This window comes from Gymnoscopelus microlampas (assembly GCF_963454915.1).
Source record: "Gymnoscopelus microlampas genome assembly, chromosome: 12".
Classification (NCBI taxonomy): Eukaryota; Metazoa; Chordata; class Actinopteri; order Myctophiformes; family Myctophidae; genus Gymnoscopelus; species Gymnoscopelus microlampas.
The window spans coordinates 48,560,838-48,632,926 of record NC_139949.1 but is presented as its reverse complement, the minus strand read 5'-3'; the positions used below and the strand labels follow the sequence as shown (position 1 = coordinate 48,632,926).

The following is a 72,089-nucleotide window of genomic DNA, read 5'->3' as shown; positions in this document are numbered from 1 at the left end:
GGAGACATGTAGAATCGGCTTCAGGTCTCAATGGGCACCTATCCAGCCATGTGAAACGCTCAAATGCTTCAAGCTGGAAATATTAGAATTTCCCCTTTACGCACAAGATCGGTATCGGTATCGGCCGATCGTGAGAGAGAAAAAAGACAGGGATCGGTCCCAAAAATCCTGATCGGAGCAACCCTATCCAATACACAAGACACTAAGGAGACAATACTAAAGGAGCTGCCATTTACTCACTGACGCATGCATTTATACTGACGTCACGAGTGATGCAACCAGGGGGAAGAAAACAGGCTTTTTCGTTTTGCATGTGATGACACCGTCATCCTGACAACACAGCTGGGGGTCCACGACCTCACAGTCTCCAATGTTCTGTGTCCAAGTGTGACCGCTGTGCACCGGCCCTACTAATTGCTCCATTTCCATAAACAGACATCTTATAGCGCCTGGAGGTCATTTTATGATGATGGTCACTGTATTGTGTGCGTCACTCCTTCATGGTCATGTACTCTTTGTTGGCCTCCTTGGAGTGCAGGAACACATTCAACTCAGACATGTCCTACTGTGATGTTTTAGAGACAATGCACAAGTCACGACCATTCATCAACCCTCAGCTGCTAGTCTCTGAGGCAGAGGTTAGTGTTGCCAGATGGGGAATGTAAATATGTAATTTCACAAACAACAATACCACTGTGAGTCTACCTTATGTGGATTATGCGGTCGACACGCACTGACATTTTGCACCTTATTCCCATAAGACCTGAAGAAGCATCTGTGTCATTTTTAGATTTGAGCTAAAATGCATTATTTTACACTTTGGCTATTCAAAAATAACAGATATACAAGCTCATAGCGCGGCACCGAGTGCCACGCTATGAGCTTGTAGATCTGCTATTTTTGAGAAATCCTTAAAATGTGTGCAAATCTTTGAATATATATGTATTTTTTACGAACATTTGTAACTCAAATTTTTGCTTCTGGGAGTCCCTGGAACAAAATATTTTGAGATGGGGGTCCGTGGCCAAATACATATCATTTTGGGGTCCTTGACATGAAAAAGTTTGAGAACCACTGACATAGTAACATAACTTTTTTCAAAAAAACGTTAGGATTTAGAAGACATTTTGTAGAATCGGAACCTCAGGCCTCAATGGGTTAATCCCACGCACTGACTTCTGTCTTTTTATTGTGTTTTTTTTTATCACCTTAACTAACGTCCATAAGTATATCATGCACAGTATACGTCTGCTACTATGCTCACGCACCATTATATCTTATCTCGGGTATACCCCTCTTCTTCTTCCCTTTCTTTTCTTCTATGGAAATAACGATATGATGGGAACTATGCACGAAAAGGAACTTCACACACTTGTTTTTTACTTCTATAAACCTGTGATGTGACAATAAAAGCTGTTTATGATTCTCATTCTGAACAATAGCGTATTTATTGTAAAAAACAACCTCGTTTGAGACTCCTACGTGACAAAAACACACATATGCTGCATGGAAGCAGGCACCTTCCTGGACCTTACACGCATGAAAGCCTGGAACTGCACTGGAAAGACACGACCGGTGTTTTTAATGCCTCCAAGCATAGATCTAGAATCAGATTTACTAATTTACTGGCTTAATTTGAATAGCCAAACCATATTCCCGAATCAGCAGCGAATGGCAAAATGATCGTGCATTAAGGGCATTTTTATAATTATTTGATCGTACATTGCACAGAGGGTAAAATGATCGTTCTACGATAATTATCGTATATCTGGCAACGCTGGGCATATGGCATCTTTCCTTGTTCCTGTTACCCAGTGAAAGTGTAACAGGAACATTCGGCACCTGGTATTTCTGACTGGGCACCGTTGTTCTTTTATATTGATTTATTTTGGTATTTTATTTGATTAGATTTGTATTTAATCTAATAAAGCCCAAAGCCAAAATTATTTAACTGGTCTGGTGGCGTGCCTCGCTGAGCATTAGACTGCCGACCCCAACCCCCCGTGATCGGATTAGTTGCCGGCACTCTTTTTTCAACAACCGCGACACCTTTTTTTGACCGATAAAGTATAGCTTTGGACCGTCTCAAGCGAACTTGAGCCAGGAGAGGCACCACCGAGCGAGCTAAAGCGAGCGAGTTGCCACGCCGAACGTTGCGAAGTTCGCTTGAGCTGACTCAGCACCGTCCGAGTTATGTACCGATAGAGTTATGTACCGATAGGCACAGAATCGTAAATCACGTTTTGGAGCGAGCGTTTGCCCCAACTGCCACTCAAAGTGACTACTGGCCAATCACGACGCGTCTCATCCGGGACTTGCCAGAATCTAGTTGTATAAAACTATCACGCCTCAAGTAGGTGAAGCTCTCGCCTTTGGACCACAAGGTCATGGGTTCGATCCCGGGGCACCGCCAACACGGCGTATGAGTAGCGCGCGGTTTGGGTGCAGCAGGTCGAGCGGTAAGTACTGGGGACTGATGGTAGGTGTGGTGCTCCACCTCAGCATTCCATCTCCCAGGAGTCTAGCCTATAGCACATTGAAACGGGGATAAACTCCTGTGTTCTCGGCTGATACCGACATAAAGCCTCTCCGATCTACTTATTTAACCCTTTGAGACCTGAAGCCGATTCTACATGTCTCCTAAATCTCAGCAGTATTCTTAAAAACCTATGTTTCTATATCAGTGGTGTTCAATCTTTTTCATGTCAAGGACCCCCACAATTATATGTATTTGGCCGCGGACCCCCATCATAATATATTGTTCCAGGGACCTCCAGAAGCAACGATTTGAGTTAAAAATGTTCGCTTTAAATATATATATATATTCAAAGATTTGCACACATTTTCACGATTTTTCAAAAATAGCAGATCTACAAGCTCGTAGTGCGGCACTCGGTGCCGCGCTACGAGCTTGTAGATCTGCTATTTTTGAATAGCCCAAAGTGTAAAATAATGCTTTTTAGCTCAAATCTAAAAATGAAACAGTTCCAGGTCTCAATGGGTAAACAAATCAAGGGGGGAGAGGCAATGAAAAAGATATTTATAAGAGGAGACACTCAAATGGAGTGTAACATATGCAAGGCCAAGTGTGTCCATTCTACATTCACTAGTACCTGGAAGTGTTGATATATATATATATAATGGCTGATTTATACTGGTGGGAAAACTGTACGTGTTGATCCTCTCTGCTTGAATATGTTGACTGTCTCGTCTTCAGACTACTAGAAAGTGTAACCCACCATGACCAAATATTTAAGTTAAAACCCGTCTGTACGCAGTGGTGTAAAGTAACTAAGTACATTTACCCAAGTACTGTACTTCCGTATTTCCAATTTTCAATACTTTTACTTCTACTCCTCTACATCTCAGACGCAAATATTGTACTTTTACTCCACTGCAATTATTTGAAAACTTTAGTTACTGTACTAGTTACTTTGCAGATATAAATTATGATAGTATGAAACATACATACATTAACCACTTTAGACCTATTTTATACCTAAGCTATTTGACGATCTACAAGCTCACAACGTGTCGCATCGAGACACGTTGTGAGCTTGTAGATTTGAAATTTTTATGCCAATACTTTTGTAGTTTTACTCAAGTATGCATTTTGAACACACCTTTTATTTGTAACAGAGTATTTTTATATTGTGGTATTGCTACTTTTACTGAATATCTGAGTACTTCTTCCTGGCCATACTGTAGGAAGGGGCCTTGTACTAGTGTATTTTAGTGCTAACCTATATACATGTGGTTATAGATGGAGATGGCTCTCTCTTGGGATGAGGCCCAGGCCAAAGCACCAGACGGGGTTCAGTGAGAGTGTATGATTGCAGGCTTTATACTGTACGCCCCAGCAGGTATGAAGAGGATAAGTATAAGTAGATCAGATATGTAGCTCTAATATCTCTGTTTAACCACTTAAACCCATACTTGGTTGACCGAAGCAAAGTCCCCCAGGGGTCTACTACTACTACACTATACTGTAGGCCCCCTCCTTTTCCCTAGCCTGGGACCAGACGAATCTGCCAGTGCAAAAAAAATTGCAAGAGCAAAAACAGAAATGGTAAATGGTGCATTTATATAGCGCTTTTATCCAAAGCGCTTTACATAGATTGTGCATTACATTCACCCATTCACTCACGCATTCATACACCGATGGCAGAGGAAACCATGCAAGACACCAACCTGCTCATCGGGAGCAATTAGGGGTTCAGTGTCTTGCTCAAGGACACTTCAACACTAACTCTGGAGGAGCCCCCAGCCCGGGATCGAACTACCCCGGCCACTCTACCCCTGAGCCACTGCCTCCCCATGACTCCCCAGAAGGCATGTCATCTGTTCAGAAGGAGCTATTTGCTACCACGGCAAAGGAGGGTAGAACTGGACAAGTAAAGCTGGTTGTCGTTAGTTGAGAGACGGTGTTTCAAAGTGTCCACTAATGACAATAACAACTATAATAACACTCAATCAGACTGGTTCCTTCTCCAACCTAAAAGCTAGCTCACCTCTGTTCAAAGTCAGGTGCCTTCGCATTCAACTAGTGTGACACTGCATTCAATTAAAATCCTGGCATGCCCTTTCATTAATCACTCATCACGTAGGCCTACATATCTTTTTTTGTCAGTGTTCCATTGGCATTTTATCCTAGACGTTTCCGTGAGAAGCATTTAACATGTAATTATTACGTCTAATAAATCAAATCAAGTGTTTGTAGTGTGTGTCTTTTAGAATACCTGATCACCTTATAATGGAAACCACAACTAGCTACTGTACCTTGCCAAAACAAACCAAACCAGCCGTTTTGCTGGTAGAACTTGATTTGATCTCCTTCTGTCCTCAAGTAAACACTGTCCTTTGAAAAGCCAGCAATCTCTATAAAAGTCATGTGATGTATAATACACACCCACTCACCTTTGCAGCTAAGTGGCCCTTTTGTGATGGATGTACTGATGAGACTCAATTATTATTATCCAAAATAATTAGGATTTAGTTTTTGGTGGTTAACAACACATTGAGTGCCAAAAACGGTCCGGACCGCTTTTGAGAAGCTATGCGTTATGTGCCATAAATGGTCCGGACCGTTTATGGCACATAACGCATAGCTTCTTTTTTTTAAATATATATTTTTCCCACGTGGGGCGCTCTAATGAAACTTTGGGATCATCCAAGTAGTCTCTAAGAAGGAGAGGCCGGATGTGGATCCATGTCAAAAATGCTTCCGGTCGTCCGATCCAATGTTAACTCCTTGACTAAAAGCTTAATATCTCCTATTTCTTTTTAACGTGGTGGAAATGAGCCGTTTTCATTTGGCGATCACTCTGCAATGGAGGATCGCGTTAGAAATATTATTGTTCTAGGACCCTCCGCCGTCTCGCACGCAGGCTTTGTTTACAATGGCGTCCTCGTCGGTGCTTCTACAGCATGAAACATATCAGCGTAAGTGGATGGAAGATATTCTGGCACTAGATGTACCCTATTTTAATAAACCTCTGGCACACGATGTGTTAAGTGGCTCAGTAGTTAATGCAGACATACTATTGTCTTAAAAATGTGCAGCACTTTGGCATAGACCCTATGACACATTAGGAGGCCATTAGTATACATTTATAGGGCTAGGCCAATGTGTTTTTGGTGAGACGATTGTTTTGCATATCTATGACTGAAATGAAATATTAATGAAAATGTCTGTCACAAGCTGCCATGGCGATGACCCCAGTGTGAGATATTTTCAGGTGCTCGGATGGTGCAAGGGGTAAAGTACCTATACCAGGTGCCCACCACCGCGGGCGGAGTCAAGGGATTCAAATCCACCCACGATGCATCAAAAAGAAAAATGGCAATACTCCACTAAAGTAAAAAATACCTCAAAATTTTACTTAAAGGAGAATTCCAGTCATTTTAGATGTGTGCTTTGATGTGTCACTAATCACTCACCAACATACAAAGGGCCGTTGAATTTTTTCCAGAGAAGCCCCTGTTGTCCATTGTGGAGACCCCTTCCACTGGCATAATGGAGTAATGCGGATAAACAAAAATCACCTATTTTAGCAGCTCCAAAGTTTTTTTTCCACTAATCCTCATTATGCAGTGTACTGACACTCAAACATGCACTGAATGTCCCTGGTTGCTTGTTTCTCTCACAGAATCTGGCAACACCGAGGACCCTTTGTATGTTGGTGAGTGATTAGCGACACATCAAAGCAAACATCTAAAATGACTGGAATTCTCCTTTAAGTACGGTACTTGAGTTAATGTACTTAGTTACTTTACACCACTACTTAGTAAACTTGATAGTTGGCTCTGTACTTGGTCTCCTCTTTTTTTCCCCATCTACAGTCTACACACCAAACCTTTTCGAAATAAAACGCGTCGAGGTGTTTGCGAGTTTGTAGATCGGCTATTTCCAGCTAATGTTCCCCTCAGAATAAAAAAAAAGTTCCCATCACACAAAGATTAGGCGGCCCCCCCTGGAGTAACTCTGTGGACCCCCCCTAAGGGTCCCGGTACTCCCCTGTTGAAGACCCCCATGCCTGTCAGCGCCTGTCAGCAGGGAATGTTGAGTAGCACGGAGGCGCTACATCGTGGCAACACCCAAATATGTGGCAGAGGAATTAATTGGCATAACAACCTAAATTGGGAGAAAAAAAGGGGTGAAAAAAAATAATTGGCTGAAAATGAATGTTCGTCCCAGAATAGGGAGGCATATAGGGTTCAAGTGGTTAACCCGTTCAGACCGGGAAAGCAGCTGTCATTTTAGATTTTGAACCATTTTGAACCATTATTTGGCTATTTAAAAATAGCAGATATACAAGCTCATAGCGCAGCACCGAGTGCTGCGCTATGAGCTTGTAGATCTGCTATTTTTGAAAAATCATGAAAATTTGAATATGTATTGAATATATATATATATATATTTTTTACTCATTTGTAACAAACATTTTTGCTTCTAGGGGGTCCATGGAACTAAACATTTTGAGATGGGGGTCCGCGGCCAAATACGTATAATTTTGGGTGGTCCTTGACATGAAAGGGTTTGAGAACCACTGATATTATAGCAACGTAAAGTGTTTCAGAAAACTGTTAGAATTTAGAAGATCATTTGTAGGATCGACGTCAGGGTCTTATAAAACAATTATACATTCAAAGATTTGCACAACGAAAATAGCAGATCTGCAAGCTACGAGCGCTACGAGCTTGTATATCTACTATTTTTTGAAAAGCCAAATAAATCTAAAAATGACTCAGATGTGTTCCCGGTCTTAATAGATTAAGTAACTCTGGCAGCGCTGCCTGAACAAAGTGGCCGAGTGGACTGATGATAATAATGCTCTGGAGACTGACACACTAAAGAGATTGTATTTGGTTCAACCATCACACTCTTATGAAGCTCCAATTGTTCCCCGGTAATGGGGAAAAATGGAAAATATCATGCATGCATTTTTCAAACAAATACTGTGTAATGATAGACCACCATCTGTTATTCTGGAAATGCCACACTGTGTTTGTCTGCAAAGGGAAAAAACAAAGAACTTATTTTTTCCCCGTCTTAGACAGATTCTTATTTATTTCTGTTTTACTTCTGTAGAAATTGATAATTCAAAAATATGCTCCTCATTGACTTACATTGTAAGGTAAAACAGCTCTCAAAGTCACTCTTTTAGCACATAAACGAACGCAAACAAAGTTGATTCAGACAATATAGAACATCACCAAACCCTGTAACTTTGTTTGCGTTCGTTTATGTGCTAATAGAGTGACTTTGAGAGCTGTTTTTACCGTACAATGTAAGTCAATGAGGAGCATAGTTTTAATTATCAATTTCTAATCAATGGAGCAATTCATTTTGATGTCTTGCCCACCTTTGGAGTTACATCATGGCAAGGTAACTACACAACACAAACCTCTACCAAAGTGGTACAAGTGTCCATATGAGTGTTGTAAAGTATTGTAATACTACAAGGTACAAGTGCTCATATGAGTGTTTTAAAGTATTGTAATACTACAAGGTACAAGTATCCACAACTGTATCTACATGAACCCTTCATCCAGTTAGTTGGCCTGGAGTTGTCCAGGGCTCCATACTAGGCCCCCCTCCTATTAAACAGAACATGCATGTTCAGCTCAGGGACTCAGTCAGGATGCAGATTAAAGAAGTGAAAGTGGAAGTGATGACACAAATAAATGAGCAGACACAATTGGAACTGGAACAAAGCTGATAAATGGGTAGCCTACTCTCTCCTGATTGGCTAACATTTTGTCACCTACCTGAAAATGTATTTTCTGTTTATTAAAGAGCTGGAGAGACAGAGAGACTCCTGTTACTGAACAAACACTCTGTAGTCTATGGCCATGATTACTATTAGAATACTAAAACTTTTTTTTTTTAAGTTTTTGTTTTAACCAAAAAATATCACTTACTCTACCATTACCCATTAAGACCGGGAACGCGTCTGTGTCATTTTTAGATTTCTTTGGCTATTCAAAAATACCAGATTGCCAGGAGTGCCGCGCTATGAGCTTGTAGAGCAAATATTTGCTTCTGGGGATTCAACAAATGTCTTCTAAATCCTAACAGTTTAAAAAAAAAAACTTATGTTGCTATATACTGTATCAGTGGTTCTCAAACTGTTTCATGTCAAGGACCCCCAAAATGACCCCCCGCCCCCGCACCCCGAAGCAAAGATTTGACTTTATAATGTTCGCTTTAAAAATATATATATATATTCAAAGATTTGCACAAATGTTCATGATTTTTTATTAAATAGCAGAACTATTGCTATTTTTGAATACCCCAAAGAAATCTAAAATGACACAGATACGTTCCCGGGTTGAATGGGTTAAAGGACAACTTTGTTTTTTTACAACCAAGGTTTATATTTTAGCTTGTAATTAAAGTAAATAAAAGATGAGTGTTATTATTTTTTCATTTACTGCTTTCTATAGTTTTAGCAATTTTCGCGATATTTTTTACAGTGGGCGGGGGCATTCTGTCCAGTGGCTAAATATGTCTTTTTTTACACAATAACCCGGCGTTTTCTTTATTATTATTTACAGCAGCTCTTCTAGCCCCGAAAGACTCACATCTGGCCATCAAAGACCACAGGACCTTTTTTATTGTGTAAAAAAGGCATATTTAGCCACTGGACAGAATGCCCCCGCCCACTGTAAAAAATATCGCGAAAATTGCTAAAACTATAGAAAGCAGTAAATGAAAAAAAAATAACACTCATCTTTAATTTACTTTAATTACAAGCTAAAATATAAACCTTGGTTGTAAAAAAACAAAGTTGTCCTTTAAGTGTCTTGCTCAGAGCTCAGAGACACTTTGGACACACATAAACCAGGGCCGGGGTGTTGAACCGGAGACCTTCTGAGTGATTCCCAGACGGCCTCTACACACTCGTGAAACTGCAGCTTGTCAAGACTGTTGGCCGACCCCTTGAGAAACTCCTAGGAACCGTATTAACATAATAACATATAATAACTATAATAACATATCTCGGACTGACCAAACAGCATTATCTCTGACCCCACCCACTGTACTGTACGCCATGTACAGAGAACATGAATTATTACCGTCAGACAGGAGAGACTAGGGTTCCACCATTTAACCCATTAAAACCGGGATCGCAACTGTGTAACCACTTATAACCATATTTCATACTTTGGCTATTAAAAAATAGCAGATATACAAGCTCATAGCGCGGCACTGAGTGCCGCGCTATGAGCTTGTATATCTGCTATTTTTTAATCTTTTTGAATATATGTATTTTTTAAAGCGAACATTTTTAACTCAAATCTTTGCTTCTGGGGGTCCCCGGAAAAAATATATTTTCAGATGGGGGTCCGCAGCCAAATACATCTAATTTTGGGGGTCCTTGACATGATACATTTTGAGAACCACTAATATAGATTATATATATCTTTAGATATATATATTTAGATTTAGATTATTAGAGTATGAAGGGTTCACTGGGTTCACAAGGGAAAGATAAGGGAGCACGTGTTTGTTGTTGATGTATGTACTGTGTATGTTACATGTGTTTTTGTATTGAAATGTATTTTTAACTTATTGACTGTTAAATGTGAGAGGACCTCAACGGAAATAAGCCTCAGGACTTTCTTGGGTAATGCCCGAACTGCGGTAACCATGTGGTTTTTGCTTTTCAAATAAATCAAATAGAAAAATATATATAGCAACATTTTTGTAGAATCGGAACCTCAGGCCTTAATAGGTTAAATAGGGATAGACTGATGAAGCACTCTTTTGTGTGTAGTGACGCCTAGGATTTGAACCCGGGGTCTCCCATCATGTGGGAAGGGACACACTAATAAGCCAAACATCTAAACCACAACTAGCAGAGCCAAAAAGGGAATCCCCCCTTCTTTGGCCAGGGGGGAGATGTCAGGCTTTTTTTTGGGTCTTCTGACTCAGGCTCTGAGCTTAACCACTTAAAGGGGAAATCCACCCATTTTCAATATTTAACTATGTCATTAATATAGCATAAAGGAGTTGTGTGGAAATAAGAAAAAAGTTCCCCCCTTTCTGTGTTGCCTTGAACTGGAGGATTGATTGTGGGTTTAACATTGCAAATTACAACATGATGAGTCATCACGTTGTAATTTGCAATGTTAAACCCACAATCAATCCTCCAGTTCAAGGCAACACAGAAAGGGGGGAACTTTTTTCTTATTTCCACACAACTCCTTTATGCTATATTAATGACATAGTTAAATATTGAAAATGGGTGGATTTCCCCTTTAAAAACCCTAGCATTGGTTCTCAAAGTGGGGTCCGGGGACCCCTAGGGGTCCTTGGAGGGGGGGGTACCAGGGGGTCCCCAGCTAAATGAGTTAATATAGTGTCACAATCATTTTAACCACTTAAACCATAGGGTTTAAGTGGTTATTCAAAAATACCGTTAATTTTTGGCTATTCAAAAATACCAGATATACAAGCTCATAGCGCGGCACCGAGTGCCGCGCTATGAGCTTGTAGATCTGCTATTTTTGAAAAATCTTGAAAATTTGTATCTTTGAATATATACAGGCTATATTTTTTAAAGCGAACATTTTAACCCAAATCTTTGCTCCTGGAGGTCCCTGGCACAAAACCTTTTCAGATGGGGGTCCGTGGCCAAATACATATTGATTTGGGGGTCCTTGACGTGAAAAAGACTGAGAACCATGGCCCTATAGTATATGGTTGACCGGAAGTCCCTCAGGGCTCTATACCACTGTAGTGTCTTTTCTGTTTTCTGTTATTGTGGGGAAAGCTTAATTCGCTAGAAAATAGCTACTTGATCATACTAACTACAGTGTCACATCAAAAGCATCAAAAGTAGCAGATCCACAAGCTTGAAAATTTGTCGCTTCGCACCGCGCTTTGAGCTTGTAGATCTGCTACTTTTGAATTTGAATCCTGAAAAGTAACAGTCTTGGACATATGAGGTTTCCACCCGACAGAGACGATATACAAAGGTATACTCAACCTAAACAGCACATTGGATAGTTACTTCAGTTCCCGTCAACAAGTCCATCCATGTAAACAAGCTTTTACATTCTCCAAAATCTGCATTTCTAGTCTTCCAAAATCTTAAATTTGCAAGCTCAAGTAAAGTAAGAGTACCTCAAAATTGTACTTAAGTATACTGGAGTGAGTAGTACTTGAGTAGATGTACTTAGTTACTATCCACCTCTGTGTATTGTTTATAGCAGTTATGTACTGTATATATAGACTTTCTCTCTCACCCAGAATGAGGGAAAGCATAGCAAAAGTTGCAATGCTGCCATCTAGCGGCTACATGTATACGGCGATGAGGGGGGAAACAGACCCCTTCATAAGGATTTTGATATAAAATTATGGCAACGAGTATCGAGCTGAACATTATCACCATTCCACTGTCATACATATTTATATATAAAAAAACAATTGTTTTTCATTGATTGCAATTACCCGATAGCTGCACAACAATAACAACGACAGAACCGAGTTTGTTACAATGCTTTATTATCCCAAAGACTTTAATTGTAAATTCATAGTTTACTGCTTTATCTCTCCAGCCATTATTATTGTGCCTGTCCATGTCTGTACAGTTAATTATTCATTAATTATGGCTTTGTCTTTGCCAGTGGGGAAAAAGGAATATTGATTTTCTCTGTTGAAAGAAAAAAAAAAAAAAAAGATGGCCAACAGGGTCTCTGTCTGGCAGCCATTGCCCCTCCCTACTACGTAGTTGCATCATCTGCAACACATTTTCCATTCCGCCCTGTTTTTTTTTTTCTCAATGAATTCACTTGGTGCTGTTTCACAGTGTGAGGAGGTTAGTGCCGGCTCATTTATAGTGGAAAGTGACAGCTGACATGTTCCTTTCTGACCGAGCGGCAGCACAGTGCAGTCACAAGCAGTGCACAGTGACAGGCTCCTTTCAAGAAAAAAAATAGCAGATCTACAAGCTCAGAAGAACGCTGTAAAATGGGCCCACACACAGTCTCACACACACACACACACACACACACACACACACACACACACACACACACACACACACACACCGGCTTGGCAACACGACTATAAATCAGGGATAATAATTTGCTACAGTTAAACTGAAAGCAATGACTGTGTCACTAATAGAATCCAGTGCTTTGGCTGCCGATTATACAGTGGTAACATTTTTTTTTTGCCTGGCAATAATGGCCTTGTCCCATGGGAACTATGCTGAACACTGTGTGGATTTATTTTAGGGAGCATGTTATGTAGACAGATGCCAGGTTCATGTGTTGATCTGGCATCCATGGCATCCTACAGTTTGTATAGTTTTAATAATATTGATATAATATAGTACGTGTATGTATATTATACATATTATTTATTTAGATATTTGATATTATAGTTTAGACTGATGATTGATGGTTCTTGGTTTAGCTATGATCCTAGATGATGATTTCAATGCATTTGATGTATTACCTTGTGTTTGCCTTGCTTACTGTAAATTGCTCTGGATTAATGACTAAATTGTAATTGTTGAATTATTATTGGTGCTAAATAACAACAGGCTGTTACTATGTTACTGCTGTGTCGGTACATCTGATACTGTATCTATGATTTTATCCCAGTGTTTTTTTTTAAGTATTTACACAGTGTTGTTATATTACATGGTTGTGTACCTGCCTTGCTTTGTTCCAATAGCTGAATATAAAACAGTGCAATGAAATAATAATATTGTAGAGCCGTAATCCTTCAATCAATACAGCATACAGGCACAAAATAAAGGCTATTCTTAAGGATAAGCAATTTTGAGTTCTGTTGTTGTATGAAACATGCTGCATTATTGTTTAATCATTTTTGGTTTCGCTTATCGCAGTGTGAGTTATTACAGACACTCTTAATTAAGCTTTGGTGGTCGAAGTTCAAGTCCCGTTAATTTCAGTCAAAATGTAACCATGTGTTTTGGCTAAAATTGTAATTTGAGGGACATTTTTTTCCAGTTAATTATTATTACACCTACTGATTTCTATAATAGATTAAATAATGTATGTCATGCAAAAAAAAAAGGAAACAAAATTAATGTTTACATCAAGCCATGTTTATGCTAAACAAGAGACGTACTAAACAGGTGGGTCAGTCACATGCTGACCAACTGCATAAGTAGCAGCTGTTGGTTGTTTTATGTTATGTTTTATTATAAGCACATTTATCCTAATTGGTCACTGTCGGTTGGAAACCTTGTATGTAAAAAAAAAACATTAATTTTTTATCATTATTAATGTTAAAAAATAACATTTTCAATTGTAGAAAATAGTCTACAAGCTCACAACACCTCACATCCTGAGTCGTTGTGAGCTTGTAGATCTGCTATTGTCACTGCTTTTGTGCTGTGACACTCTTCCAGGAAGAAGTAGGACATTCATTTACAAAAAGAAAACACATAAAAAGTTGAAATATGGATATACAAGGCTTCTCTGCCTGACAACAACGATATGGTGTTGGTTACTATGCTTCTCTAATTGACTACACTATTGGTATAGTGTAGTGTGTGTGTGAGTCCATTGATAAACCCCAGTCAGCCCGGTGTTGTAGCCCAGTCTGTCACTATGCTGCAGAGCTGTGCTGGCATGTTATTGACAATGACTAAAATGGTTGTCATGGGACCACGATGCACACACACACACCTAAGCTTCTCTTCCTGGTTGCCTGTTAATCTAGTTTAGCCATGAGCCAGAGAGCAGTGTGAGAGCCGTGAGCAGGCCCACGTTGGCACTATATAATATATATATATATACACACATACATATACATATACATATACATATACATACACATACACATACACATACATATACATATATATATATATATATATATATATATATATATATATATATATATATATATAGTATGTATACAGTATGGGTACAGTATGTGTGTAGCCTACATTGATTTACTATATATGTAATACATATGTTATTTTTTGTTTACATATATTATGTAATTACATATATATACACACATATGTGTGTCAGAATGTTTACATTACATAATTGTTACACCCATCATCTGCTAGCATTCGTAATATTATTATTACTGCATTATTCTTCTGGAGACAAGAAAAAGGCGAGGTCACCTTTTTACGCATGTACGGTGTGTGTGTGTGTGTGTGTGTGTGTGTGTGTGTGTGTGTGTGTGTGTGTGTGTGTGTGTGTGTGTGTGTGTGTGTGTGTGTGTATGCGTCACTGTATGACATTGAAACGTACACTCCCAAATTTCTCAAAATTTGGAAAGCCATTAAACACACACACACACACACACACACACACACACACACACACACACACACACACACACACACACACACACACACACACACACACACACACACACACACACACACACACACACACACACACACACACACACACACACACACACACACACACACACACACACACACAGACACACACACTCCACAAATCCCATGTAGGCCGTATGTACCTGCGACTATTTATTTTTTAATAATATCAAATAGGCAAATAGAAATGAATTTAAAAAATAATTAAAAAAGAAAATTCCTACCTGGATTATGAAGATCATATGATGTGGACTCCATGCTGTAGAGAGAGAGAGAGAGAGAGAGAGAGAGAGAGAGAGAGAGAGAGAGAGAGAGAGAGAGAGAGAGAAATAACACAAAAAAAAGATAGATAAGACATAGCTCAATTTCAAGTTCAAATTAACAGCATTCTCCATTGTTCAGAACACAACAGACCCTGTCATTGTAATAATAGCGTTGCTAAGGAACAGCTCTTTTGGGTCCCAAAGTTTATATTTTCCCCTGTCACATATTATTCTTCACAAACAATAAACACAGTGTGTGTGTGTGTCCAACAGGAAGGAAATAAAGTGGGAGTGGCAGGCAGGCACCCAATTTAGAATGTTTACATTGTCATCATGTGTTAAATGGTCTATTATTACACACTGGTGGGGCTTGTGTGTCCAGATATCACTCATTCACATGCTCCATATATACACTAGCCTACTATACAGTAGTGGTTCTCGGGGTTCCTTAAAGTCTGTAACTCTGACAGTGTACAAATGGAACCAAATGGACCCGTTAGGGTCCATTTGGTTCCATTTGTACACTGTCAGAGCTAAGGGGGGCTCCTTGAAATGTAAAAGTTTGAGAACCACTGCCGTACTATCTATTCTCGGGGAGTGATTTGGGACACAGACAGCCTCTGTCTATCAAGCGAGGCATTCGCAACAACAGGATGGGGGGTGACAGGGTTTACCAAAAAAAAGGGGGGGGGGCTTGAAATATAGGCCAAGCAGCAGGTATATGGGTTTTTTTTCCCTCTATTTTTTTCATAATCACAAAATAGCAATAGGTTAAGCCTGTCATTTTTGTCCTTTCGAAAGCTTTTTAAAGCTTATTCTAATGCCTGATTTGAATGAGACGCGGCCGGGCGCCGGTAGGGCCTCCCAGCGGGTCACATGCATAATGTAGGTCAAAGTAGGTGACAGCATGCCTGTCCTCCCTTGAACCCGTGCTGCGGCGATAGCCCGGACCGCCCAGCAGGGGGCGAGCGAGTTCAACTTTTTATGTTATATACAACACACACACACACACACACACACACACACACACACACACACACACGACGATCCCACCAATGGTGGTTTCTTTCCCTTTTTTTTACTACTATTACTCACACAGTCACAATATCCTGTATGTCACCATCCACCACCACCACTACTACACTACTCTTTTTTTTTGTTACCAGTGTGTGTGTGTGTGTGTGTGTGTGTGTGTGTGTGTGTGTGTGTGTGTGTGTGTGTGTGTGTGTGTGAGAGAGAGAGAGAGAGAGAGAGAGAGAGAGAGAGACCCCCTACTACCACACGCTCAAATCATCAGTGTTTATTTAAATCTGAGAGTGTACGGAAATAAGGGTCCATTTGGTTCCATTTCGTGCACTCTCAGATTTATGTAGGCTACTAACTAAACACAATGACTTTTTAGTTCGTATGAATTCCCTTTGTGCTTATTATATAGAATGAAATATCATTTAAAACAAAGGCTGCTGTAATTTAAAGAAGTAACTTTAAAATAGATCTATAGCCTATATGTTATTTTCCTTTCATGCGTACACAACGCAGCCTGCACGCTCCCTTTTAAAAGACCGCGATATAAATTATAAATTAAACAAATTAAAATACAAACACGCGTCAACAACGCAACGCGTATGTAAACCCCTACTTATTTGACCTATTTGTCTGTATATTAGCACCCAATAAATAAAGCTCGCTTGTTTAAAAAAAGAAAAAAGAAAATCCATATTAAAGTCCTAATCTGCAATTCAGCGAGACAAGAAACAAGAACATCCTGTACCTTCTTATAGGCTACTAAACCATACCAAACCTAAACCATACCAAACCTAAACCATACCAAATCAAACCAAACCAACCCGGGACAAACATGAAAAACAAAGCCACCATGACGCTACGGTATTAAACCAAACGGGCATATTAAAACAATCTATTTTTTCCCCCAAAAAATTACATTATAGCCCCCCTCCTTCCCTCCCTCCATATAACACTAAAACATTAATCTCAGCCCGTCCGCGTTTCATTATTATAATCTAGACTAGCAGACTAGAGCGCGCATACATGCACACCTGTCAGTGTCTAGACAGGGAGGGGGGGCATGGGTGGGGGGGGGGAGAGATGGGTGGAGGGGGGGGGGGGGGCTGGTGTGTGTGTGTGTGTGTGTGTGTGTGTGGGGGGGGGGGGGTATCCCACCACCACATGACCCATTATAATGCTTTATTCTATGGCAGACAGAACTGAACATATCATCCCGATACCGCCCCCCCCTCCCCACCACCCCCCCTCCCACAAAAAAAAATCAACAACAACAAGAAAGAGAGTGAAGAGAGAGCGAGAGAGAGGGGGAGAGAGATAGAGAGGGAGAGAGAGAGAGAGAATATATGAAAGAAAAAAAAAAAAACAATCGCTTTACTCAATCTGATTGGCCGTCCTAAACCGACACCATTTTTCCCTCCTAACTTGAGGTCAGCTCGGGACGTTAAAAAATAAATAAATGAGGAAAATAGAAATGCGTAGAAAGTAAAAGACACGGCGAGACAATCTAGCTTGTTGGTCGCTGCACGGGGGATGACGGGCGGGCCAAGCCGGCCAATGGGAAGGCGCGCGGCTCACCGTGTCGCCGTGAGTGGCAGCCGCGGCGGCCAATCAGAAGTTCGCCTGCGCCGGTGATGGACACATTGCTGGCAAATTCACCCCCCTCCACGCCCCCCCTCGGCCCCCACCCTTGCCCGTTTCTTTTTTTTTTACATCCACATTGCATTGGGTTTGGGATAGATTTGAGAGTTCATTCAGTTCACTTGCATTGGGTTAGTTGTTAATTTTAATAGTATAATCTGTGGGAATTGGGACGTGCGACAGCAGAAACTGACTAAATTATTCATTATATTCGTGACTCAAAGCCGTTATTTAGCACAGACAGTCGGAAGAGAAGGAGAGAGAAGAGGGAATCGTTTAATAATACAAATTCTGTAGCCTGTAGGAGAAAATAATAATATAAATGTTGAAGCCTTGTAGCAGAAAAATAATAATAATATAAATTCTATAGCCTACTAGTAAAAACAAAAGAAAAATCATTAAGAAATTGGCAGCTTGTGGGTTTTGATAGTAAAAAAAAAAAAAAAAAAGGATGAAAGTTTTCCCAGAAAGTGAGTACTAGTAAGTAGGAGGTAACATGTGTACCAGGCTACTATACTACTAGACTAAAAAGAGAGAGAGAGAGAGAGAGAGAGAGAGAGATCCACAATGGAGCGCTCCGCCTGGTCGGGTCGGACAGGACGGGCAGAGAGAGAGAGAGAGAGAGAGAGAGAGAGAGAGAGAGAGAGAGGAGGGTGTGCGAGGTGCGCTGCTACGATTGGGGCATAATAACCATGACCGATTTATTGTGATCCAACCTACAGCCGTCCACAGCCTCCTAAGACACCAGCCACTGTTCCAATCGGAGTTTAAGTGAAAAGGCGTGCCTGGCCCAAAGTATTCGATGTATAGTTAAAAAAAATGGGAGGGCGCACTTGAAATCGAGCGAGTGGTGGCTCCTCTCTCTCTCTCTATCTCTCTCTCTCCCTCGCTCTCTCTCTCCCTCGCTCTCTCTCTCGCTCGCTCTCTCTCTCTCTATGAAGGTAGGCTGCAGCGTGTGTTTATTGATGAGATGAAAGAAAGATGGAAGTGAGAAATGAAACAAAGTAAAAAGGGAACATATTAGAGAACTAAGAGCAGCTTTTTTTTTGTTTTTTTTGGGGGGGATAAACCCGGAGGGTTTGGTTGGAACGACCCGTTACGAAGCCACTATTTCTAAAGAGCTTCTGGAATAGCAGGTAAGAGACATTATTATAAGGGGAAAGTCTCGGGGACGGGGGGGGGTGCTTTATAATATCTTTAAGACTATTAATAAGGCAAGGGGGGGGGGGGCATATTGTATTTCACTGTATAATAATTTTTCATTTTATTTTTTTTAAATCGCAAATTTACTCTTGTTGCTTGTGCGTATGAAATGCAATTGTATTTTAATTTTACAACCGGTTTTCCGACCAAATATTTTAGCCATAGGGCTATACACGGGCATAATCAAAAACTTTATTCTAGGGCAAGGAGGCTTTTAGAAATGCATGACATTTTAATAACGGGAGGACAAAATGGAACAGGTTTTGGGGGACATGGTGTTGCATATATAGAGATTGTCGCTCATTTGGATTTTTTTGACTATATATTACGAGGAAAACGGCGCTATGTCCTGTGGCATGACGCAAGTTGCCCATCTGTCATTCTTCTCAACATGCTGCTTCTATAGTAGCCTGTATAGAGAGGTTCTACCTTCACTTTGAGAGAGAGAGCTAAGCTATAAACTCTTACGAATGTTCTCCCTCCCAAAACTAGCTCCACAAGGCCTATTTCAAGCACCCTAACCGAGCTAAATGATGCTCACTGTGGGGCTGCGTTTGACACGTTAGAGCCCCCTCTGTCTGGAGGAACATCCACTGGACCCCGATGTGCGCTATTTGGCTTTTAGGTCAATTATTATTTGGGGGAAATCAAGGGAGGAAACAGGCTGTTGCAGCTTAATAAAAATCCCCAAAAACATAAAATCTTCGTTATTAAGGGGGCGTATTTACTTTGAACACATTTCAATGGGTTTTAACTTATAAAGGCTACTATAAGTGTATAGTTTGTGAAGAAGAACAGTGTCTCTGAAATGCATCATTCTAACGTCGGGGGCTGTTAACAGCAGACTAGTCTAGCCCCATTGGACTCGGATTAATGAAAATGTGGTGTGGCATTTTGTCAAATGAAGTTACTGTCTGCTTACTAGACATGAGACTAGTAGTGGAAAGACCCAACAATATCTATAAGGCTTTGTACCTTCAGCCCCCTAAAAAAGAGAGACAGGACAACCGCGGCTTATATTCAGTTTCAATGATAAATCAAAACCAGCCAGTAGTGCCATTGTGGTCTATATTTTTTGGTGCCATGTTTTTTTTTTTTACCAAAATGAATGCTTCAGTTTCATTGTCGCAACGTTGCTCGGAGCTGTTATAACGTTAAAACGTTGCAGATGGAGTGGATGTTTTTTTGGCAATAAGGTGGCCTAGATATGGAAGTCGATGATGCTGTGTGGTGTGGGCTATGTACAGTAATTAAAGTTGCACGAAGACTGTCTCCTTTCCCCCGTGTTGTCTGTTGCCTTTTGAGACATTTTGTTCCAAAATATTCCATCTTCCAACTTTAATATGATTATAACCGCTGCTCTCTCCGCATGCACGCTTCCAACCGTTTATACGTGTTACCCATTGGATTTACGCATAACCAGTTGTGGAAAGTTTATGGAAAATGTATTTTGCAATGTTACGTTACTCTTATTACCCGGCAAAAATAAAATATGGCTAAATAGTAGCCAGTTCTCTAACTCCATGACACTCAGACATGTATATCTGATTATAGGGGCCAAACGAGGACACATGCAGAAATGGGACTAAAACATGGCAATCACCTTTTTTAATCTTTTATTTATCCGTCTTTGCCATTTTGAATGGGGGGGGGGGGGGGTATTGTGCGTGCGCGCGTGCCGTGCGTGTGTGTTTGTATGCATGTGTATGAGCTGTGCGCGCGCGTGTGCGTGCGTGCATGAGGGCGCTTCTTTCTTTCACGGCTGGCTAACAGATGTTGCATGTTACCCATGCAGCGCGTCGCTTTGTCCATATAGTCCAGTGGTGATGGAGAAGAAAAAACAAAAATTAACAATTCTTCATTATTATGGGGTCGTTATTGTTACGATCGGCATTAATCACGCAAAAGCTCGTTGTGGAAATATAGTTTACACCATGCATCTTCCACCGGCCTGACAAGTGTAGATATTAAGTGTGTGATGCATGGAGGGGCCACATGGATGGATGGGATGGACCCACCGACCCGGCCCCTCTCCACAGAAGTTTAGGCCGCCTGGCATGGCCCGTCACGGGCTTGCCTGTGTCTGCATGCATGGTCCTATCCTATATATGGAACCATGCACGGTACACTTTCACAGAAAAGCCTGAAGTCTGATGAGATCTGTCTGTGTGTTAAGAAGAAGGTCCGTGCATGCATGCTTGTGTGCGTGCGTGCGTGCGTGCGTGTGTGTGTGTGTGTGTGTGTGTGTGTGTGTGCGTGTGCGTGTGTGTGTGCGTATGCGCGCGGCTGTGCGCTTGAGCGCACCGACGAGCCATGGTTTCGGCAGGCAGGCGCGTCAGGGGTCCACTATATTATAGACAATACTACTTTTTCTTTTTTGTAATATATATATATTTACACATGTATGCGAATATAGTTATGCATATAGTTTACATAACTGCCAAAACAATTTCCCTCTTTGTGCTGCTCAGTAAAATCCTATATAGACACTATAACTCTGAGAGTGAACGAGATTGAACCAAATGGACCCTGTTAAGGGTCCATTTGGTTCAATCTCGTACACTCTCAGAGTTATACAGACCCAAAGGGGGGTCCATGCTGTTTCCATTTGTACACTCTCTGGAGTTACAGACCCCATGCACATAAGGGTCCATTTTGTTTCATGTATATACACTCTCAGAGTTCCAAAACCCTCTGAGGGTCCATTTTCTCTCCATGCATGCAGGGCTCCTCCTTGGCCCAAAATGTGCTCCGTTCCAACATTAGATGTATAGACCATTGGTTCTCAAAGTGGGGTACGGGGACCCCCAGGGTCCTTGGAGGGGATTCCAGGGGGTCCCCAGCAAAATGTGTTAATATGCGTCACAATCATTTTAACCACTTTAACTGCATATTCTATACTTTGGCTATTCAAAAATAGCAGATATATAAGCTTGTAGATCTGCTTTTTTGAAAAACACAACATTTGTGCAAATCTTTGAATATATAATTGTTTTAAGCGAACATTTGTAACTCAAATCTTTGCTTCTGGGGGGGGGGTCCCTGGAACAAAATATTTTGAGACGGGGGTCCGCGGCCAAATACATCTAATTTTTCTCAAAAAGTTTGAGAACCACTGGTATAGACCATGTTGTATAGCATGTATTGAGATGATCATGTGTGTCCTCTCTCAGTGTTGTGGCACCCTTGGATGTGATGCCTTTTCTCTGATATAGTAAAGCGAAGCACCCTGCAAAATATTGATGCGAGAGACCGTTTACTGGCCCTATATCCAATGACATGTTGAGTTATGTATAGGGGGGTCATCAGGGCTATACTGTGAATACAATGCATACAGTGACATCATCACACGTTGGGCTATTGCATGCAGGTTGAATAAAGCATTGGTTCTCAAAGTGGGGTCCGGGGACCCCCAGGGGTCCTTGTGGAGGTTCCAGGGGGTCCCCAGCAAAATATATATATAACATCACAATTATTTTAACCACTTTATCCAAATCTTATACTTTGGCTATTCAAAAATAGCAGGTATACAAGCTCACAGCTTCTTTTTTTTCATTTTTTATTAAATATCAATTTTATTTACCTAACTCCTCTCTTATGTGGGTCCCTGGCACAAAACATTTTCAGATAGGGGGTCCGCAGCCAAATACATATCCATTTGGGGGTCCTTGACATGAAAAGGTTTGAGAACCACTCGAATAAAGGGCAAATCTTGCCTCATTTGAACCCTATATTCTTTTATTGACTTTCTTTTATCAAATATAGGATAATAGCACTGGTGTGTGTATATGGTAGAGTGAATTGAGGCAATGATTGATGCCCACCATGCGGGCATATATATTGATGCTATATTGATTATTGTGATATGAGATTAGATATTATTGTCTGGGATTTTTTGGAAGCTTGTTGTATAGTTATATTTTCAAAGATTCTTTGAAAATCTTTGAAAGATTGCCTCAGTTACTACCATTATGTATATATAGTGACTGAGGCAATGATTGATGCCTGCCATGGCCATAGGGTAATATATTGATGCAATATTGATTATTGTGTCATGAGATTAGATATTATTGTCTGGGATTTTTGGAAGCTTGTTGTGTAGTTATATTTTCAAAGATTCTTTGAAAATTTTTGTAAGATTGCCTCGGTCACTGCCATTATGTATATGGTAGTGACTGAGGCAATGATTGATGCCTGGCATGGGCATGGGCAATATATTGATGCCATATATTGATCATTGTGATATGAGATTAGATATTACTGTCTGGGATTTTTGGAAGCTCGTTGTGTAGTTATATTTTCAAATATTCTTTGAAATATTGCCTCAGTCACTGCCATTATATGTATATGGTAGTGACTGAGGCAATGATTGATGCCAGCCATGGGCATGGGGTCATATATTGATGCCATATATTGATTATTGTGATACGAGATTAGATATTACTGTCTGGGATCTTTTGGATCTGGTAATATCGGTGATCATATCATAGGTGTTGTCTTCTCCTGGTTTTTTAAAGGCTGCACTGCAGTAAAGTGATGTAATTTTGTGAAATTACATGACTGTAGCGGTTCTATTATTATTTGCCTTTGTGCACGCTTGGTTATTAGATATAGTTATTGATGATTATTTATCAACAGTATAATTGTGTAAATATATATATTTTTTGGGGGGCGAAAGCACCAATAGTTATGGCCACAATATCGTCACACAATATAGATATTGAGGTATTTGGTCATAACAAGATTGTGACATTTGGTTTTGTACATATAAGCCCTAATGCCATGCTGTTAACACATTCAAACCGGGAACGCATCTGTGTAACCACTTTATGCATATTTTATACTTTGGCTATTCAAAAATAGCAGATCTACAAGCTCATAGCGCGGCACCAAGTGCCGCGCTATGAGCTTGTAGATCTGCTATTTTTGAAAAATCTTGTCCAAGGGAAAAAAACGTTTTTCAGAAAACTGTTAGGATTTAAAGACATTTGTAGAATCCCCCAGAAGCAGAGATTTAAGTTACAAATGTTTGCAATAAAAACATATACATATTCAAAGATTTGCACAAATCTTGAAGATTTTTCAAAAATAGCAGATCTACACGCTACAAGCGTGTAGATCTGCTATTTTTGAACAGCCAAAAGAAATCTGAAAAATGACACAGATTATTTCCCGGTCTAAGCGGGTTAAACACCACTGCTTTGATCACACACATAGAGAGTGTGTGTGTATATCGGGCAAAACGGGGAGACAGCCATTTACTAAGAACCCGGGGTACACTTGTAGTATCAGGTGCCGGGGACGAGCTCTCCGTGATACCAACCACTAATGAGCATTTATATGAATATATTCCCCGTTGCATTAATATTCATAATGTTGGAGCCTTAGCCATTTGCCCTCTTTCTGTGTGAATGTGAGAGACCCGCCCCCAGTTTATGAATATTTATGAACTCGTCTCTCCCCAGACCAAGGGGACTCATTAATATATGAAGGAGACTTAGCAGTTTGTGGAGACCTTCTCGATTTGTGACTTCACCTTTTTTTAAATAAGGGAAGAAGAGGGAGGAATGTTGGGAGAGATATTCAAGTCCTCTCCTACACGACTCCACCCAACAATCTGTCCAGTTTTTTGTGTGTGTGTGTGTGTGTGTGTTTTTTTCTTCCCGCCCTCCCTGCCTAATCAAAGCTCCTTCACTTGTCTAAATAATGCCAGCAGTTCTCAGCCTGTCTTTGAGAAGCACTGAACTATGGGATAGCATAGATTACCCCTTATATCCACATGCGTCACAACAACAATACATTTGACATTTTAGTTTTTTTTTCTTCATGACAAATACGCTTTCCTAAGTCGTATTGAAAATAAATAAATAAATAAATAAATAAATAAATAAATAAATAAATAAATAAATAAATAAATAAATAAATAAATAAATAAATAAATAAATAAATATCGCTGCTAATCCCACACCATCGCCAGGGGATGCCGTGCATGTGAGTTGTTTTTTTAAAATATGAAAAAAAGGGATTAGCCATATGAACCCTATACACTCCGTTGACCTGGAAGTCCCCCAGGGGTCTATGCCAGGCCCCGTTCTTTTTTTCCCCCCTCTAGAGTAAATCTCTCTGCCGAAAATCTACAAGATCCCAACGTTGTATTAAAGCTTGTAGATCTGACTGCTATTTTCACCCGAAAGTTTGCCGCAGAATAGGGACGCTAGGGTTAGACAGACAGACAGACAGACAGACAGACAGACAGACAGACAGACATGTCATGTGATTAAATGGATTTACTTGCAACACTACAACCATTTTGTAGTGTCTGTCCATGCCAGTTTTTACCATGCACGATTGGAACCAGACCAATACAATATCGGTAATTATGCAGCCGATTTTTTTCCCAACCACTTTAAACCGGAAACCCCTATATTGGGCATGTCATTATAGGAGAAAAGGTTCAGACAAGGTTTTATTTATTTATTTTAATAGCAGATCTTCACACTTTGAGACACGCTGTGAGCTTGTAGATCGGCTATTTTAGAATTTTCTATTTTTAAAAAAATATATAATTTTGCACTTTTTTTTAACAACAAAATTGTTCAAAACATCAGTAATACGTGGTCTAAGGCATTGGTTCTCAAAGTGGGGTCCGGGGACCCCCAGGAGTCCTTGTGGGAGTACCAGGGGGTCCCCAGCAATTTCTTTTTAGCTAGCGTCACAATAATTTCACCACTCCATCCATATTTTATACTTTGGCTATATATATACATTCTTTTGACTCAAATCTTTGCTTTTGGGGGTCCCTGGCACAAAGCAAATTCAGATGGGGCTCCATGGCTCCAATGAATATCAATTTGGGCACAAGTTTGAGAACCACTGGTATAGGGACTCTCTGAAATCGGACCCCCACAAAAAAAAACCTGGCATGCGGGTCATGGCCTCTGGTCATGATATGTCCACATCGTTTTATTTGAAAACATACAGTACAGGATACACTGATTCCTCCTCTGACTCTCTCAACACGCCACGCTGTCTTTCTTGACAAAAAAATGTCAAACCTGATTGCTGACGTTTCAGTCATGCTCTGACGAACGTCTGTTGACTTTAACGTCAGCGATACATTCAGAGAATGTGCCAGAAGAAAAGCACGCAGGAGTCCAGTCCATACAATATACTGTTGACTTTATTATTCCTCCCAGCAGCCCGAGAGTTGCTGAAGTGCTCGCTATAGCGTGTGTAAACATTTATTTTTTTACTATTGATTTATTTTTACTCTGAAGTGAAAATATATAAAATAATAGTAATAAAAGAAAACGGTGCCAAGTTTTTTCAGCGGCCCTGATCAGTGTGCACCCATTGACTTTTTCATCCATTATGAAATTATTAAGTTAAGTGTTTCAAAAAGTATAGTAAAAATATATGAAGAGAAAAGTGCCGTGCACTTTAACTTTTACAACTTGTCACACATTGGGAGCTGATTATCCCATTAACACCTGAGACCCGATTCTACAAAATGTCAGTTTTTTGAAAGAAAAACCTATGTTGCTATCAGTGGTTCTCAAACTCTTTCATGTCAAGGACCCCCAAAATGATATGCATTTGGCCACGGACCCCCATCTCAAAATGTTTTGTTTGATTTTCAATTTTTTCGATTTTTCAAAAATAGCAGATATACAAGCTCGTAGCGCGGCACTCGGTGCCGCGCTATGAGCTTGTATATCTGCTATTTTTGAATAGCCAAAGTGTAAAATAATGCTTTTTAGCTAAAAATCCAAAAATGACACAGATGCGTTCCAGGCCTTAATGGGTTATACAAGGCTATTAAGACTAAACTAAAATATGATGCTGCAGGTAAACAGACGTAGGCTTATGTTATGAATGCAAATTAGGTTAATATAGAGTTCTGTTAAACACCAATTATCCAGTCAGACCACCTGTAGGCCAGCTACTACGAGACGCTAAGAAAAACCTAAAGGAACACCGGCAATTCTGAGCCTGTAAGTCCCATTGTTCTGATATATGAGGAGATTATGTATACAGTAGTGTGGCAAAAATGTATTTGGTATGTGTGTTTCTCTGCAAGATGCGGAAATGCCCGCGTCATTGCAGGTACAGAATGTACGTGATTTCTGCCACACTATCTCACATTAAAACAATGGGACTTACCGTAGATTCAAAATCATCAAAGTTTTCCTTTAACCAAAGGGAGAATGAAAAGTTTTAATTCATAACAATGTTCATTTGCCACAGTGCTTTTTAAATGTTGCTTCAGTACGCTTTCCCCTTTATTTCTGAATCCAAGTAACTCTAACCTTAGAAAACTACACGAGAAAAAACATAGCTAGCATATGATGCCATAAATGAACGATAAGCCACCCTTTGAAGAATATAACATAACAAAATTGAGTGGAAAAACTTGCAATTAGGTCCTCCTGAGCAGATTTATTGTGGCCATAATAGTTCAGCAAGTCCAGTAATGACATCAATAATATTCAAATAACGTGCTGCTTTCTGTACAATAGTAATTGAGCTAGTCACGTATTTATTTTAATTTCATTTAGTTTGGCACTTTACAGATCAACAGGTTCACACAAAGAACCGCTTTCTCTCACGTGCAGTACAGCCTGCAGTACCTCTGCTTACCCCTAGGGGTACACTTACCCCCATTTTGACTACTTTAGCAGATTCAAAGGTGTGTGAGGATTGGAACAATGTGGGTCCACTGAAGCGCTTCTCGCATCACTTTGGCACAACCTTGCATTGTACAGCTATACTTACTTGGGTCATGATGTTATGGGTCCAAACATTCATCATCTTTATCTGAGTGCGAAGCAGCGATTCCATTCACTCACTGTGTGAGGAAAAAAAAAGGTCTCAAAATCTCACTTTTAGCACATAAACCAATGCAACCAAGGATGATTCTACTTACCTATATACTGTTTAAGTCCTGCTGGTACATAAAAACGTGCAGAGAGTGTGATTTCGTGACCTTTTTTTTGCCATAGAATGAGAGTGAATGGAATCACATATTTGACTGAGCACCGAAGCCAACAGTTAACCACTTAAAGGAGTAGTTCACCCCAAAAAAACGACACATTTTCTATCAATTACAAGCCTTGAATTCACAATTGTTATGTTTTTTTTGCCTTTGTCGCTTTCCTAAGCCAATAATTTGATGACCGGCGGAGACTATTGGCTTAGGAATGCGACAAAAACATTTTTTTGTAAAACATTTAACGTTCTGAAATTTTGGGAATTCTATAAAAAAAAAAATCTAATTATAACGACAAAAAGAGGGACGCCAGGTTGAAAGTGCTTAAAGATGATCGGATAATATTTGTACTGACAGTAGTATATCACGGCCCCAAGTTCAACAGCGCTTTAAGAGGCATTTTTATCACCGCATAATGGAGATAAATCAATATCATTAGCCACTTTGTTGGTTTTTCCCTCCAAAATGTCACCCTGGTTGGTGGTTGGTAAGTGCACGGCTTGCACAGTAAAATGGAGCCTTTAACGAGTGCATTGCATCTTTAACACTCGCAGAGTGAGACGGAACGCAGAGCAGATCTTTGTTGTGTATATCATCTTCTGGAGATGAGTTAATTTAACACTCTAAAGATACCAGTAGTACCGGCGCAAACGTTAGCAAAACATTTTTGAAAATGTAACCCAGTTTTTTAAGCTTTCTGATGTGTCATCAAGTGTTTTCTTGTTGTTTTCCCACCGTTTTCTAACTAATTGGAAGTACACAGTAAAACATCTTCAGGGTTTGATTTCCCCCCCGCACGTACGTGCAACTCTGAGAGCGTACGAAATGCAACCATATGGACCCGTACGGTACGGGGTAACCGGTGCCATTTTGGTTACATTCGTTCACTGTGAGAGTTAGATTAACCCATTGAGACTTTCAGTATTCTGAAAGAAAATTATGTTGCTATATCAGTGGTTCTCAAACCTTTTCATGTCAAGGACCCCATCTCAAAATATCTAGTTTCAGGGACCCCAAGAGGAAGCAAAGATTTGAGTTGAAAATGTTCACTTTAAAACAATATGTATTCAAAGATTTGCACACTTTCACGATTTTTCAAAAAAACAGCAGATCTACAAGCTCGTAGCGCGGCACTCGGTGCCGCGATATGAGCTTGTAGATCTGCTATTTTTGAATAGCCAAAGTGCAAAATAATGCTTTTTAGCTCTCTTAATGGGTCAACACTGAGGATTTTGTGCGTATACAGTATAGAAGCATGCATGACCCCAGGACCAAGATACTCAGCACCCTAACTAACTAACTAAACACCCTTTACGGTTCAATTCTTACACTCTCAGACACGTATTTTCCTGTCTACTGTAGGAGGGACTGAGGGGGTTCGGGCCCCTCTCTCTCTCTCTCTCTCTTGTAAAATGAACGCTCGTTCCATAATTCAGTCAGAAAACGACGGTCTATCTCTCTCTCTCTTGTTGTTGGCCAAAACAAATCGGTCAGGGTGACCCGCGGTGTTGTGAGTGACGCCGTCACAAACCATAGAGTGTGCACGTAAGAGCACACACACACACACACACACACACACGTGTGCGCGCGCGCGCTCGCACGTGGCTCCTAGATGCACCTTGGAATAAAAAGGGGAGGCCGGATGCTTCAGAATGGTATAAAAGCGCGAGGGATCAAGCGGTCACAGACACTGTACCCGGGCCGCTTCCCTCTAATTGTACCCAACCACTTTAGATGACTGTTTTCATCTGGCGGAATAAACATCCTGTGTTCCACTGTGTGTGTGTGTGTGTGTGTGTGTGTGTGTGTGTGTGTGTGTGTGTGTGTGTGTGTGTGTGTGTGCGCTGGATAATGTACATAATATGAGGTATGTTGTTGTGTTGTCTGCTGTGTGTGCTGACCAGTTTAACAACGTACGTACGGCGGGCGAGACAAAGTGCGGCAGCCGAAAAAAAACAGCTAAGCAAATAGAGGCGGGGTCGGGCTTGCTCTTCAGTCGTGTGACAGAACCTGGCAGATTAAACAGATTAAAAAAGATTTATTTAAACTGAAATGTTATATGTGCGTCGTACATATTTTGTTTATTTTTTTTGAAGGAAAGGCGTGGTGGAAATGCTTGTATACCTGTATACCTGTAGCATAGTTCTTCTTACAGTGTCTGGGTATGAAAAAAAGCACTCCCAATACATCAATCTTCTCACGGAGCTAACATCAAGGTGTGTTTTTTTAACTTAACAACTTCACGGGTGTTTTGAAGTTCTCAGTCACACCAAAGTGACAGCTTATCCCACTATCACAGCCTAATGAAAGCCTTTGTGTTTGGGAACGTTATGGTGAGCTGTTATGAACTCTTGAAAAGCTTTAAGAATATGTAACAAACTATAGCTGGTGTTAAGCCCCCCCCCTAATCCCTAATGAGAAAATTTTGACTATTTTTGGTCGGACGCCATAATAGATCATAAGAAGAGAGAATAGAATCACACACCGCTCGCATCAAATGAATTAACCCATTGAGACCTGAAGCCGATTCTACACGTCTCCTAAATCTCGACAGTATTCTGAAAAACCTATGTTTCTATATCAGTGGCTCTCAAACTTTTTCATGTCAAGGACCCCCAAAATGATATGTATTTGGCCGCGGACCCCATCAAAATATGTTGTTCCAGGGACCCCCCAGAAGCAACGATTTGAGTAAAAAAATGTTCGCTTTAAAAATATATATATTCAAAGATTTGCACACATTTTCACGATTTTTCAAAAATAGCAGATCTACAAGCTCGTAGCGCGGCACTCGGTGCCGCGCTATGAGCTTGTATATCTGCTATTTTTTAATAGCCCAAAGTGTAAAATAATGCTTTTTTAGCTCAAATCTAAAAATTACACAGTTCCAGGTCTTAATGGGTTAAAATACAATTGATTCACAAGTTTACCTTCATCTTATAGGGTTTCTCACCATAGTTTGATTATCGAGTTGCAGAGTATATAAATACATTCCTCTAACGTTAGAACGACTCTCTCTAAACAATGTAAAATGTCCGTTTGTATGAAAATGCATTTTCATAGCTAAGCACTCAGGCTCTGTTGTTGTGTGAAGCAAGTGAATTCTTTTCAGTCGTGAAGCGCTGTTCTTTGTTAACCAAATTGCATTTGGATCATGTTTCACACTCATCCAAATGACATGTTTTACATCTTAGAAAAATAATAGCACCACACCACCATTACAAATCATTGTAAAGGCAACGTTCAATTGAAGACGGTCTGGTTCTGCATATGACAACAATGTAGGGACATGTGTAGAGAGGATTGAAGTGATTTGACTTACTGAGTGCAATGATTGTCATTGTGCAAAATGACAATGACTCACACACGTACAGTACGTACTTCACTGTACTTCACAAACTAAGCAGTTACCAGTTTACTAGATCTATAAACATACAGAACGACTGTACCTATAGTGCCTGCCTGCCTGCCTGCCTGCACACACACACACACACACACACACACACACACACACACACACACACACACACACACACACACACACACACACACACACACACACACACACACACACACACACACACACACACACACACACACACACACCAAATCAAAAACAAAGAGTTGTAGGACCATGACAATAGATTGCTATAACTGATCATTTGTTTCCATTGCCTGTGCTGCTGAAAATGCTAACAAACTGTTGTTTCATGTTTGTATGTAGTGTGTTGATGTTAAAATGTATTTTCATAGCCAGGGGCTGGGAACCTTTAGCTTTTCCAGAGCCCAGTTTTCCCCCAGTATATTTCCATACGTGTGTGTGACGTGTGTGTGTGTGTGTGTGTGTGTGTGTGTGTGTGTGTGTGTGTGTGTGTGTGTGTGTGTGTGTGTGTGTGTGTGTGTGTGTGTGTGTGTGTGTGTATATATATATATATAGATATTTATATAGATATAAATATATATACACATATATATATAGAGAGAGAGATATATAGATATATAGATATATAGATACACACACAGAGTATATATCAGATGATGTGTATAACACTGGTTGCCATGTCTCTTCCTTCCTTTTCAAACCTCCCGTAAACTTTTCAACTAAAACGCGAGGGAAACGTTTAATTTGTGGGTAAATAAAAAAAAAGCCCTAACGCGTCTTTTTCTTTGCTTTATTTCCCCCTCTCTCTCTTCTTTCTTTCTTTCTCTTTAATCACAAACACGCAGCAGGGCCGAGGCATTCGACTGATGTGAAAAATGTATCTTGGATTCTAATAGCGAAGTTGTATGTTTGCCAAGGTGCATGTGTGTCCTCAGCTAACCCCGGCTACCCATATGGTTTCCTACAAGTCACTGTGAGCTCAGAGCCCAGTTAGGAGGGAGGGGAGAAAACTATCTGGAGGAACATTTACAACACAAAAAAAACAAAACAAAACTAGAAAAAAAAAGACGGAGACTTTTTCACGGACGGAGACTTTTTCACGTTAACTTTTTTTTTTCTTTGGGATTATTATCAGGAATTATAACTTTTTTTTTTATGGTGTGTGTAATCTCTGCTTACACCTTGGCTCCAGGAGGAGTTTCTAAAGCCCTCTCTCCATGCCGGTAAACATCAGTAATGTGAGCCAAAAAAGAAAAAGGAAAAAAAAAAACGTTAACACACAGTGCATAGTCTCATTCAAAACACACACACACACACACACACACACACACACACACACACACACACACACACAGTGACGACAGTGTGTTGTAGGCCTTCTGTTGTTTGAGAGAGCTAAACTTATTATCTACACAATTAGTATTTGTGTTATAAAGCACCCGTTGACCCACAAAAGTAAAGACCTTTAAAGACTGACAAACACTTCCACACAACTTTATTATTTGAAGCCCTTATTTGAAACTTTCATTTAATGAATACATTTAATTTTGTCCATTCTGTATGGTAGAGTATGTTAATACAATGTTACTTATAAGATTGGGGTGGTTGTATTTTTGTCTCCCTGCTCTTCTATTGAGACATTTAGATCAGTGGTTCTCAAACTTTTTCAGGTCAAGGACCCCTAAATGAATGTGTATTTGGCCGCGGACCCCTATCTGAAAAGATTTTGTGCCAAGGACCCCCATCCAAGATTAAAGTTAAAAATTAAAAAAATATTCAAACATTTTCAAAGAATGTCAAGATTTTTTTTTAAATAGCTGATGTATGTAAGGCCCTGGTGGTCCCCGGAACCCACTTTGAGAACCCCTGCATTAGACCACGGACCACCATAACTCTGAGAGTGTACAAATGGGTCCATTTGGTTCCATTTGTACACTCTCAGAGTTACAGCAACATGAGGTTCCATTTGGTTCCTAACTATCCAACATTTATCTGGGTACCCCCTGGAACCCGCTCAAGGACCCCTGGGGGTCCCCGTACCCCACTTTGAGAACCATGGATTTAGATCATGTCAAAGGTCATGTCTCATCTAGACACAGGATCTGACACGGATTTTGACCTGATGTTCAAGATTCAATTTATCCCCTGAGCAAGCAGGTCGGCTCTATTAGCTCAACGGTAAAGAAATAAATAAAATAAAAAGTACCTGCTCAGGAAACCGGGTTCAAATCCGGGGTAGAAGAGGAAAGTTACATTTAAGCCACATATACTTTGTTGGGTCGACGAAACATGTAGATCTGCTGTTTTTTTTTGCTATTTTTCTTTTGTAATGTTATTTTTACATTTTGTTTAAAACGTTTGAAAAGGTTGAAGCCTATAATGACATACCCAAAGCAAAGGACGCCATGGGGTTAAGGTGGTTAACTGAATATATGCCGTTATTCTCATAAACATAGCCCTGGCTGCCTGTAATCACCAGCTGATAGTTTTATGTGCGTGTCAAAATGATCGTTTTTTTATTGGCGGAAAAAGAAAACAATATTTTCTGATACTTGTCTGCTTTTAAAGTGACTACGATCATAAACCGATTTTCAGAATATTATACCCTTGACGGAAGAAGAGCGGTGATGTTTTTCAGCACGCTGTTAGTATAGTGGTGTTAACAAGTTGGCAGCTAAAACGTTTTTGTGTAGAAATGTAGAGATGTAGCAAGATTGTTGAGTTGCATTAGTGGCCCCGGTTACTTGGAACGTAACAAAAGAACACACACACGCACACACGCACACGCACGCACGCACGCACGCACGCACGCACACACACACACACACACACACACACACACACACACACACACACACACACACACACACACACACACACACACACACACACACACACACACACACACACACACACACACACACACACACACACACACACACACACACACACACACACACAGAGAGGAGGTCAGCCATACTAGTATAGAGGAGATCCACCCCAAGGTCGGTACAGACAAATACAAGCATACGTACGCTGTAGTGTCAATATGCATTTAATTTCCTATTTAACAGTAGAGAGGCTTCTCAGAGCATTAGCAAATATCGCTGCATTTGAATGCTAGACTTGTAAAATGTACATTCATAGACCTAATATTACACAGAAGTAGCAGAAGTACTTCTGTCAATACAGCAGCTTTGGTCCACTCATGATGTAATCGCTGTGCAATTCCATTGTGCTATACCTGTACGGTCACCTCTTCAAAACCTCTCAGCTTTATTTCCATATAATTATATCGTTGCTGTCGGGCAGAAACTATATTTGAACCTTTTGTGTTTTTTCTTTATTTTCTTTATTTAAAAAATACATAATTTGGCCTTTATTTGTATACTTCTTACAGTAGAGACAGACAGGAAACAGGGAGAGAGAGATGGGGAGAGACATGCAGCAAAAGATCGTCGGGAACGGGACTCGAACCCGCGACGCGCCGTCAGGCTACTTTGGAGCCTATAGGTGGCCGGACCGCTACGCCAGCAGTCTGGGCCGAAGGTCCTGTACATGATCATATACTACGGCGTCAGACAAATGCATGAAGTAGCAGAACTTCTGTCTATCTGCTTTACTTTTGCTGTTTTTTAATTAGAATTCTGAAAAGTAACGGTTTTGGACATCTGAGGTTTCCACCCCGACAGAGACAATATGAAAAAAAAGCAACTGATAGTGTAGTTTAGAATATGGACTAGTATGTATACGTAGATATCAAAAGTAGTCCCTTATCTGTCGCCCTATATCTTTAGACAGGACGGGTGCATGTAGATGTGTTTTCACGCTTGTAAATCTGTCAGGGCTTGTTTGAAGGTGTAGCAAAGGAAGTGGACGTGACGCACGCGTTGATTGCCTCCATAGCACTTCACATGAACCCTGATTCATAACACATTCATAAAGCCTCATTCATAATTTGTCGAGAACGTATAGCCGAACCAGGCTCAGCTGCGATGCAACGCTTTTCTGTGAGCTTTTAGGTCTGCTGTTCTCAACCGTTCTCTCGGCGGGCATAGATTCATATTCACGAGAAACTAAAAAGAAACGTAAAAAAAACCCCACATATAGCAAAAATTGCAGACACAAGATCAAAATCGTGAGCTTACAGTAGCTCTGCAATTGTCGCTGTTTTGGAAAACGGGGACGCCTGGTTGAAAGTGATTATGCTAAACCCTTGGGATAGATTTTTATACTTAAACACATACATTGTGGTCAATGAAATGCTACGCTACTATTGTTGTTACTTGTATGTATGATGTTTTTCATATGCATGCAGTTTTTCCACATACCATGCTGTAGCTATTGCTAGCTTCCTACTTGCCACATTTCGCTAGTGCTGACAGGGACGTGCACAGATAGACTCTAGGTGGTGCTAGAGCACCTGCCCTTTGCCCTCTTGACCAGAAGTGCCCTTTTTTTCCCAGTTTACAGCAGGGGTCTTCAACAGGGGGTCCGGGCCTCAGAGTTACAACAGGGAGTCCGCCAAATCTTTATGTGATATGATTTTTCTTTTTACCATAACCACTCGAAACCTAGCATCCCTTTTTAGAGGAGAACTTTAGCCAAAAATAGCAGATCTACAAGCCCACAACGCCTCGCGCTGCGAGGCGTTGTGGGCTTGTAGATCGGCTATTTTTGGCAAAGAGGTATAGGTGTAGAGTAAACAAAAAAAAGTATAATTTACTTGAGCACCTGCCCCTCAAAATGTCTGTGCACGCCACTGATACTGTAGCTATTGCTGGCTTCCTACTACATTTCGCTAGTACTGTAAGCTTGACTATTCAGTGTAAAAGGACTATATTTAACTAACTGCAGTCGAATATCTTTTCAGACTGGTGCAAGCTACTTGCTTCCTTGTAGCCGCACCGATAGGCTATGCTGTTACGGTCAGCTGGCTTTATTGTAGCTATAGAGTGGACTGTAAAAGGGCACCTCAAGCACTATAACGATAACTACATCGCTCAAACTCAAGTGGCTGGCAAAGTTCACACCACCACAACTATAAGAATACAATGCTGCACGATATACTGTAGTTGTAAAGCCATTATTGTTATAGTTATAGAGATTGGTGTGAACGTCCCTTAAAGTGTGTAAACACTTTCCTTTACATACAGACTCTATTCAGGAATGTTCTTCAGGTGTTATTTAAGGAAGAATAGACCATGAGAGGGAATGCTTGAAATGACAAAATGTAATCGTCATAATGTAAAATGTTAGAGCCCTTTTTCTTCTGGTTCCACTTGTTGATTTACTGGTAACTTACTGAGTCTGTATATTTATGCTGTGATGCCACGTGGTGCAGTGGTGGGAAAAGTAGTCATTCTATATCTAAGTAAAAGTATCAATACTGCAATGTAGAAGTACTTTGTTACAAGTAAAAGTCCGGAATTCAAGTTGAGTAAAAATACAAAAGTATTTGTATCAAAATGTGCTTAAAGTATCAAAAGTAGAAAGTACTCATTATGCAGAATGTCCCTTTTCACAAGTTTTGCTTATAGCAGATCTACAAGCTCACAATGCATCGCATCGCGACGCATGTGAGCTATATATAGCCGATCTACAAGCTTGTGAGCTTGTAGATCAGCTATTTTCAAATGGCCGAAATGTATATAGGGCTGAAGTGGGTAATGTATATGTTTTGTTATAATAATCAAAATCTACAAAGTAACGATGATGGCAAGAGTCACCCATAGTTTTAACCAAACATTGTTATGTTTAGAGTCAGATCAATATATCTGTTTGGCCGACATATAGGCCATTATTAGACTACACTTCAGTTTAAAGTATTCAGCCAATGTGTGCCAATTATACCACTTTAAATATGGCATCCCTATCTCGGGCATGTCATTACAGGTGTCAGGTGCGTTGTGAGCTTTAGATAGGCATTTTAATAGGGATTATAGAGTTCACTTTGCATCTTTTATATTTACTTATTTGCTTAAAGGAGTAGTTCAGAGTAGTAGATCAGAGTAGTACCCAAAATTGCATATTTTCTATCAATTACACACCCCATGGAACATTGAATTCATGGAGATTCTTTTGTTTTTGTCGCATTCCTCCTGAGCCAATAATTTGATGACTGGCGGTCTCTCCCGTAGAAGACTCAAAGGAGACGCTGAGTCTCCTACTGGAAATACACCCGGTCATCAAATTATTGACTTAGGAATGCGACAAAAACTCTCCATGAACTCTCCATAAATTTCTCCATGAATTCAAGGCTTCAACGGGTGTGTAATTGATAGAAAATAATCATTATTTTGGGGGCAAACTACTCCTTTAAGTTACAGAAAGTTTTTCAAATTGACTAGAAAACTTTGCACTTTTTGGACAAAAACATCAGTCAAAACATCGGTAATTGTTGGGCGAGGATTCTCCTAAAATTGGGATCGTATCAGACCCAAAAAATCTAGCATCGTGGGGCGGGCTCTAGCTATGTTGCTATGCTAACCAAAGCCTAGCGTGGTCGTCCGTCATGGGCTATTATCGTACAATGGAGAACTTCAAGGCATTCCTATTGGGAGTTCCAATTCCAACTGTTACAATAATGTTTACTATATGGCTGTCTCCAAGGAAACTTGTCTCTCTCTCTGACTAACCCTCTTCTGCACAATATTACACAGGCTGTATGTGTGTAGCAGTGCTGCTTGCTGACCATACTGTAGAAATTATCTTCTACCTATCTTTACTGCATGAATGAGTTTGCTGTTTTCAGCCAAGACAGAAGATTGTGGTCATGAGTCAAATGACGACGAGGCATTCTGGAATCTTCTTGTATTTTGAGTTGTTCTTTTAGGGGGAGATTATGTTACTGGAATTTCTATCTGTTGACATTATTCCAGTGGTGTAAAGTAACTGAGTACATTTACTCAAGTACTGCACTTTTGAGTACAATTTTGCTTTACTGGAGTATTTCCAATTGTCTATACTTTTACTTCTACTCCACTCCATCTCAGAGGCAAATCTTGCACTTTTTCTCCACTACAATTATTTGAAAACTTTAGTTGCTAGTTACTTTGCAGATATACATTATTACATTATAAAACATACATTAACCACTTTAGGCCTATTTTATACCTATAGGCTATTTGAAAATAGACGATCTACAAGCTCACAACGCGTCGCGATGCGACGCGTTGTGAGCTTGTAGATCTGCTATTTTCAAACATTTTAGTCTTTTACTTTTGGTACTTTAAGTACATTTTGATACCAATACTTTAGTACTTTTACTCAAGTAATTTTTTTTAATTCCGTACTTTTACTTGTAACAGAGGACTTCTACATTGCAGTATTGATACTTTTACTTAAGTAAAAAAGTAAATCCACCACTGCATAATTCCAAATGAATCGTAGTTTAATGGACAAAGCAACTATTCACATATTCGGTTGTACTACATTTGAGGTTGAGCTCAGTTCACGTGAAAAACATAATTAATTGTGGTTGGATATGCCTCTTAGTCTCAACTGTAGTAGAATATATATATAAAACCTCACGAGTCGCGACTTACAGTACTTGTATAAAAAAACCTGACGCACCGTATGCCCTGTTTGATTTTTTTTTTATTGCATTATTGCTATTACAGTATAATAAAAGCGGGGAAGTGCAGAGTTTTCCGTTCACTTTCACCTCTCTTGTGAAATTCTGTGGCTGACTTTCTTGGACGTGTCTTGCAACATAATTCTATGGGTTTCTTTCTTTTTCTTTTTTTTTCAAACGAAGGCCATGTTAAGATTGAAATGTAGAATAGTATAGAGATGGCATGCCAGAGCAGATAAACCATACATAAATGTGGAAGTACAGCTCTTTTTTTTCTAGTGATACTTTGGTCAAACGTGCAAAAGGTTTGACCAAAGTATCGCTAGAATTTCGGCAGTTAAATTAACCCATTAAGACCGGGAAACGCGTCTGTGTAATTTTTTTGATTTCTTTGGGCTCATAGAAAATCAAAAAAGCGCGTAGCGCGGCACCGAGTGCTGCGCTATGAGCTTGTAGATCTGCTTTTTTTTTTTTTTTAATCTTGAACATTTTGTGCAAATCTTTGAATATATATATATTTTTTTTTAAGCGAACATTTGTAACTCAAATCTTATTGCTTCTGGGTGAGTCCCTGGAAGAAAACATGTTACAAATGTTTGCTTTAAGACATATATATTCAAAGATTTGCACACGGTTTCAAGATTTTTTCAAAAATAGCAGATCTACAAGCTACAACCTTTTCATGTCAAGGACCAACCCAAAATGATATGTAGCCTACGGACGTCGGACCCCCATCTCAAAATATTTTGTTCCAGGGACCCCCCAGAAGCAAATATTGGAGTTGAAAATGTATATAGGTACAGTACATTCAAAGATTTGCACAAATTGTCAAGATTTTTTCAAAAATAGCAGATCTACAAGCTTGTGGCGCGGCACTCGGTGCCGCGCCACAAGCTTGTATATCTGCTATTTTTGAATAGCCCAAAATGAATACGACACAGATGCGTTCCTGGACTGAGTGGGTTAAAAGACATACAGCGATAGAGAGATAGATAGCTTCCAGCAGAATGCAGGTCAAGTGGTCGGGTCAAGAGTCTAGGCTCATTAGGAGGAGCTAGAGTTTAGAACGTACACTTAAACCCGTGCAAGTTACATGTAAGAGAACCTGGTGGCTAAAAGCTTGCTGGTTGCCTTGCATATCGTTGCTGCATGTCGGGGACAGAAAACTCTTATCTCCCATATTCTAACTTTTTGTGTATTTTCGTAAATAAAGGCCCCCTTCTTCTTGATCATACTAACAGCGTAACACGAAAGCATCAAAAATAGCAGATCTACAAGCTCAAAATGCATCACATTGCGATATATTTTGAGCTTGTAGAATGTTGTTTGTGAGCTACATTAGAATGTTTTTTTTGCTACATTTATCTTACACTGTGTTATTGAGACGAAGTCAAGCATTAAAGGAATAGTTCACCCCCCAATTTTTTTTTCTTCTATCGATTACTCACCCCTTGGAGACTTGAATTCATGGAGTTTTTTTTTGTTTTTATCGCATTCCTAAGCCAATAATTTGATGACCAGTGGACCGGTACGAAGCGGTTCCGGTTATAGGAGACACAAAGGAGACTCTTTGTGTCTCCTACCGGACAGAACCGCTGCCGGTCATCAAATTATTGTCTTATAGGAATGTGACAAAAACATAAAAAAATATCCATGAATTCAAGTCTCCATGGATAGACTAATCGATAGGAAAAAAAGTCATTTTGGGGTTGAACTATCCCTTTAACGCCCTAATTGATCATGCTAACAGCGTAACACAAAAGCATAAAAAATAACAGATCTACAAGCTCATCACATTGCCATGCATTTTGAGCTTGTAGAACAGATTATTTTTGTCTGACACTGTATTATTGGGACGAAGTCAGGCATTGATACTGGGAACGCATCTGTGTGTCATTTTTAGATTTCTTTGGCTATTCAAAAATAGCAGATCTACAAGCTCGTAGCGCGGCACCGAGTGCCTTGTAGATCTGCTATTTTTGAAAAATTGTGAAAAAATGGTGAATATCTTTGAATACATATATTTTTTTAAGCGTTAGGATTTAGAAACATTTCTTTTTTAATCGGTCTCAGGTCTTAATGGGTTAAAAAAACATCCAATTAATGTTAAGAATATGGAGATAGGAGGTTTGAGCTTGACCTCAACGATACGGGCTCGCCCACGTGGTTGCTGTGGGTCAGCATGACGGTTATAGACGGGTCATAATGTTTAATGAGCTAATGAGATATAGATATATACAAAGTGTATTCCTTCATAGCAGCCTGCCCTGCACAGATATAAATACACACTAAGGAAGTCCCCCTAACTAGCTATACGCTATTTTGTTAAGGCAGATTAAAGCGGGCGTGGCACAATGTAACTTTTTTTTTAATTAATACAATTTTGTCCAATCTATAGGCCTATGGTAGAATATGTTAAAGGATTGGTTCACTGAAAATATGACTTATTTTCTATCAATTACACACCCCATGAAGCCTTGAATTCATTAAGACTTTTTAGTTTTTGTCACATTCCGAAGCCTTCAAAAATGTGATGAGTGGCGGAAAGATGCTAATGTCTCCGGTAGGAGACTCAAATGCAGGTCATTTGAGTCTCCTACCGGAGAGTCCACCGGTCATCACATTATTGACTTAGGAATGCGACAAAAACAACAAAATCTACATGAATTCAAGGCTTTCATGGGGTGTGTAATTGATAGAAAATACGATTGTTTTTGGATGAACTACTCCTTTTAATGTAATATAACTTATACAATTGGGGTGGTTGTATTTTGTCTCTCTGCTCTTCTATTGTGACATTTAAATCGTGTGAAAGGTCACGTCTCACCCTATAGACACAGGATCTGACACGAATGTTTGACCTGACGGTCAAGATTCTATTTATCCCCTGAGCAAGCAGGCACAGGGTCTATTAATTAGCTCAAGGGGAAAAAATGTCAGCACTTACGCCAGGAAACCTGGGTTCAAATCCAGGGTAGAAAAAGGTAAATTACATAGTGCAGCTTTTTTAAGACAGATTAATTATGTTATTAATTCCTTTATGAAATGTTTTTTTTGTGTGTTATTTTATTTCCTGAACGTTGGCAGATGAGGCAATAAGAGCGGTTGTTCTGTGGAATTACGTTGTGGCTCTTGAATTTCCACGTAAACAAGAAATGTGCATGTGTGTGTTGTTGCCTAACGTTGCAAGCTGAGGAAACATGTTGCATCATAAAAAACCTTTTGCAAAGTCCATTTCGTACTTTACACACCATTGTCTCTTTTACAACTTGCATTGTTCACATGCATTTTTTTGTACTGTGCACAATGCTCCCTCACACACGCAACAAACAGGCGGCCACACCTTCTAAAGTACTAAATGGACGAGGAGGACGCTTCATTTAGGGACTGGGTTAACATAGGTTAACGTTGCAAACGGACCGTTTTGTTTTTAAAGGACGGGTTAGTAGTTATAATTATAAATCCTGCTACAGTACGTTCTGACGGAAAGAATCAAGTTTTTTTTCTTCCTCCAATTCCCGAACCAATAAAAAGTGCACGGTCATGCTGGTGCCTTCAGCACCCTCCTCTCAATAGTTGAGCTTGTCTCTGTGCGCCCGCCTGGCCTGCTGCGTGTGACGTGTGCACGCATGTGTCCTCACATGCACACACACACACTCACACAATCACTTTACTCACCATGTGTCCTCACATGCACAGTGCACACACACACACTCACACAATCACTTTACTCACCATGTGTCCTCACATGCACAGTGCACACACACACTCACACAATCACTTTACTCACCACAGCTCTACAAGTGAGAAGCACGACTGAGTGAGTGGGAGCTACTGCAGTCATTCATCATTGATGATAATGATAATAGTAATAGCACTATAGCACTAATAATATTAACAATAATGAAGATAATAATAATAATAATAATAAAAATAATAAAAATAGAATAGAATAGTTTTATTGGCAATTTAAAAAATGCCAATGTGGATTATACACAAAAAGCCATAGCTTGTTTCCATTGTGCTCCACTTTGAGACATAGAACAACACGCAGCAAACTGTAACCAGTGTTGATTGTGTTGACTAAGACTATACTAAGACTAAAAGACAAAAAGACTCATATTTTTGATAGTTAGTCGACTAAGACTAGACTAAGACTAAACAATTTCAGATGACTAAAATAGGACTAAAACTAAATGGTGTGTTATTCAAAAGACTGAGACAAAAAAATCAGAATTTGCACTGGTACAAACCACCATAAAACAAAGACAATGAAATCCTTGTATATAAAGTTATAAACAATACATATACTGTAGGACAAGAGGTACAGTACACTAAGAGAAGAATCCGATGGAATTAACCCATCCTTAACTATTAATACAGCGCCCGGGGAGCAGTTATTATGGGTTAAAATTGTCTTGCTCAGGGACTTTCAGACACATAACATTTTGTAGTTTGAATATCTTTTTTTCCCCCCGAAACAGCCAAAATTGCCGATCTACAAGCTCACAACGTGTCACATCGACATGTGAGCTTGTAGATTGGCTATGTTCACTATAGTTCTGAACATTTCTGAAAATCTTGAATTTGAATCTTGAAATTGAATTTTCTGTAAGAATTTAGAACGTTGATTCGTTAAAAGTGGTCAATAAATATTTCTCATCTTTAAAGCATTATGGTTCTCAAAGTGCGGTCCGGGGCTATTCAAAAATAGTTGATCTACAAGCTCATAGCGAGGCACCGATCGAGTACCGCGCTATGAGTTTGTAGATCTGCTATTTTGGAAAAAAATCCCAGCCACGAAATATTTTTGCAGATGGGGATCCGCACCGCAGACAAATACACATCATTTTGTACCACATTACACGTCGTACACACACAGTTTCAAATCACTGCTTTTTTCGCCTTGACAGATTGACTGGCAAACTCATGCCATGACAAGACATAACAGGTCACTGTCACAACAATAGAATGCAGCCTAAAGTCTGAGCCAGTTCATACCGTAAGTCCCTGCTCCGTTTTATGTTGACTGAAAGCAGTACACAAGTCATATGAGTATACACCTTTTATTAGGGTTATTAATGGCTCGCGATGGGCTGGATAAGGAGGGTGGCTGAAAGGTTTATTTTTTTGGGGTGGGGTTGGAGAGGAGGAATAGCCATACGGTAGCTTTAGGAGAGGAGAGACAGCTTTTGGCTCACCAACTCGAGGTAAAGTGGCCGTTTGGGAGAAAAAAAACGGTAGGTTCCCCGGGTTCGATTCCCCGCGGAGCTCCTCCGACCTGGCTTTGTGTCAAAGTGTCCTTGAGCAAGACACCGAACCCCCCCCCTCTACTACAGTAACTGCTGTTCCGAATACCAACACCAGGATCGTAAAAGGGCTGCCGATACTGCACCTAAAATGCTGGAAGCGGTATCTGGCGAGGATGCCAGTCTGTGCCATTCCGATGCGCCGTGTGATTTATCACATGATGATATTTAATTCACAGGCATCAATTATTTTGTGTTTTGAATGCGTTCAGTTGAAGTTGCACTGCTGTTTTTTATACTCTTACTGTATTATTATTGACATGATTATTTTCATTCAACTTGTAGCTGCACTTTAACAATTACTAATGGAATTTTCTTTTATTCCTAAATCAGTGGTTCTCAAACTTTTTTAATTTCAAGGACACCCGCATAACTCCCGTAAGGGTCCATTTGGCTCCATTTTGTACACTCTCAGAGTTACAGAATTGTAAAGCCTCACAGTTTCCAAAAATAAATCGATGAAACTGAGGCACTGTCTTTTTTTTTCTCCTTTTCAAATGATTTGGTGAGTGCTGTCATGAATGTCTGGATATAGTGTCTTTAGAAATATGTTAGGTTTATCAGTTCCAAAAGAAGTTTTACTCTGGGAAAGGTGAAGGTGAAATCAGATCCATTCATTTGCACTGACCCAAGTTTATATATATATATATTTGTAGGCCAAAGACATTTTTTGTAATGTTCAAGGTTTCTTTATTATTATTACATCTCGTGCGCACATGAGAGTAAATATTTGATGAATACGATGCACATTCTAAAGCGCTTTTTTGGACTGCGGCTCTTTAGAAACGCACACCCCCAAACATTTCAGCATTTAGAGTGTGAGTAAGCCATTTGGATTGGAGAATGGATTGGTTGTTTTTCATAAAGTTTTCGCATTCCTTAATATCACCGGGCATTTTTTTTTTCTTTTTGCTTTGGCCACGATCCTTCTCCCTCTTTAAAAAAAAGAAAGAAAACAATGTCTTTTTCCAGTTGCTATGGACACCTGTGCGCCAAAATGATGAAGTCTTTCATTGTGAAATATTTGCTTCAGGGTTGGAGACACTTTTTCAGACATCACATGAGTAGTCAAATGCTTTTTTTTTTTCTTCCCTTGTGAGAAGCTCTCGTTTATAACAACACAATAGGTTATCCAGTCAGACGAAATATTATTCAGACCATCTTTTTCCTGCACCGTGCCAACATAGCTAGAACACAAACATATGCTCCCAACTTTTAGATGTCTGACGGTTTATTCCTTCTCATTATTATTCCTGTGGAAAAGATGGCACGATTCCAAATAGTGTGCTCTATCATCTATTATCCACATTAACACTGGCATCCAATATTTTGGACAAGTCACACTTTTTTTCCACACAAACACACACACACACACACACACACACACACACACACACACACACACACACACACACACACACACACACACACACACACACACACACACACACACACACACGACAAAGAAGAAAATAGCTATTCTACTAGCTTGTAGATCGTCTATTTGATCGCTATTCCTCCTACTAAAAAGTATTAAAGTATTAAAGTGCTTTTAAGAAACATTCAACTACCCCCAGAGCCCCGGCCTAATAGCATCTGTTAATATAGGTTTGAATATTTGATTTGAATTCATATCTTCCTATTAACTTGGTGTGGTGATAAAATGCAAGACAAAACCTAAATGGCTTTCGGTGTGGTTTTCGTCATGTACTGATTCCCCCGAGTCACTCCATCAGTCAGACAAATATAGCCAGTGGTGGAAGAAGTACTCAGATATTTATACTTAGGTAAAAGTATCAATACCACAATATAACAATACTCGGTTACAAGTAAAAGGCCTACGTGTGTTCAAAATGTTACTTGAGTAAAAAGTACAAAACTATTGGCATCAAAATAAAAAGTACCAAAGTTATAGTACTAAAAAGTTTGAAATAGTAGATCTACAAGCTCACAACGCGTCACAACGCGACGCGTTGTGAGCTTGTAGATCGGCTATTTTCAAATAGCCTATAGGTATAAAATAGGGCTAAAGTGGTTAATGCGTGTTTTATAATATAATAATGTATATCTGCAAAGTAACTAGTGACTAAAGTTGTCATCTAATTGTAGTGGAGTAAAAAGTACAATATTTGCCTCTGAAATGTAATGGGGTAGAAAAGTAAAAGTATTGATAATTGGAAATACTCCAGTAAAAAGAAAAGTACCTCGAAATCGTACTTACAATTGTACATTACAGTACTTGAGTAAATGTACTTAGTTACTTTACACCACTGCAAATGGCTGTGTGTCTTGTCTTATAATGCGTGTCTTTATATTGTACTGGTTTGTAAATGAGATTTATTAGTGGTCAGAGGTCACGCCACAGATCAAAAGCCTACGGTAACCGTACACCTACGAAATGCCGTAGCCGTGGGCTCGGCCCATTGTGCTGAACACGCTCGTCTCGGTGCGATACTTAACAAGTATACGTATTACACAAGATATATTGCGATTTGATAACACAGTTCCAGTTAAGCTTGAGGTATCCAAGCAACTTCTTTTTTTTTTTGCTTTTCCCCACAAGTCACAGTTAAGCAATTCAGACCGAGAAAGCATCTGTGTCATTTTTAGATTTCTTTGGCTATTCAAAAATAGCAGATATACAAGCTCATAGCGCTATGAGCTTGTAGATCTGCTATTTTTTGAAAAATAGTGAAAATTTGTGCAAATCTTTGTATATATATATTTTTCAAGCTATTTTTTTTTTACTCTGTTACAACTTCTGAGGGTCCCTGGAACAAAACGTTTTGAGATGGGGGGTCCACGGCCACATAGATTTAAAAAATAAATAAATTAGGATTTAGAAGACATTTGTAGAATCCCCCAGAACCAAAGATTTGAGTTACAAACGTTTGCTTTAAAAATATATATTCAAAGATTTGCACGCGTTTTTATTTTCAAAATAGCAGATCTACAAGCTCATAGCGCGGCACTCGGTGCCGCGCTATGAGCTTGTAGATCTGCTATTTTTGAATAGCCAAATAAATCAAAAAAATGACTCGGATGCGTTCCCGGTCTTAAAGGTTAAGCAATTCAGACTCTTTGGAAGTGTGAGCACAGAGCACAATATCACAATATGTCGTCTTAAAGGAGTAGTTCACCCAACAAATTACTTATTCTCTATCAAGTACACAACACACCCCGTGAAGACAAAAAGAGTCTCCTTTGTGTCTCCTAGCGGAACCCACTGCTCTTCATCAAATTATTGGCTTAGGATTGTGACAAAAAACAAAAAAAATATCCATGAATTCAAGTCTCCATGGGGTGAGTAATCTATAGAAAATACGTTATTTTTTGAGTGAACTATCCCTTTAACTGAACAGGCCTGTTCACTTTAAGATGGTTATTAATAAGCCATTTTAAAACAAGGTACTTTTTTTTTTAACATCTCTTCTGAGCTCAAAGTCTTTAAATAGTTGTTAGAATGTGCCTTTTCATTACCTAAAAAAACAGAAAAAGAAGAGGGAAAGTAAAATGCTTTTAACCTCTAGGACAATAGTTGAGGTGGCAGTTTATAATGGGTTGCTTCTGCAGGCATTCCATATTCTAATTCTTGGAACAGGACTGGTTATTCTAGTTGTGTTACGCTCTACTCGGTGCCCTATCAAAAAACGGTATTCCTCAATGATTTTTCTTTTTTTTTCCACTGCAGGCTATATGTCCTACAGCAGTGGTGGAAGAACTACTCAGATATTTTTAAGTAAAAGTAGCAATACTACAATATAAAAATACTCTGTTACAAGTAAAAGGGCCTGTGTTCAAAATGTTACTTCAGTAAAAGTACAAAAGTATTGGCATCAAAATATTCTTAAAGTACGAAAAGTAAAAGTAATAAAATGTTTGAAAATAGCAGATCTACAAGCACACAACGCGTCGCGTTGCGACGCGTTGTGAGCTTGTAGATCGGCTATTTTCAAATAGCCTATGTATAAATTAGGGCTTAAGTGGTTAATGTACATTCTATAATATAATCATTTATATCTGCAAAGTAACTTAAGTTTTCTAATACTTGTAATGGAGTAAAACTACAATATTTGCCTCTGAGATGTAGTGGAGTAGAAGTAAAAGTACCGAAAATTGGGAATACTCCAGTAAAGTCAAAGTACCTCAAAATTGTACTTAAGTACAGTACTTGAGCAAGTGTACTTAATTACTTTTACACCCCTGTATTCAACCTGCCAGCCTTACTTTGGGAAAGTCGTTAGGCGAAAATCTCCACAAACTTTCAATGATTTTCAAAGACGTTCAAAGTCGTTCAAAGACGTTCAAAGACAAAGTGAAGAGAAAGCTGATCTACAAAGCTCACGTTCATCGCACCGCGACGCGTTGTGAGCTTATAGAGCTGCTATTTTCGGCCATTCGTCGTACGATGAATCATATAGGGCTTAAGCAGGTTAAAGTCAAAGACAAACCTTAATGGCACGGCTTCAGAAAGCAGCCCCGTTTCTGTTTACATCAGCGTTTACTTTCTAATATAATTATTTTTTTGCAAATATGGTGGGTTTTCCGCATGAGCAATTAATAAAGGTCAAAGGTAAATCAATTAAAGCTGGGGGGGGGTGGGGGGCTTAAGAGTTGTTTTCCAACCGTCGCTGATAAAAGTGCGGCCGGCGTGTGGGTGCATTAAATGCATTATCTGCTAATTCTCCTGTTTTCACTTCATGCTACAACAGTTTATAATGCACTTAACCCATTAAGACCGGGAACGCATCTGTGTCATTTTTTGATTTGAGCTAAAAAGCATTATTTGTACACATTTGGCTATTCAAAAATAGCAGATATACAAGCTCATAGCGCGGCACCGAGTGCCGCGCTATGAGCTCGTAGATCTGCTATTTTTGAAAAATTGTGAAAATCTGTGCAAACTTTGAATATATATATTATTTTAAAGCGATTTCTTTTCACTAAAATCTTTGCTTCTGGGGGTCCCTGGAACAACATATTTTTGAGATGGGGGTCGGCGGCCAAATAAATATAATTTTGGGGGTCCTTGACATGAAAAAGTTCGAGTACCACTGATATAGAAACATTAAGTTTATCAGAATACTGTTAGGATTTAGAAGACATTTTTGTAGAATCGGCCTCAGGTCTTAATGGGTTAAATGTAATAAGAGATATAGTACTCTGAATGACTCAGTAATTTAATTAGGCGGCGGTGTTATTGATGGAAAAGAGGTGAATGTTACCCTGTTACTTGGTTGACTTGGTGTCGGTTGTTTGTATGTATGGATTGTAGAGTGAAGCGAGACACAACTGTTTTTCGTGTGTTTATATTTCCACAAGTGGAGTAAAACTTTATCACGTTGAAGGTTAACAGCGGTTTGTAAATGTCATTTTTTGGGAAAAAAGGAAGTGTAAAGATAAAACAGGTGTCGTGTTTGATATATGTACAATATATACTGTATTTATCAAAGCTGAATTATATATATATATATATAATTTATCATCTCATGCACACACACACCATGTGTACAGTATGTATTTTCGTAAAGGTTACCCAGAACAAATTCACGGTTTCAATGAGCGAATCATCGGCGCTCCAATGTAAATTGGGATAAATTGGTGATTTATATTAATATACCAGACACACTGGGGTAGCTAAGCAATCCAGTTGTTAAGCATTTCAAACAAAATCCATAAATTACCATGAATTAGGCCCCGGCTCACACAAAAGCACAAACCGGAGAATACATACGGTTATGTAAATGTCATGTGTCTTTTTGAGCCCCAGATAACAGGCGGTTTTCATCTTCAGCCTCATCAACACGTGCACAATGCATCCATCCAGCGTCTTTTGAGGTGAGGCCACAATGAATGAATGGCCCGATTTATAGTCGGTTAGCAGCGCAGGCAAGGTGTCACGAGCGGCGGGGGGGAAAATAGCCGATCTATACAAGGTCACAACACGACGCTTCGCGCCGTGTAGTGACCTTGTAGATCGGTATTTTCCCCGCACGTGACACACAGACGTACGACTGAAGTATACAAAACTGGCTTAACCCATTCAAGACCTGAAGCCGATTCTACAAATGTCTCCTAAATCGCAGCAGTATTCTGGAAAGAAACGTATGTTTCTGTATCAGTGGTGCTCAAACTTTTTCACGTCAAGGACCCCCAAAATGGCCGCCGACCCCATCTCAAAATATGTTGTTCCAGGGACCCCCCCAGAAGCAAAGAATCGAGTTAAAAATGTTCGCTTTAAAACAATATATATATTCAAAAATGTGCACAAATTTTCACGGTTTTTCAAAAATAGCAGATCTACAAGCTCATAGCGCGGCACTCGGTGCCGCGCTATGAGCTTGTAGATCTGCTATTTTTGAATAGCCCAAAGTGTAAAATAATGCTTTTTTTAGCTCAAATCTAAAAAATGACACAGATGCGTCCCAGGTCTTAATGGGTTAAATCAGAGCCCCCCCCTCTTTGCCCCCCCCGCCCCCACGTCCCTCTGTAGATTTTCAATGTACCCCCAAGGACCCTGGGAATACGTGGCTTGTAAAGTGGCGTATATTGTAAAGCCATCGTTTGCATATTCAGGATGTATATTATCCCACGTGTGTCTGATACTGTCTCCTTTTTCACGAGCACGGCCCTCTCTTATGTCTGGGTGTCCCCCCCCCCCGTCCCCCCCTTCCCCCCCGTCCCCCCGTTCTCCCCGCACACCCCCCCCCCTCATCTCCCGAACACCACCCTTGATTAAACTGATGTCCAATTCGATGCAGCATATTTCATGAGGTTGTCAACCAATTCTGGAAGCTCTGATTAACCGCAAGCCTGACTGAAGATGTGCCCCCCACTCCCCCCTCCCTCATTCCTCCTCTGTCTCTCTCTCTTTTCTCTCTCTCTGTGTGTGTGTGTGTGTGTGTGTGTGTGTGTGTGTGTGTGTGTGTGTGTGTGTGTGTGTGTGTGTGTGTGTGTGTGTGTGTGTGTGTGTGTGTGTGTGTGTGTGTGTGTCTCTTTTCTTCCCTTGCCGTGGTCTTTGTTGTGGTGGCAGCAGAGAGGGCTATGGCACACTGGAGCGGCGTGGACCATTGTGTCTGATTTTCTAGCAGACAAACTGACCTCTGGGGATTTTATTGACAGCCTGACTCTCCATAGAGACAGACACCACGCTGCTGGGAGGGAGGCTGGGAGAGAGGCAGAAAGACAGGCAGGCAGACAGACAGACAGACAGACAGAGAGACAGAAAGGCAGGCAGGCAGACAGAGGCTACAGAGACAGACAGACAGACAGACAGACAGACAGAGAGACAGAAAGGCAGGCAGGCAGACACGGTGCTGGGCCCAGCACCGGTGGCTATAGGAGGAGGCTAGACAGACAGACAGACAGACAGACAGACAGACCGACAGACAGAGGCTACAGAGACAGACAGACAGACAGACAGACAGACAGAGGCTACAGAGACAGACAGACAGAGGATACAGAGGCAGGCAGACAGACAGACAGACAGAGGATACAGACAGACAGACAGACAGAGGCTACAGAGGCAGACAGACAGACAGAGGATACAGAGGCAGGCAGGCAGACAGACAGACAGACAGACAGACAGACAGACAGACAGACAGACAGACAGAAAGAAAGAGAGACTGAGACAGACAGACAGACAGACAGACAGACAGACAGACAGACAGACAGACAGACAGACAGAAAGAGAGACTGAGACAGACAGACAGACAGACAGACAGACAGACAGACAGACAGACAGACAGAAAGAGAGACAGAAAGACAGAGAGACTGAGACAGACAGACAGACAGACAGATTAAAATTATGAGATGGAAAGACAGAAATTGGCAGAAAGAAAGAGAGACTGAGACAGACAGACAGCCAAACAGACAGGGTAAAATTATGGGATGGAAAGACATTGAAATCGACAGAAAGATTGAGAGACAGATTTTGATGAGACACTTGGAAAACTCACTGTGTGTGAAGGAGAAACTGAGAAATGATATCAGGGATATATAAAAAGTGTGCGTGCGTGCGTGCGTGCGTGCGTGCGTGCGTGCGTGGCTGCGTGCGGACGGGTACGTGCGTGTGTGTGTGTATTTCTAGACAGAGAGAGAGAGAGAGAGAGAGAGAGAGAAAGAAAGACAGAGAGAGAGAGAAACGCCTCCCCCCCCTCTTCCCAAAAAAAGGAGTTTGATTTCCCCAAAAATAATTTGCCTTGGGTAGAGGCAATAAGAACTGAAAAGAAAATGGCCGCCTCCAACAAGGATCTAATTAATTTTGAAGGATCATCAGCCCCCTTTAGTTCAAGGCAGGGTACAGAGGGAGGGAGGGGGCACGGAGCGGGAGAGAGAGAGACACAGAGAGGGAGAGGGAGGAGGAGGAGAGGGAGGAGGAGGAGAGAGAGAGAGAGAGGGGAGTAGAGGAGGAGGAACGGAGGGAGGGAAAGAGACAGACCCCTGGGCTGATTAGAATTCACTGCAGGTAGGAGCTGGCTGCTGTTCACCCACTGTGTCACAGCTAAAATGGAATCAGCGGTTGTGACTGGCAGTCTGGGCAACCGAAGCCTTTGCCTTTTCCCCCGCTCTCTCTCTCTCTCTCTCTCCCCGGCCCTATAGCTCCCTTTTGTGGGGCCGTATTCACCTCACTTTACCCCTCCAGGCAGGTGGATTTGCATGTCTGGATGGTAGGCGGCCGAGGGCCGGGGGGGTGTAAATATATATGCTTTGCATTGTCTCAGGCGTTAAGGCCCGCCCGCCCGCCTGCCAGCCTGCCTGCCGTGGCATCGGGTCGCTGTGTTGCATCATAAGCCAGCCGTGCCATAAAATCGTGTTTTAAGGGGAGCAGTGCTGGTGTCAACAGTCTTGGGCTGGTGCACGTGTGCGTGTGCCTGTGTGTGTGTGTGTGCCTGTGTGTGAGCGCGCGCGCGTGTGCCTGTGTGCGTGCCTGTGTGCGTGTGTGTGGGTGTGCGTGCGTGTGTTTGTTCAGACGAATGTTCTGCCTCAGCAGGATCAGGCATATTCACCAATTATTGGTGATTTAACAGGCCGTTCATTAGTTGTTATTGTTTTCCATTGTTTGGTTTTCCATTGACCAATGTACTGGGAGGGAGGATGAAAAGAACATTTTGTGTGCCACAGAATTATTTTCTCCACAAAAATGGCCTTCATGGTGCAAATCTTAAATAGAAAACAGGTCTGACTTCAATATAGCTATCTGTTTATTTATTGTATGTTTTCAGCTATAATAAGATTAATGTGTGGGGTTTGGCTGTTTCCATCGTAGGGTTAACTCCTGTCAAGCAGTGTTTCTTTCCATGCTAATCGACGGTATACGCAATTTCCGTAATAAATCATATCTAAAAAACAAAAGGCTAATCTTATTTGCGGGTCCTTTGGGGCATATCCACATGGCCTAACGTTAATGTGTATCTATTTAAAGGTCCTTGACACAGAAAAAGTTTTAAGAAGCGTATCTATCGGGCGGTAAAGAGCAGACCATCAAAAAGAGAGCCCCCCGAAAAAAAAGAATAAAGAGGAGAAAGACATGGTGCAGTTTTCCATTCATCGTCCCCTTCGTTAAATCACAGTACTTATGTGCTATCCTACTTCCTCTCTTAAGTCGAATAGTTGGCTTCCTGCTCTCAAAGTGAGGGAAGGTGTGCTGCGTTCTTTGAACGTACTGGATGTTTGTAAATGTGGTTTCTGTGTAAATAATAAGAGAGCAGGTCTGATCAAATCCCAGAGCCCTCACTGTGCAGTGCGTTCAGAAACGTGATAGTTAGGCGTTTGTACAAATAGCACTATAGTACGTGATTTTTTCACTAAGATACGGCTATTTCCTTGACATGTTTTTAAAAAAAGTATCACACCCCTTTTCTCATTGCTCCTTATAACTACATATAGGAAGAGATAAGTCCTTATCTTGCATCATGCTTTTGGTGATTTCACAACAGTTATAAATCTGACGGTGTTCACAGAGCTAAATCAGCGGTGTTATAATATAAGTGAAAAAGTAGAACCGGAATAGGTTTGATCACGGTGCTTTTATCAATGTTTTGTGTGACCCGAACGAACGGGGTTAACCCATTGAGACCTGAAGCCGATTCTACATGTCTCCTAAATACCGACAGTTTTCTGAAAAACTTATGTTTCTATATCAGTGGTGCTCAATCTTTTTCATGTCAAGGACCCCCAAAATGATATGTATTTGGCCGCGGACCCCCATCAAAATATGTTGTTCCAGGGACCCCCAGAAGCAAAGATTTGAGTTAAAAATGTTCGCTTTAAAAATATATATATTCAAAGTTTGCACACATTTTCACGAATTTTCAAAAATAGCAGATCTACAAGCTCGTAGCGCGGCACTCGGTGCCGCGCTATGAGCTTGTAGATCTGCTATTTTTGAATAGCCCAAAGTGTAAAATAATGCTTTTTAGCTCAAATCTAAAAATGACACAGTTCCAGGTCTTAACGGGTCAAATCGTACGTTCGTCGTGTAGATATTGTCTCGATTGCGTTTTTATAATTTGTATAGTTATAATCCCACGGTATAAAAGATACATTCCTGTAATGTTTTCTTAGACTCTCTCTCTCTCGCAGTCTAAAGCTGGTAATTATGTCTAAATGCTGTTGAGTGCCATTCTAGTGTTACTTTATGAATGTTGTTTTGTTGCACTGCATGTCTAGAGTTTTTTATATTTACACGTGTGTGTACATGTGGGTAATAATATTCCAAGTTCTTCTTAGCAACTACTAATAGGCCTCTATACGTTTGCTTAGGGAATGTTGCTTTATTTGTTTAGTTTACAAAAAAAGGACATGCACACACACACACACACACACACACACACAGCAAACAGACACACAAGTTGCGCGCACACACACACACATGCAGTACACACACACACCTCACATTCAGTATATATGTATATACACACACTCACACTCACACTCACACACTCACACACACACACACACACACACAGACACACACACACCACAGTGAGTGTGCGTCTTCTTCTTTCGTCTTGGCCAAAAAAAATTGGGCTTCACTGACCCGGTGATTTAGAGAGAACGGCCGAGGAGGAGATCTTGGCTCCTGTCGGCGTATGATTTTCCACCTTGATTTGTAATTGGTGGTCAAGTGCCTGAGCGGAATGTCCTCCGCTCGTCACGGCGTTCCTTTGGAGACGCGTGAGCAGTGAGCACATCTGTTGCAGAGAGACAGTGTGTCAGGGTGCTGCTGCAGTGGGGTAAAGTAACTAAGTACATTTACTCAAGTACTGTACTTAAGTACAATTTTGAGGTACAATCAATGCTCTGAGGAAGGCTTGTAGCCGAAAACGCGTAAGCGTTCATTTATTGGTGTGTCCAATATAGGAAAGTGGATGTGTGAGTACTTTGTCCTCTGTTTAATTGAAACTTTGGATGTGCTATACCCTTTTTGGGATTTTTTTAATTCCTTATTTTGATGTGTATACTGGACTCTAGGTAATTGTACTTTACTAGAGTATTTCAAATTTTCCATACTTTTGCTTCTACTCAACTACACCTCAGAGGCAAATATTGCACTTTGACTCCACCCACTACAATTATGTGAAAACTTTAGTTACTAGATATTTTGTAGATTTTGATTATCATTATAAAACATACATTGACCACTTCAGCCCTATATACATTTCGGCCATTAGAAAATAGCCGATCTACAAGCTCACAATGCGTCACGATGCGACGCATTGTGAGCTTGAAGATCTGCTATTTTCATAAAGATTTTTAGACATTTTATACATTTGAAAACTTGTGAAATGGGACATCCTGCATAAATAGTACTTTCTACTTTCGGTACTTCAAGTACATTTTGATACCAATACTTTGGTACTTTTACTCAAGTCAATTTCGAATTCAGAACTTTTACTTGTAACGGAGTATACTTCTACATTGCAGTATTTGATACTTTTACTTAAGTAAAAAAAATGTTAGTACTTTTTCCACCACTGCGGTGCTGTAATATTCCTGTTGCCATACTGTATAATATCACTGCTGTCGTCGGAGGAGGAGAAAACGTCTTATATTCATATTCTAACTTCTGTTTTTTTCTGATCTTAACGGCCTGTTTGATCACACTACAGCATCACACAAAAGCATCAAAAAGCAGCAGATCAACAAGCTCGAAAACGTGGCACGAAAGCGGTACGTTTGGAGCTACCTGGTACCGTTTGCTGTTTTTGAATTTGAATCTTGAAAAAAGTAACAGTTTTTACGGACACGTGAGACGACAGAGACGATATCCTGTTGCCCTGCGGGCTTAAATTTGGGAGTGCTGTATCGCTCGTGTCTTACATTTATAAATACCGCGCCTTGACCCCCCCCCTCATCTCTAAGCCTCTAAGTTTCCAAATTTTGTTGTGAGCATGTTTTGCTCTTAACCCATTCAATGCAGGAACGCATCGACAAATGTCTTCTAAATCAGTGGTTTTCAACCTTTTTTCATGCCAAGGACCCCTAAATTGATGTACATTTGGCCGCGGACCCCCCTTTGAAAATGTTTTGTGCCAGGGACCCCGAGAAGCAAAGATTTGAGCTAAAAATGTCAAATGTCATTCAAAGATATGCACAGTTTTTCAAGGTTTTTCAAAAATAGCAGATCTACAAGCTTGTATATCTGCTATTTTTGAATAGCCAAAGCTAAGTGGTTAAAAATGATTGTGACTCATTTTGCTGGGGACCCCCTGGTACCCCTCCAAGGACCACTGGTGGTCCCCGGACCACTGGTTTAAAACCGCTGTTCTAAATCATAACAGTTTTTCTGAAAACCGTTGTTTTCAGAAAAAAACATGCTATAATGTTGCTATATAATATCAATGGTTCTCAAACTTTTTTCATGTCAAGGATCACCCAGAATGATATGTATTTAGTCGCGGACCAATATTTTGTGTGTGTGAGTGTATGTGTGTGTGTGTGTGTGTGTGTGTGTGTGTGTGTGTGTGTGTGTGTGTGTGTGTGTGTGTGTGTGTGTGTGTGCGTGCGTGGGTGTGTGCGTGTGCTATTTTTGAACAGCCAAAGTATAAAGATAATGGCTATCTTAGCTAAAATCTGGCTAAAATCTAAAAATGACACAGATGCGTTCCCGAATTGAATGGGTTAATTGTTATTTCAAGTATCAGAGGAATGTGGTCCGTCCGTCCCTCTGTGTGCCCTGTGGGCCCTCTGCCCTCATATGCTCTTCCTCACCATCGGCTATCTGATGTCAGAGCATCGATGCAGATTTCACTTATACTTACCAACCATTGATACTGAAGGCCGTCTTATCTGCCTACTACACACACTCGCACACACACACACACACACACACACACAGACACACATACACACGCAGACACAGACACACACACACCCATAGAGGCAGCGACATACACGCAATCACACATAGCACCCCCCCCCACACACACACACACACACACACACACACACACAAAATCGATATTATTTAAACCAGGGGTCTTCAACGTTTTCAGGCCAAGGACCCCCTAGCTGAGAGAGAGATGAAGCAGGGACCCCCTACTCTATATAGCATAAAATTGTGTTTCATATTAAAGTTTTTTTTTTTTACTTAGTCTGCTCTTTTTTCCCTCTACACCTATAGCCTCTTTGCCAAAAATAGCCGATCTACAAGCTCTCAACGCCTCGCAGCGCGAGGCGTTGAGAGCTTGTAGATCGGCTATTTTCGGCTAATGTTCCCCTCAGAAAAGGAATTGTAGGGTTCAAGTTTAATGTAAAAAAAACTAAATCATATCACACACTGATTTAAACACATCCCATACACACTTTATTTATTAAGATTGTGCACTTAAACATGCATACACATAAATGTACTAAGATGCAGTTAAGAGTCCTGTAATTATACAGTATATATGTCCTTATATACACACATGGTGTGAGTGTATAGATAGATAGATAGATAGATAGATAGATAGATAGATAGATAGATAGATAGATAGATAGATAGATAGATAGATAGATAGATAGATAGATAGATAGATAGATAGATAGATAGATAGACTGTATAGATAGTTGGACCCATGCACAAAGCACCTTCAAAGCACCTCAAAGTATGCTACAGTGTGACTAATGTACACACGGCCATTTTGTGACCTTTTCTATATACTGGCTGTTATTCTTAATTCTTCTGTCATTGTTGTGACAGTTGTTGTTGGTACGACGTCGAGAAACCGAAAGCAAAAGATTGTTGTTTATCCTGGTGTACATGTGAGACACAACATGCCTATAAAACTAATAAAATGTAGAATCTGCCAAGTGAACCTCGGATGTGAACGGATACGATGATACGAGTTATATGATTATGATCTGGTGAGCTCATTTATTAATTTGTAACTCCGTGGTAACTCTGTGGTAAGTCTGTGGTAAAACCGAGGGTAAATTAATAAATCCTCTCTGTCGCGGCGTTACTTTTTCTCAGGATTCCAATTCAAAAATAGCAAAAGCATCAGATCTACAAGCTGGCGGATCTGCTACTTTTGTGTGACGCTGTAGTGTGATCGAGCAGGGCGTTCGTTTACGAAAAAACACACGAAAAGTTAAAATATGTTGAAAATATGTTGCCCGACAGCAACGATATGTATTAACATTTCTTTCCTTCTATCTGCCCCCCCCGCCTCTCCCTCCCTCTCTCTCTCTCCCTATCTCCCTCTCTCTCTCTCTCTCTCTATCTCCCTCTCTCCCTCCCTCTCTCTCTCTCTCTCTCTCTCCCTCTCCCTCTCCCTCTCTCTCTCTCTCTCTCTCTCTCTATCTCCCTCTCTCCCTCTCTCCCTCTCTCTCTCCCTCTCCCCCTCTCTCTCTCTCTCTCTCCAGAACACATGACTTGGCCAGAGAGGAGTAGTGTGAGCCTTGCCTAGCACTGGCCTCTGTGCACTTCATCTCCACCACCACCAGCAACACTGAAGCTCCTCTTCCTCACCTGCCCTTCATCATCACCAGCCCTCCTAACAACACAACACATCATCTGACTGTGAGTACTTTAGCATAACAACCTTTTCATGCAAATATACAGCAATAATAAATGTGTTTTTAGGGTTTTGTTTGTTATTTATGCAGCAATATGCTGCCCAAAAAAAAAAACACTATACCCTCCTACTTGCTTCTGCGTAAAACAATGATAAAATAAATAATAATAAAGTGTTCTTTCACAAGAACAAATGGGTCACAGACAAAAATCTGCTTCTGGTTTTTGTTTGACCCAATTAATGTTAAAATGTTCCGCTGTTCACTTTTTTTTTTTATCGCTTCTTAGTGTAAAAGGACAGTGTATATCGTATAAGACATTGGCCATATGGTTCAATCGAGTTTTAACATGCATACATGCATACAGTACATACATACATATATACATACATACATATATACATACATACATACATACATACATACAGTAGTTACTTTGCAGATGTAGATTATTATTACAAAACACTTAAACCACTTCAGCCCTATATATATTTCGGCCATTTGAAAACAGCAGATCTACAAGCTCACAATGCGTCGCATGGCGACGCATTGTGAGCTTGTAGATGGGCTATTTTCAAAGGATTTTTATACATTTTAAAACTTACAGACATACATACATACATACATACATACATATACATACATATACATACATACATACATACATAGAGTATAGTGTATATCACAGTATGCGGTTCTGTGTATTTCTCCTCAAACACTTTTTTCCCTGCTATGTACAGCATATTAAATGAACATGCTCTCCATTCTGCAACAGTCAGAGTGCAGAGCAGTGCTGCAATAAGTTATTGTAAAGTGACGTAAATTCGTACTGTATCCAAGAACAAAATGGAGGCCCCATTCCATGGCCAGGTTGAAGAAAAACACTGTTCAACTGTCTTCCTCGACTGGGTGTGTCAGTGGTTTAATTGGTTTCAATGAAATTACATTGCAACCGAGTTCACATTCGTACAAAGAGATCAAAGAAGCAGGATGTTATTAATTTTTATTTCTTTTTTGCATACTATTGATGCTTTGCATACAATCCACTCTCTTTTATTTTAGACCGGGGCGGCCGGTTTCCCTTCAATGTTTCGACCGAGGAGAAGAGCAAGCGTAGAAAATTAACTTTAAGAGCGTGGTTTGTTTCGCTGTGTCACATCCAAGTGTGCTGGCAGGATAGTTTGGCAGCGCCATCATGGTTGAACACATGGCTACCAAAAGGGATCTATCATCATCCTCTGTGGCTAGTGTGCCACCTACTGGCCGGTGATGGTGGTGTCTCAGAGATATACACACGCTGTGGTGGCTGGTAATAACCAGATGGAAACCATCTTAAAACGTCTTGCAGTGGTGGTAGTACTCAGATTAAAATGTTACTCAGGCTGAGTGAAAGTAGCTATACCACAGAGTAAAAATACTTCATTACAAGTGAAAGTCCTGCATTCAAATCTTACTTAAGTCGAAGTACAAAAGTATTAGCTTCAAAATAATAGTTAAAGTCTAGCTAAAGTAAAAGTACTCAGTATGCAGAATGCCCATTTCAGAGACATATCAAAAATATATTGCATATCATGTTATTGGACTATAATTATTGATCATTAACCAATTAAGCCCTTTTTTATAAAAAAAAATAGCAGAAGTACAAACTCACAGTAAGCTTGTAGATCTGCAATTTTGTATCACATTTTTAATTATTATTCATAATTAAAATCGGCAAAGTAACTAGTAACTTAAAGCTGTCAAATAAGTGTAGTGTGTGCGTCTGAGTTGTAGAGAAAATAGAGCTATAAAGTGTAGAAATATCACATAAAGTAAAATGTACCTAAACATTTTTACTTAATTCCAGTACTTGAGTAAACATTTACGTAGGTACTTTCCACCACGGCACGGCTTGCCACCCTGGTCATAAATGGTGTATGTGTTTGTCAGGAACAGGTTGAACAGGCATTTTCGGTTCAACAGACATTCCCATGGCTTAGCAGAGAGAAGATGGTGCATTTGTTTGGTTTGGTTGTGCCAGCTCGTTGTTAGGAGGAGATAATATTGGATCGAGGGAATTACATTTTAGATTAGATTCTATGATATCACAAATTAATATTATGACTTTGTACAACATCATGGCAAATAGTCTTGCTCTGTTAACAACGGCAGTATGAGAATAATCTTTAATTCATTGTAGTTACTTTTGAAGTTTTTAACTTTACAGTTTAAACAGCCCTTTTTAATGAAGAGTGATACTAGCACATGTAAAAGTGGGTTGAAAATATAAGAAATGGAACGAGCTATTTCTGAAGATCCAAAAGCTTAAATCGAATTTGTGATATATTCGCCTTTTGTACAATTACCACATGTCTAAGTCTAAAGTATACTAATTGTTTACGCACACACCTAGCCACCCACACACACACAAACCACACACACACCACACCACACACACAACACACACACATGCACACGCACACGTCCACATACGCACACACACACATAATATGTGTATTAACTCATTAAAACCTGGAAAGCGTCTGTGTCATTTTAGATTTGAGCTATTTATATAGAGCAACACACGTTTTTCAGAAAACTCTTAGGATTTAGAACAGTGGTTTTCAAAAATAGCAGATATACAAGCTCACAGCACGTCACTTTGTGCCGTGCTGCAAGACTTTATACTTCATACATCTGCTTTTTTTTAAACAATATAAACTAATTCTTGAAAAATGTTGAATAATTTTGAATTGTCTAACACAAATCTTCTCTTCTGGGGGTCACTGAGACAAAACATTTTCAGATGGGGGGTCCGCGGGCCAAATACATGCATACATTTTGGGGGTACTTGGCACGAACAAGTTTGAGAACTGATTTAAAAGGCATTTGTCGAATCGGACTCAGGTCTTAATAGGTTAATGATTAGCAAAGTTAATGTCTAGCTTTTTGTTCAAGTCAAATCATTTGGTAAATTCATCATAAAGAACATATGACAGAGTTTATGTTTTTTCGCTCCACTTTGCAGGTGACATCAGTTGCAAGGGGATGACCGAGCGCATTCATAACATCAACCTCCATAACTTCAGCAATTCTGTACTTGAGACCCTCAATGAGCAGCGCAACCGTGGGCACTTCTGTGACGTGACTGTTCGGATCCATGGAAGCATGCTACGAGCTCACCGGTGCGTGCTGGCCGCTGGGAGCCCATTCTTTCAAGACAAGCTGCTCTTGGGCTACAGCGACATCGAGATCCCTAGCGTGGTCTCAGTGCAATCCATCCAGAAGCTGATAGACTTCATGTACAGCGGGATCCTGCGGGTGTCCCAGTCGGAGGCCCTGCAGATCCTCACGGCGGCCAGCATACTGCAGATCAAGACCGTCATCGATGAGTGCACGCGCATCGTCTCGCAGAATGTGGGCCTGGCCGGCCCCGGCGGGTTCCCCGACTCCGGTCAGGAGACGCCCCGCGGCACCCCCGAGTCGGGGACCTCCGGGCCCAGCAGCGACGCCGAGTCGGGCTATATGCAAGCCACGTCGCTCTCGCAGCAGAGCGTGGACCGCGCCTACTACTACCAGGGCCTGGCGCTGCAGAACGGCACGCGCGAGCGCTCGCTGTACGCCGTGGCGAACTACGACCAGGCCCTCGACGGCGCAGGGCCGAAGGACCAGCAGACGCAGGACCCTCCCTGGATCACGCGCATCCACGAGAGGAGCCAGCAGATGGAGCGCTTCCTCGCCACCGAGTCCTCCACCCACTGCCGCAAGCAACCCCGTCCGGTACGCATCAACACGGGGGGCGTGGTGCACCCGGGGGGCGGCGGCGGCGGCGTGCACCCGGGGGGTGGCGGCGGCATGCACATAAAGCAGGAGGCCGACGACGACTACAGCTGCTACAACATCATGCCGGACTGCCAGGAGGACGGCCACAGCCACGTGGAGGGCGTGGAGAGTGAGCCCAAGGGCGAGAGCTTCGACTCGGGGGTCAGCTCCTCGATCGGTACCGAGCCGGACACGCTGCTGGAGCAGCAGCAGCAGCAGCAGCAGCAGCAGCAGCAGCAGCAGCAGTACTCCACCATCTACGGAGGGCGGCGCGAGAGCGTGGGCGAGGAGGGCATCCAGGTGGACGGCATCGGGGACGCGTCGGGCGGTCCGGTGCACATCGAGGTGAGCGACTCCTCCCCGGAGCAAGGGCAGCTGGAGAAGATGGAGGACGGGGTGGTGAGCGCGTCCCACATGATCACTAGTGACAGTAGCATGATGCAGCCCCTGGCCAACAACCCGCTCCTCCTGGCCCAGTCCCTGCCCAGCGGGCCCGGCGGGCACTACATGCGCGGCCAGGCCGAATCACACACCAGCAGCAACCTGAGGATGCCAATCACGATGACCAGCAACTCCCAGGTGATGGGCACCGCCGGCGGCAACGCCTACCTGCCCAACCTCTTCGCCACGCAGACGGCGAGAGACATCAAGCCTTTCCTGTTCAGCCTCCCCGGGTCGGGCATCGGCGGGGGCCAGCAGCCCCCGTTCGCCCCCATGCCGTCATTCCCCAGCCCGCTGTCGGTGCAGCCGGTGTCCGCCGGTGGGCAGCAGCCGCAGACCCCCGGGGGCTTGGGCCAGCAGGGAGAGAAGAAGCCATACGAATGCACTCTCTGCAGTAAGACCTTTACTGCCAAACAGAACTACGTCAAACATATGTTTGTCCACACTGGTGAGTCATGTCTCCCTCTTTGCTCTGATCTCTTAACCACTTAAACCCTGTATACTTTGTTGACCGGGGGTCCCCCCAGGGGGGTCCTATACTTGGTCCCCCTCCTTTTTTTTGTTCTCTTTTTTTTTTTTTTTTTTTTACCAATACACCATCTGTTCAGCGGAAACAGCAGCTCTCTACAAGTTCTCTACGACGCGTTGCATTGCGAAGTGTTCGTTTGTGAGCTTGTGAGCTCTGCTGTTTTGGCAGAATGTTCACCTATTTGCACCGAACGATCACCTATTACGAGCGGAAGAATAGGGATGCAGGGTTCATGCGGTTAAGATTGATTTATATTTTTTGTCGAATGCCGAAAATATCCTCACAATAGAATGGCAATTATTGGTCTAAATTAGGTATTGTTGTAGATGCAGTGACCATTGTAAAAGTATAGCGCTTTTGCATTTTTCCTACACATACTGGCAACAGAAAAGTATGCTTTTCTATTAAAAAAAAGGAAAAAAGAAAGCTAAGAACATTACTATGTCCCTACATTCTTGACTTGAGACTGAAGCAATGTTGAACAGTAGTTTTATTATTATTACCCTTATTATTATTATTATTACTACATTTATTTTTCATAATGATAAAGGTATTTGCTGCATTTGTATAAATTAAATAATATCCCTCTGTGGGGTGAGCATCCAAAAGTAAAGATTGACTACGTACTGTGAACCCTCGTTACAGTTTTGTTCCATGAGGCGATATTACACAAGACTATATCCATAAATCTTATTATTGCCCAACAGTGATTTGGTGACACCACTGTTGCTAGGCAGAGGCTCGCTCGGCAACTGGAAATATTGCACCAGTAGCATGTACCAATACGTAAAAAAATAAAAAAGAATCCGCAATTCAAATTTCAAACAGAATCTCAACAGAAAACAAGGGCAGAGTTGAGGCTCAAGACAAACGGATTAAGATAAGCTTTCAAATGCAAATTCAGTCGCATTTCCATGATCAATAGTGCAGACCTTTGACCACCGTGTGTCACATATTGAGCTACAGAGCTAATATATGAGGTTGAATGCTCTTTTGTTGTGATTTGACGGTGATACAGTGAATTCAAGTGAGTCATAGCAGGCAGACAAACTGGCATACATAAATGCAGGGTTAGGGGTCCTGGGGCGGGGGCGAGAGGGGGTCCATGCCTCTTCTTTTGATATCTCGTCTGGTCCCTCATTTTTATGGCCAGTGGGAATGTTTTTTTATCCCCGATTCTGGTCAGACTGAATAAAAAAACATGCATTTCCTTGTGTGAAATGTAGACAAAATGTAGACATTTATGTTGGATAATATCACAATTTAACAATTGAATAACAAAATTGCGTCAAACCCGACATGAACCCTGGCATCCCTGTTTGGGGAAAATGTGTCCAAATTTGTCCATTCCTTTTTTTCTTTTCTTTTTTTTAATAGCAGAAATAGCAGATCTACAAGCTCATATGAACTCACGTGAGCTTATAGATCTGCTATGTCTGCTATTTGTTGCACAAAGATGTAGATTTAAGTGGTTAAGAAAATGTCCCACCCTCTGTTTTTTTTGTTTTCACAAATAGAACCTCTGTTCTTGTACCTGAAGTACAAACATATGTTTGACGTGGTTCTGCTTGGCAGTAAAGGTCCTACATGAATGCAATGCACACACTCACTCACACACTCACTCACTCACTCAATCACTCACTCACACTCACTCTCACACACACAAACACACATTCACACACACTCACACACACACACACACACCTATACTTACTTACATACACACACAGATGAACATACCCGCTCATTACGGTAACAGGATAGGTGGGCACTAGGGACATCTAGGCACCTCGACGTAAAATTGGCTATTTTGTCCAAAATGTAGAAAAAATATAGATATTTGAAAGATGGTCTTAAGTAATGTAAAGTATACATGATGTGAACATGCCCCATTTAGACCTGAGGCCGATTCTAAAAAACGCCTTCTAAATCCTGGCCTAAGTTTTCTGAAAAACTTCAAATATTCATTCAAAGATTACAACTAATGTATGTTGCTATATACTGTACATAGCAACAAGAACCCCAAAAGGGGTTCCCGTCCTGAAAGGTATAGTTACAAATAGGGCTAAACATTTGACGATTAAGGTCTAATATTTCTACAATTAATACAAATTGCTACAAAATCTGTATATCCAGTCATTTTGGGGCATAAACAATAAGTTGAAGGATACAATTAGGTCTGATAATGATGTACCGTGCACGTTCACATCGTGTATTCTTTACATTACTTAAGACCATTTTTTTCGAATATATATATATTTTTTAACATTTTGGACAAAATAGCCTTTTCCTTTGAGGTGCCCAGATGTCCCTAGTGCCCACCTATCCTGTATCCCTCATTACAATAGCGTTCGATTTGCAGCTCAACTAATAAGCTTAATTATGGTTAACTAGCACCACTGTGCTCACTTAGCATACTTAATGTTTAGCCTACCTAAGTGAGCACAATTCCATCTGCTGGCATTTACAGTGTGTTGTTCAACGTTACTCCTTTCACATGTATTAATTTACAACATGTTGACAGCAGAGACGGTGAAAAGTGGCTCACAGGTCCCCGAAAGTGACTGACAGGCAACACGGAAATAAATATTGAAATAAAGAAAGAAAACCAAAATAGATGTTTTGAAATCGATGTTGCTCGGGATGTTTTGAAGGTAATTTGCCAGCGGGGGATTTAGAACGTATCATACTAGTGTGTTGTTGTTTCTTTTATTTCCTCTCTCATATCTCTCGGCATCGCCTCCCTGTGCGTCTTATCTCTATCGATAACTCCACAGTGACTGCCTTTATCTTTATCAAAGTTTTATCGTCTTATCATTTTAACATTACATTTGAAATTTTAAAGATGATCTTCTGGGCATTTTTAATTCGATACAGGAGAGTGGAGATTAACAGACAGCACAACACAGACATCACTGATATATACAGTGTGTGTGTATATGTATATATATATATATACATTTTAAATTTTATTTAGTATACATTATTAACATTCTAATTGGTTTAATGTGGTTGACACACATTTTTCATAGTTAATTGTGTATATCAAACATGCAGTGAAACATAAATATGAAACATATAAAAAGGAAATGCATGTATTTAGTTCAGTTTGACCAGAAAGAGAAAAAGGGGTACGGGGGGTATGTCCAATGACCAGAGGGGTGGGATATCAAAAGCGTAGGCAAAAAAAAGAAAGCCATGGCCAAATGACACTGCAGTCACAGAACCCTGCATTGCTTTTCACTTTTCCAGTAGAACCTGCTACAATATTCCTATTAGATCACAGCATGGTATTGTCTCAGAAAACAGCGCTGGGGTAAGAAAAAAAAAGGAAAGCCACATTTATACATATTATCTGGCTTGTCTTGTCAGGTCCCAATATGGAACAATGAATCAACAATCAAACATCAGAGCCCCCTGGTAAAGACTGTGGTGTCGATACGCGTTGATCTGTTTGGTTGAGCTCGCTCAAAAGAATAAAATTCATATTTATCATTCCACCTGAAGACGGAGAGAGAGTGCCTTAACCCATTAAGACCTGGAACTGTGTCATTTTTAGATTTGAGCTAAAAAGCATTATTTTACCCTTTGGGCTATTCAAAAATAGCAGATATACAAGCTCATAGCGAGGCACCGAGTGCCGCGCTATGAGCTCGTAGATCTGCTATTTTTGAAAAATCGTGAAAATGTGTGCAAATCTTTGAATATATATATTTTTAAAGCGAACATTTTTAACTCAAATCTTTGCTTCTGGGGGTCACTGGAACAAAATATTTTGATGGGGGTCCGCGGCCAAATACATATCATTTTGGGGGTCCTTGACATGAAAAAGATTGAGCACCACTGATATAGAAACATGCGTTTTTCAGAAAACTGTTGGGATTTAGGAGACATGTAGAATCGGCTTCAGGTCTCAATGGATTAAAGTGTGTTTCTTTTCCATGGTTATCTTGCACCCACTTGGGGTGACTATAGATCAAGCAAAGGACTTCCTGGATTTTGTTTTCTATGAAGCATTTTTTTTGTCTCAGACAAAAGGCGGCTTTTTGGCACCAAAACCTTAAGCTCGATTCACTCCCATTCTCATTTTGCGGATGTCCTCATTCTGCATGTCTTTCCAGTTTGTAAAGAAAGTCCAGACGCGGACTCTCTTATTTCATAATGGCTGTTTTATGCACATCGGGTCAACTGATACTCGCACACCGGACCCCAGCGCTGCATTCTCTGTGTAGCTAGCTTCCCCTGGAAAGGAAAAAAGAGAAAAGAAAAGCCAGTGCAATTCTCATTCTTGTGTTGGGAAAGAATGTGATAGTAGCCAGCGTGTCATCTGGCCAGTGGCTCTCACTTCAGTCTCTTTCTGTTTTCCGTCCTGTAGCTCTCTCTGTCACTGTAGTGTAACATTCCTTATTGCATTCATATTTTACAATATGAGTTACTGGTGTTGTTGAGAGGAGAACCCAACCGAAACAACTCACCCGAAAGAAACAACAAAAGAGCTCATTATATCTCACAACTGTTGTACAATAACACAACTGCCGTGATGTATAAATATTAGTTTGCTGGAGAGACCCAAGAAATTACAGCTGCACACAAGTAAGCGCCGCTAGATACTCGCTAAAGTAGTTTGGTGCCGGGTGAAGAGGTTCTAGCGCTCGCTCATGACACAGCAGAGCTTTGCCAACAGACAGACTTCACTTGTCAGATCCGTGTGAAAAGAAATTAAGAAAAAGTACAAAGACGCGACCATATGTTAAAGGCACTTGTGGAAAGGCAGCAGGAGAAAAAAAAAAGAGCGGTTTGGTTTTGTAGTCAGTGTTCATTCTTTTGCTCATTTGTTTTTTCTCCCCGTATGCTTTCTGTCTTAATGTTTATGTCTTTTATGTATGCAACACGCAGGTGAGAAACCTCATCAGTGCAGCATCTGCTGGCGCTCGTTCTCCCTGAAGGACTACCTAATCAAACACATGGTGACACACACGGGGGTGCGCGCCTACCAGTGCAGCATCTGCAACAAGCGCTTCACCCAGAAGAGCTCGCTCAACGTCCACATGCGGCTGCACCGCGGCGAGAAGTCCTACGAGTGCTACATCTGCAAGAAGAAGTTCTCGCACAAGACCCTGCTGGAGCGGCACATGGCGCTGCACGGGCCCTGCGCGGGGGGCGGCGGTAGCCACGGAGGCCACGGGGGCCACGGGGGAGGCTCCGGCGTCCCATCGGTGCCCGCCGCCATGGTCCCGGGGCTGAAGCTCGACTCGGGGGCGCCGGCCGGCGCCATCGGGGTCGTCCCGGGGCTGGCGGTGCCGATCGGCGGCGGCTCTATTCCTATGCCCATGGCCGTGCCCGAGCCGGGAGTGGTGGTCCTGGCCATGCCCGCCCCCGGCGCCGTCGGGGGCGCGGGCGGGGTCGGGGGGGCCGGGATCGGCGGGGTCGGCGGCGTGGGCGGAGTGGGCGTGGCCACGGAGGCGAGCTGCCAAGAAGGGACCACCTACGTGTGCTCCGTCTGCCCTGCCAAGTTCGACCAAATAGAGCACTTCAACGACCATATGCGAATGCACGTCTCCGACGGATAAGTACAACAACATAGATAAAACTTCTTTTTGTTTTTTGTTTGTTTTTTCCGAAAAAGAATGAGAGAAATTTTAAAATGGCACTAGATTTTTTCTTTTTTTTCCTTATTTTTTGGGGGTATGAAGAGTAATGAGTATAGACACTGGCACATTAAGTTTCCCAAAAAAAAAAAATGTTTTTGTTTTGTTTTTTTGTTTTTTTTGTTATTTTGTTATTCTAAAAGAAAACAAAAGATGGTGGCCTTAAGGCTTAGTAGTTTGATTATTGATCTACTGGATGGATCCTAACTACAGGCCTCTAAATGTATGCTTTCCTAAAAATACTGATTTATGTGTTGAACACTACCGAAAGGCCTACGAAAGAAACGCACATACACACAGACACACATATATATAGCGTAGATATATCTGTATGAGTGTAGATGTGTGCACCAAGTGCAAAGTGTAACCGTACTGTGTGTGAGTTTGTGTGTGTCGACGTCAATACTTGTGTGTGTACGAGTGACGGTGCGTGTTTTTCGTCTTTGTCCGTGCGTGTGTGTCCGTGTGTGTGTCCGCGTGTGTGTGTGTGTGTGTGTGTGTGTGTGTGTGTGTGTGTGTGTGTGTGTGTGTGTGTGTGTGTGTGTGTGTGTGTGTGTGTGTGTGTGTGTACACATACTGCCATGAAACCTTTTTCGCACGGCAGGTTGTGAACCCATACTGACCGGTTTGGAGACTTTAGATGTCCAAGCTTACTGTGGTATAATTTACAACAACAATAACAAAACAACATAAAAAAAATATAATATACTATATCATCTGGGTTGGGCTAAATATTCCCTCTAAAATACTGATGGTCACAAGATTGCCTTCTCTTATGTAAAAAAGAAAAAAAAGAAAAAAAAAACGAGTAGTTAATTTGACACTGGGTTTCTTATTTATTCCTTTGGTTCTTAAGGGATTACAATGCAGCTGTTGTAAAAGGTACCAATTTCAATCATTTTAATGAAATATAACTTCCTGTCATTGGTTACAGGGGCAATTATTTTTGCCTACGTTTTATAGATATTGTCCATGCGTCTTGACGGTTTAAAAAGTTAAGTTTACTAAATTAGGGTTTCTTGATGAGACAGTATTTGAGCAAAACTATATAATGTTTCTTTTTTTTTTCTCTCTCTCTCTCTCTCTCTCTCCAGAATTTAGCTCATTTGCATACACTGCCACTAATATCTTTAAAATAAAAAGACTGTTAAGGCTGGTACACCTCTTCCATTTCAAGATGTAAGAAGAGATACAAAAGACAGAATTAGGTTCATTTTTCAAATTATCAGTTGGAGAAATTCTTTGTTTTTGTTTCATTTGTTTTCGAAGGCTTTCACACATACAGTACACACAGTGAAATCCTGCAGTGTTAATCTAACTCTTAACGGAGTCGACTTGGTTCCATTTCTATACTCGAAGACTTAAATTAACGCTCCGGATTTTACAGTGCTGTTTTATGGCAGGCTTGCGTATGCGGACACAGGCTCTCTCTCCGACAATATTGCTGCTCCTTAACTTGCACCTGACTGTTAGTATGAGATGCAGACTACAGCAGGATTTGTCATTGTTATAACTATTATTGTTATCGAGTGGCCTATACAACATGGTTATAATTTGAGAATCTCGTCATCTAGTCAGGGGGTTTGAGGTCAGCTGTCGATTGGCCCAGTGCTAAAGAGGGAGGAATTTGCTTTGAACCCCAAAAAAAAGACAAAAAATCAATGCCATTCTGCTTCCTGGAACCCATGTTTAAGAACCTGTTCAATACTATTGCAAAGCTGTTTTAGCAAAGAAGGGGGGAACTGGTGCGCCTTTATACTCGGTGCGCTAGCTCCGCCTAGTGGCACAAAATGGCATGCAACGTTTTGAAAGGAAATGCAGTCACATATAATAAGCGAAATACTGGACAGAACTCACACAGAACCGTTAACCACTTCAGCCCTAATCAAAAAATGTTTAAAAAAATTACCGATCTAAATCGGCTATTTTAGAAATATTTTTGAAGATTTGGGGAAAATTCTCCCAAAACTTTCAGGGTGAAAGTGGTTGGTCACAAAGTGAAACTCGTGCTATGACCTACCACAAAGTTGCAGACAAGACTTTCTCTACACAAATGGTATACATTCCAGGTTTCTCTTGAAACCTAGACATCGCAGCATGTACAGCTAACTATACTATTTGGAAAGTTTAGTACTAGGAGAAGGTTGTAAAAGTCACACATCACATCACTTGTAAAAGAAAAAAAAAGGCTCATCTCTGTTGTTTTAATATCGCTTCTTATTTAATTGCTTTTGATCCAAAACAGGACACACACACACACGCGCACACGCACGACACACTCACGCAAACTGCCTACAACTGCAATCTGAAGGATTTGCTTGTTTGTGCGTGTTGTGAAACACCCTTCGGTGGTCGTTTTCTCAAAAGAATAAAAGCTAACTAACCACGTATGGCTGTCCAAAACAGACATGCAGTAGATATATACA

At 40.8% G+C, this 72,089-nt stretch overlaps 1 protein-coding gene across 1 annotated transcript; it reads left to right on the top strand.

Moving 5' to 3' along the window:
- Positions 1-18,729: 18,729 nt before the first annotated feature.
- zbtb20 (zinc finger and BTB domain containing 20) lies at positions 18,730-70,226 on the top strand. Its single transcript, XM_084074798.1, has 4 exons — positions 18,730-18,918; positions 59,095-59,251; positions 62,252-63,934; positions 68,912-70,226. Exons 3-4 carry the CDS (start codon positions 62,272-62,274, stop codon positions 69,583-69,585), a joined length of 2,337 nt encoding a protein of 778 aa, XP_083930924.1. The 5' UTR covers positions 18,730-18,918; positions 59,095-59,251; positions 62,252-62,271; the 3' UTR covers positions 69,586-70,226.
- Positions 70,227-72,089: the final 1,863 nt, after the last annotated feature.

Bases quoted from the DNA above. Each gene is read 5' to 3' on its own strand.
- zbtb20 (XM_084074798.1), top strand. From the start codon at position 62,272: ATGACCGAGCGCATTCATAACATCAACCTCCATAACTTCAGCAATTCT. The intron at 63,935-68,911 runs GTGAGTCATGTC...TGCAACACGCAG, and splicing joins ACATATGTTTGTCCACACTG to GTGAGAAACCTCATCAGTGC.